Here is a 70,918-nt window from a genome sequence, read left to right on the forward strand (position 1 = left end):
GACAATCAGGATGGTTTCCCACATGGAGAAGAACCTGAAATCAATGGAAAACACTTAGAATCACAGAAATGGAAGGAATCTCTAGAGATGATCTAGTCCAACCCCCCTGTGAAAGGAGGATTTAATCTTCTTGCTTCTTTAAGGACCCAAATTAAAAAGATGCAAACCATTTTTAAGCCAATGATGAGGAGATGCTGGAACAGGGAAGTCAAAGAGCCCACAGCATTGCTCCTCAGAAAGGGATTTGCAAAGTGAGGAGCTGGAGGGAGGTGGTGGACCAGGGACTGACTGAAGCTTTGCACTTTGATCAGAGCTGCCAGCTTCTAGAGTGGCCTTGGGAAGTACTTAAAAGCCCTGACAACTCATTTTCCTTTTGTACAAGAGGGATAATAATGCTAATCCATGCTTGGGAACCACTCCAGACATGAACACTGAGGCATAATCACAAGAGAACTCCTCCTGGTTCATGTTGCAGCACTATATATTCCTCACTTCCAATCATTTGTGACAGTTTGGGGGTGGGAAATACCAAGGATCTCATCCAGGGGCTTGACAGAGAGCTCAGCCTGTCCCTAAGCAGAAGGAAACCCCATGAATCAGAAGGAAACCCCATGAATCAGTGCAGGTGATGGAGCCCCCAAAACCTCCAAACTCAGAAGGGAAGGAGAAGCAGGGGAACCCTGGAGCTGGGTGCCCACCAGGGCATCCCTTCCCTGCTTTTATATTTGAGGAATAAATAAAATTTTAATTAAAAAAATTGATATTTGATGAATAAATCAGGGGTCCTGCAGCACAGGCTGGGTTCCCTCTCCTCCTGGGAGGCTGTTTAATTTTTTTATTGGTGTCTGCAGATCCCTCCACACCCAACCAGCTCCTGGCTGAGATGTTGCCATGGTACCTCCCAATCCCAAAGCACCAATGTTCAGCTGTAGGATGATTCCCACTAGGGGCTGCTGCAAGAAAACCAAATTCCCAAATTTTCAGATGGCAAAAAACAAAGAGCAAGGGAGGGCTGCTTCATCAGTGCTGGGGTCGGGATGCAACAAGACCTTACTGGGGGTTTCCTGGAGGGTCAGCTCTTCCCTGGCTGCTCAGATTTCTGTTCCCTCATCAGGGGGAGGGATCCTGGTGCCATTTCCCAGTGGGCAGCATTCATAGAATCATAGAATGGGCTGGGTTGGAAGGGAGCTCAGAGCTCATCAAGTCCAACCCTTGATCCACTCCCCCCGTGGTTCCCAGCCCATGGCACTCAGTGCCACATCCAGGCTCTTTTGAAAGAGCTCCAGACACGGAGAATCCACTACTTCCCTGGGCAGCCCATTCCAAGGTCTGATCACCCTCTCCAGAAAGAAATTCTTTCTCATCTCCAACCTAAACCTCCCCTGGCACAACTTGAGACGCTTTGTGCCCTCTTGTCTTGCTGAGAGTTGCCTGGGAAAAGAGCCCAACCCCCCCCTGGCTCCAACCTCCTTTCAGGGAGTTGGAGAGAGTGAGGAGGTCTCCCCTGAGCCTCCTCTTCTCCAGCCTCAACACCCCCCGCTCCCTCAGCCCTTCCTTCCTCCCAGGAATTCTGCTGGATCCCTTCCCAGCCTCCTTGCTTTCTCTGCACCTGCTCCAGCACCTCAAGCTCCTTCCTCAACTTCCTCAACTGGGGGGCCCAGAACTGGACACAGGACTCAAGCTGTGGCCTCCCCAGGGCTGAGCATAGGGGCAGAATCCCTTCCCTGGACCTGCTGGCCACGCTCTTCCTCAGCCAGCCCAGGATGCCATTGGCCTTCTTGGCCACCTGGGCACACTGCTGCCTCCTCTTCAGCTTCCTGGCAAGCCAGACTCCCAGCTCCCTTGCTGCAACCACTCCCTGCCCAGCCTGGAGCTCCCCATGGGCTTCTTGTGGCCAAAGTGCAGGACCCGGCACTTGGCCGTGTTAAACCTCATCCCATTGGAATCAGCCCAACTCTCCAGTCTCTCCAGGTCCCTCTGCAGAGCCCTCCTGCCTTCCAGCTGATCCACACTTCCCCCAGCTTAGTGTCAGCTGGGAATTTGCTGAGGATGGACTCAATCCCCTCCTCTAAATCCTCCCTCAAGATATTAAACAGCACTGGGCCCAACACTGATCCCTGGGGGACACCACTAGTGACCGGCCGCCATTTTGATGCAGCCCCGTTCAGCACCACTCTCTGGGCCCGGCCCTCCAGCCAGTTCCTAACCCAGCACAGAGTGCTCCTGGCTGAGCCATGATCCTGACAGCTTTTCCAGGAGAATCCTATGGGAGACGGTGTCAAAGGCCTTGCTGAAGTCCAGGCAGACCACATCCACAGCCTTCCCCTCATCCACCAGTCGGGTCACCTGTTCATTCCTGAACCTCTCTCTCCTTCAACAACTTGAGCAACAGAGGGAAATGCTGCTGTGATGAATAAACACAAAGCAAGAATCAACAGATTTCCAGCTTGCCAGTATACTATTTAATTTAAATTAAAAAAAAAGAAAGGCTATTAAGATCAGTGGGATTTCCCCAGAGGGAAAAAACCCCCACATTTCAATGACTTGGGTGGCTGATGCTTGCTGCAGTTATTGTAAGGCTCTGACACCCAACCCACCTGAAAGCAGTGAGAGAAGGAATATTTTTCATGTTAATTCCTCCTGCTGCCAGGTTCTGGGACCACTTCTCTTTTGTGGAGTCTTCCCAGGAGGCTGCAGGAACTGATAATTTACAGCCCCATTTATTCCCAGCCATTTTAAACAAGGAGCTTTTGCACCCTGGGTCAGGTTTGTTTCTTTTTGTGGTTTTCAAAGCCTTCTGACTTGTAGGGTGTTGCAGGAATCTATTATTGGGGCATTGCTGAGAGCTAGAAATGTAATTTTGATTTAAGCTCATCTGGAGACAAATAACTGCATTGTCTAGCAAAGCAATTTCCCTCCCAAAGCATCTGGAGAACATTGTCCCAGATTATGGACTCATCCAAAGGCAAACCAGGCTCACTCACAGGAGGCATCACCAGAGATGTAGATCTGGACAAAGAATTATTTAGAAATTCAAAGTTCCCATGATAGCAGCAGGGAACAAAGAGTTCCATTCTTATTATAATTAATTTATTTATTTCCTGGTTTGGGGATTGTATTATTTTTTTTTTTGGTGAGGATACAGAATCTGGCCCATCAGACCTTCCATCTAGGCTGCCAAGACACCTGCCACAACCAGAAGGCTCTTTCCAGATGGAAGCAGGCAAGAGAGGAGTGATAAACCCACTCTTTAATTAAACATTTGTCTTGCAATTACATCCCTCTGAGTAATTATCCCCATCAAGCCAAACACCAACTGCATCACACCAAAGGAGGGACAGACTGTGAAGGTTAATGGGTCTTCTCCTCCCTTTTTGCAGCTATTCCTAAGATCTTCCAGAGGGTATCTGGAGAGCTGCTGCCACTCCAAGAAAGGAACAAATCCATCTGAGGAAGAATTAGGCTTGAATGGGCAGATTTGGAAATTACAGGACTGAGAAGAGGGGTGAGGATCTTTTCCAAGTGTTGGGACAGCCTTGGTACAACCCACAACCTCCAGGGGTTGTGGACCCTCCCTCTGTGGCTCTTTTTTTGTATTTTATTGTCCTCAAGCTCCATGAGCACAAACCTGAACCCAAACTTAAGGCCCCACAGCCTCACTGCAAGGTTCTGGAAGCCACCCCAGGGGTTCTTCAGGTTCCTCAGACAAAGTTGTTGTCCCTTGAACCATCTCTATTTACATGAAGTAACCCAAATTCCTGCCTTTTTCCCTTACATCCAACCCCTTCAGCCACCTTCACTGCTCTTTAATTTACCCTAAGAAGCAACCAGGACCTCAGAGAAAGGCTTCAAGATGTGTTCCCACCTGTAATTGGTAGTTCACTGACTGCTTTCCATTTCTACCCAAATTCCCATCTGGCAGACCTTGGTTTTTATCTGTATTTATTGGCTTGCTTTGCCACATAATTCCTACTTTAATCTGGGCTCTGCTGTGACCCTCAGATCTCCTCTGACACACCACTTGTTCCCATCCTGCTCTGGTTTTTCCTTCCACTGGAAATCTCCTCAGTCAGGAGAAAGGGAGGGCTCAGAGAAGAGATGTCTGCACAGAGACCAAGGTGAGATGTAAGCAAGGAGACACCAGAGAAGGTGTAACACCCATGTGCTCCCATTATCATAGAATCCCAGACTGGTTTGGATTGGAAAGGACCTAAAAATCCATCTAGTTCCAACCCTTTTCATGGTCAGGGACACCTCCCACCAGCCCAGGTTGCTCCAAGCCCCATCCAACCAGACCTGAGACACTGCCAGAGATGGGGCAGCCACAGCTTCTCTGGGAAACCTGGCAAAGGGGCTCAGCAGCCTCCCAACAAAGAATTCCTCCTAAGATCCAATATAAATCTGCCCTTTTCCATTTTAAAATCCTTCCCCTTCATCCCATCCCTTCCTGCCCTTGTCCCAAGTCCCTCCCCAGCTTTCCTGGAGCCCCTTCAGGCACTGGAAGGTGCTCTAAGGTCTCCCTGGAGCTTTCTCTTCACCAGAAGCCCAACAGCTCCACAGCAGAAGTTCTCTCTTACTCTGCATAATTACCCAACATCCCTGGTGCAGCTCCAGGTGCAGTTGCTCTGGCACATCCAAAAACCATCCCTTAAACCCTCAAAGTGTTAAAACCAACAGGAAAATATGGATTATTAAAATCAACCATCTGAGCAGTTTGAACAAACCTCCAACTTGCACCATGACTGACCTGAAAAATCCCATTTCCTCCCAAGCATTTTCCTCAAACAAACCACCCAGCAGCAACTTGTAGGACTCTTTCCCTGCTCCAAATGAGTAATTTTATTTATTTTAGTCATTTGAAAACCAAAGCTTGAAGAGGTTCCCAAAGGTGAACTTGATTTGCTGAGCCACAGCTGAATTATTCATGCTTTTTCTTCAGACACAAGCACCCAGGTAGCAACATTTCTCCAGCAAATCCTTTCAGCTGGTGCCTACAGAGGAGCATCTGACTCCTGGTCTGCTCAGGCCATGGGGAAATTTAATTATTTAAGGTTTCTCAGCTGCTGCATAAATATCCAACATGAAACTTTGGCTCCTAATGGAAATGCTGCTGCTCAGCAGGGAGGAGGGAGGGGAGGCTGAGCTGCTCCAATGAGCAAACATCCCTTGAAATTCCAAAAAAAAAGAATAAAAAAAGTGAAGCAGCCCAACTTTAGAAGGCACCAAGCTGCAAGGCTGAGAGTGAAACCATCCTCACATAGGCAGGAGGGCTCTGCAGAGGGACCTGGAGGACTGGAGAGTTGGCTGATCCCAAGGGATGAGGTTGAAGATTCCAAGGGCCGGGTCCTGCACTTTGGCCACAAGAAGCCCTGGGGAGCTCCAGGCTGGGCAGGGAGTGGTTGCAGCAAGGGAGCTGGGAGTCTGGCTTGCCAGGAAGCTGAAGAGGAAGCAGCAGTGTGCCAGGTGGCCAAGAAGGCCAATGGCATCCTGGGCTGGCTGAGGAAGAGCGTGGCCAGCAGGTCCAGGGAAGGGATTCTGCCCCTGTGCTCAGCCCTGGGGAGGCCACAGCTTGAGTCCTGTGTCCAGTTCTGGGCCCCCCAGTTGAGGAAGTTGAGGAAGGAGCTTGAGGTGCTGGAGCAGGTGCAGAGAAGAGCAAGGAGGCTGGGAAGGGATCCAGCAGAATTCCTGGGAGGAAGGAAGGGCTGAGGGAGCTGGGGGTGTTGAGGCTGGAGAAGAGGAGGCTCAGGGGAGACCTCATCACTCTCTCCAAGTCCCTGAAAGGAGGTTGGAGCCAGGGGGGTTGGGCTCTTTTCCCGGCAACTCTCAGCAAGACAAGAGGGCACAAAGGGTCTCAAGTTGTGCCAGGGGAGGTTTAGGTTGGAGATGAGAAAGAATTTCTTTCTGGAGAGGGTGATCACCTTGGAATGGCTGCCCAGGAAGTAGTGGCTTCTCCGTGTCTGGAGATCTTTCCAAAGAGCCTGGATGTGGCACTCAGTGCCATGGGCTGGGAACCACGGGGGGAGTGGATCAAGGGTTGGACTTGATGAGCTCTGAGCTCCCTCCCAGCCCATTCTATGATTCTATGATATTGCCAGCAGATTCTGAGCAGCTCCAGTTCACCAAGTGACTTCCTGGACTGGATTTCCCCTCTCCCATCAATTGAAGAAGCAGCACACCAAACTGGCCTAAAAAAATTAAATTAAATTAAATTTACAATCTCACACCACTGCTGCTCACCCTGCTCTTCCTCTGCTTGCTTTGCAGCCAGCAAACCCACAAAAACCAAGGTGAGGGGAGAACTGTTTCTCTGATCCAGTTGTCCAGATGAGGAAGCAGAAGCTACAAGGTTGAAACATCAAAATATGGACACACTTAACAGGTTTGGGGCACAGCATCCCAATATATTTGGGTTTATTCACTTTGAAAGCAATGCATGGAGAATAAACTCATTCATGATTCTGTTTATGTGTAGGAAATGGGTAATTAGGAAGGATTTCTAATTCTTTCTAATTTCTGAGGATTTCAGAAAGTTTAAAAAGTTTTAAAAGTGTTTAAAAGTGGTTTCCATTTAAGCAAGTTTTTCTGCCTTTCATTGCTTTTCCAAACGCAGGGAATTCACTGGGACATAAGTTAGGTTAAAAATAATAAAAATATATTAAAATAATATATTGAAACTTCTCCCCCAAGTCCTCCTCCTCAGGGTTGTTCTCAATCCATTCTCTACCCAACCTGGATTTGTGCTTGGGGATTACCCCAACCCAGGTGCAGGTTGCACCCACCTCTCTTAGGTCCATACCTGGATGGTTATCTTTTGAGGCAACTCCTTGAAAACAAAACATTTTATCCCCAAAATGCTTTGGAACTTCCAAAAAACTCATTCCAGAGAGGAGACAGGAAACTCACCAGGCACCTGGGACATCAGGGTACTATGATTTTCCAGCTCCTTGGGTTGTTTTTTTTTTCCAGCTGATGCTTTTCCAAGCTCAGTTTCAGTGTGAACTTTTGGGGAGGCAGAAAGGTGGAAAGGGTACAGGAGGTGACCACAAGGTTGACTTCCTTGCAAGGAAAAGAAAACCTAAGGTTAGGATAAGGGATGTGAGAATCTGCCCCAAGGAAAGAGAGTGGAGAAAAATTAAAAGAAAACTCCAGAGTAACAGCCTGGAAGCTGTTAACCAACATCTGATTTATCACAAGCTCCAAGCCCCACAACAAAACATTCAAAGGAATTCTAAGCAGGAGGAAAAGATTCATGCAGCAACCAAGCTTCCCCAGACCAAAAGAACAAGTAAATAAAACAAAAAACCACCACCATAAGTGATACCTCAACAAAAAAAACTTTTTGACCCAACTCACAAACAACATTTGGCCATTTTAGAGGCCTGGGACCATCTCTGGCTACACTTTGCCCTCAGATGAGCTGGCAGAGGGCACAGTCACTGCAAACTCGCCTGATTTCTGGTGTTCTCCCCCTGCTTCAGCCTTTAGACCTGCCAGGGCAGAGCCTGTGCCCAGCAAGAAGGTTCTGAAGAGCTGCCCCAGCTGCATCTTTCTGCTCCTTGGTGCTACAGGGGACTTATTGGATCCAGAGTTCTCCTCAGTGAGGAATCCAACTTCTGAAGAACAGCAACTTTTAAACATTTATTAATTAATTAAAGGTCACTCAGCTTTCTCTGATTATGAGAACCATGAAATACATGTTTGTCCACCATTAGGTCCCTTTTTTTAAGCTTTCCATGACTGTCTTGGACCCTTAGACCTCTCCTTAGGGCAAATTATTCACACCACTGGGGTTCTGGGTTCTTCTGGGTCTCTTTTTGCTTCTTCCCAAGCTCAAGCAGCACAATCACTGAGTAAATCACAGAGGAAGAGAAGTCAGCCTGCTGTAAACACTGGAATAGTCCAAGATGCTTCTAGGGAAGAGGAATGGTCAGAGGGGTGGAGGAGAAAAGAGAAGTTAAGCTGCTGGAGGGTCTGGAGTCACCTGGAATGTCAAAACCATAAGAGAAGAGACCAACAACCCTGGCTCCAACCTCTTCTCAGGGGGTTGAAGAGAGCAATTCCACTCTGCAGGAGCATCTAAGGATGTGGTGCCACCAGAAGCAAGTCCCCAACCATATCAGGTGCAAGGCAGGGCAACTACTTCCTGAGGAGGTTTCTTTTTGTTAAAAAAAAACCTGGATGTAATCTTGATTCTGCAGAATAGGTGAAGCTGGGTCCAAAGAGGAAAAAGACCTGGTGATCCATGGAGCCAAACCTCTGCACTCAAGATCAAATCAGCTTTGTGAGAAGCAACCAACAGCTCCAGAAGGATTTGTGCTGTTTCTCTGAACATGGGAACAGCTCCCAGTTTGGTGCAGAGTAGAAACCTCAGCTTGGATCTCAAACATCCCAGAGGAAAAGATCATAACCCTCCCCCTTAGAAATACCAAGCACCATGTATGTTATATTTTTAAAAAAAAAGGAGTCTAGAATTATATGGGCACTCACCAGGATGTCTTATTGAGAAAGTTTAAAGCTCATTCAGGGTCTTTGCTCATGAAATTTTCATCTTAACACAGACAGGGCACAAGAGGAAGTATTTCAGGTTAGATATTAGGGAGAAACAGCAGATAGAGGCTCATAGGAGAAGACCACCATAGTTTTTCTTATCAAAACAGTTTTGATTACTCACTGAGCTGATATTTATCACACTGATTCCTCCACTAATAGGTCCTTTGGAAGCAATCTCCTGTAATAAAACTTGTGACAGGTTTGAGCAGGATTTTTCAAGTGAAAGTCATAATTTTCACTTGAAAAACCTCCTCTGCTCTATTGTTTCAGTCTAATGAATTGGTCTGAAGGGAAAAAACCCAAGAAGGTGGCTGCATGATGAGGTATGGAAACCACATGGCTAACACAGCTACTGCTCAGCAGGCTGTAAATATTAAAACCACCTAAGATCTTCCTGTTCAAGCCAGGCAGGAAACTCCAAACCATGCAATTAGAAGAAGAAAAAAAAATATTAAGGAAATCTGGAAATTGGTTTGAGGGATTTAAAAACCCCAAAGCATCAAATGCTTCCTGTGGGTTGTCTTAAACAGTCTCCAACTCATAAACACAAAAGGTCTGAAGGGAGTTTTAACTTTCAGAGGGGATTAGAACCACAGGCAGAGCAATCTGGGGGGAAAATTACCAAAAACCAGTCATTCCTCTCCAGTTTTCAAACCAAAACTCAGCTCCTTCGATATTTATTGCCGTGGGTAGAGGGCTGACAAATCACGGTGCTTGTTGCTACTGCCTTTTAGAAAACAGCAACACCCACAGGTAGAAACTCTCTGCAGGCAAGGAAATCCCTCAGCAGCTCCGAATCTTTCTGCCTTCTGCATCTCGGGCACAGGGGGAGCTCTTCAGCAGACGACGTAGCGGACGAGCCTGGAGCCGCGAACCTCCCTGAGCCTCTGGCAGTGGCGCAGGATGTTGAGGATGCTGTGGAAGCGTTTGTCCACCTTCAGCTGAGTGAACTCCCTGATGTCAGCCTCCACGATAAAGAATTCACCTGGCAAAGAAGGATTCGGGCTGTGAGAAGTGGCAGGAAGACACCGTTTGGCAAGGAGAAAAAGCTCTTTGTAACGCTGCCACCTGCTGAGGAAAGGCAATCAGCAGTAGGGGGGCCTCCTCAGGAGCTTTGTGCTGTTTTATTTGAGCACCAGAATTAAAAATTCCCAACTTCCCCATGAAGCCCATCCCTTCTTGTCACTGCTTATCGACCTTTGAGAAGGAAATTCTCCTTAGCAAAGAGCTTGGGGAGCACACAAGCCCTTGACTGGAGTTCAAAACATTTCAGACTTCCCATGAGAAAGTCCCCAGGTAGACAGGAGGAAGGAAGGAGTTACTCTGCAGGACTCCATGGAGAGGTTCCCTAGCTGGATTTCATATTCAGAGAGGAGATACATTATGCTCAGAGAGGAGATAATTAAAGCTGGAGTCAAATGACAGAACATTTAATGCTTCCTGTAGCATGGCAGAAGGTTGAACCACACATCTTCCCAAAGCCCTCAGAATGAAAAGGATCAGAAGGCAGGAGCATGCTAATGAAGGTTAAAGATAATTTATTATCTTTAAGGGGAGGAAGCAAGAGGAAAGAACATATTCTTTTGGAGTATCACACTTCCAAGTCTGATGAGGAAAAGTCACAAGCTCAGGGGGTGTTCTAGCTTGGAAAAAGGGAGAGAATTCCCTTCTTCTCCTTTCACCCTTAAAGTAAAGCAGAGGCAGAGTCGCCTCAGCTAAGAGGGAGCAGCTCTTCTTGCTCTTTGTGGAGAATCCTCTTAAATAAGGAGAAAGCTCCCTGGAAAGCTGCCAGCAAAGCTTTTATTTGTTTTATTTATACCATGTAGGTTTACAGGGGCCAACCCATGTAATTCTGTCAACATTTTCTCTTTGAATTACATCTTTAAATTTCAGCACCATTAAGGTTGGAAAAGAACTTGAAGATCACCAAGTCCACCAAGCCCTGGGCAGCCTGGGCCAGGCCCTGACAACCCTTTTGGAGAAGAAATTGTCCCTCATTTCCAATCTAAACCTCCCCTGGCACAACTTGAGGCTGTTTCCTCTTGTCCTTGGGAGAAGAGACCAACAACCCTGGCTCCAACCTCTTCTCAGGGGGTTGAAGAGAGCAATTCCACTCTGCAGGAGCATCTAAGGATGTGGTGGCCACCAGAAGCAAGGTCCCAGAGTGCTGTTTTCTTGTGCTGCCCTCCCCAAAATACTGCTCAGCCAGAGCTGGGGAAAAACAGATTATTTTTCCCACTGTGCTGTTTTGAGGTGGTGACATAGATGTGTGAGGCAGCATCTCAGAGCTTGCAACACTGCTGAATTTGGACACAGAGGAGCAGTGGAAAGTTTCTCTATCAATAGGAAAAGAAAAAAAAACCTGAATAACTGCTTAAAATAGAACTAGAGTTGGAGAGAGAACACTTGCCATTTCCAGAGACAGGACAATACAACTCAACAAAACTCAGGGGTGATCCACAGACCACTTCCAGCAGGTGTTTTATCTGAGGTGAGCATCAGAACATCCTGATTCTGAGCAAAAGATAATTTCCTCCTCTATTCACCCAGAATTCAGGGCAGCACCATTCAGCCCAGCAGGTTTCTGTTTGTGAAGAAAACCAGAGCTGGCTCAAGGGTACTGGTTTGGTTGGGAACAGTAAGTCCAAGCACCAAAGAAGGAGCTAAAGTAACTGCATCACCTTTTTGGCTGGGAGATTACCCTGCTAAACCAGGCAGGGTTTTTTTATTTTCTCTCCTTTTAGAGGAAAAGGTCAGCTGGCAATCAGCCCAGACTGAGAAACAGTGAGAATCCTAAGCAGAGAGTCACTCACAGCTGAAATTTAAGCAAACAAATCAATGACTCCACAACCTCATCCTGAAAAATGCAATGGATGAAGACATTTAATCATTTTGTGCTGGCCAGATAAGAACTGCCTGACAGCCTGCCAGGCCTCTTCAGGTTTTCTAGATGATTAGGCACAACAAACAAAAACAAAACAGAAAAAAAAAAACTCTACAAAAGACACACACTCACTCAGATGCTAAATGTCCCAGGTTTTCTAACTGAACTCTCCTAAATAAACAAGAAAATCATGATTGGCTCTCAGGTATTTGAAGAAATGAAACCCTTTGGGTTTTTATCAGACTTAAAAAAAATACTTTCAGGCAGAAAATGATCTCCTGGTTATTGTAGCTTTCTCAAGTTGCTAAAGTGGCTCCTTCACTGCAGCCAAGGCAGCATTCCAGGCCTGGAGATCTCTAGAAGAGATCTGATAGTCCTGAGGACAGTAACACTTAAAAACATATAATCTAAAAATGATCAAATAAATCTTTTTTTTTAAATTCCATATTATTAGGAGATGTTAGACTTGAAGCAAACCTTGCCTGGAGAAAAAAGCAGCAAAAAAAGTCAGAAGCCAATCACTGCAGCAGTCCTTTAGCAGGCTTGCATTAAAGTCCTGGCCAACACTGAATTCTGTCTGACATCTCAAAAGAAATCACAGAATCACAGAATGGGCTGGGTTGGAAGGGAGCTCAGAGATCATCAAGTCCAACCCTTGATCCACTCCCCCGTGGTTCCAGCCCATGGCACTGGAGTGCCACATCCAGGCTCTTTTGAAAGATCTCCAGGCACGGAGAATCCACTACTTCCCTGGGCAGCCCATTCCAAGGTCTGATCACCCTCTCCAGAAAGAAATTCTTTCTCATCTCCAACCTAAACCTCCCCTGGCACAACTTGAGACCCTTTGTGCCCTCTTGTCTTGCTGAGAGTTGCCTGGGAAAAGAACCCAACCCCCCCCTGGCTCCAACCTCCTTTCAGGGAGGTGGAGAGAGTGATGAGGTCTCCCCTGAGCCTCCTCTTCTCCAGCCTCAACACCCCCAGCTCCCTCAACCCTTCCTTCCTCCCAGGAATTCTGCTGGATCCCTTCCCAGCCTCCTTGCTCTTCTCTGCACCTGCTCCAGCACCTCAAGCTCCTTCCTCAACTTCCTGAACTGGGGGGCCCAGAACTGGACACAGGACTCAAGCTGTGGCCTCCCCAGGGCTGAGCACAGGGGCAGAATCCCTTCCCTGGACCTGCTGGCCACGCTCTTCCTCAGCCAGCCCAGGATGCCATTGGCCTTCTTGGCCACCTGGCCACACTGCTGCCTCCTCTTCAGCTTCCTGGCAAGCCAGACTCCCAACTCCCTTGCTGCAACCACTCCCTGCCCAGCCTGGAGCTCCCTGTAGTGAAATGAGGCAACCAGGTGCCACTAATTACCAGGCAGTGTCCGTGAGCTTGTATTAAGCCCACCTGTGCCTGATTAGCTTTCATTGGCCTCCCCTAATCCTGCTCATGCACAGTGGCATCCTGCCCTAATCAGGCACAGGTGGGCTTAACACAAGCTCATGCTCACTGACTGGTAATTAGTGGCACCTGGTTGCCTCGTTTCACTCCAGCTCCCAATGGGCTTCTTGTGGCCAAAGTGCAGGACCCGGCCCTTGGAATCTTCAACCTCATCCCCTTGGGATCAGCCCAACTCTCCAGTCTCTCCAGGTCCCTCTGCAGAGCCCTCCTGCCTTCCAGCTGATCCACACTTCCCCCCAGCTTAGTGTCAGCTGGGAATTTGCTGATGATGGACTCAATCCCCTCCTCTAAATCATCACTAAAGATATTAAACAGAAAACTTGTGGCAGCAGTGGGATCTCATCAGTATTCTTCCCTTACAGAAGAGCTGCACTGAGAATCTAGAATAAATGTAATAATCAAGTCTTGATCAGCAACAAGAAAGACAAGGTGAGAGGTTTGTGATAAGGTGATCCGGAGCACCCAGCAAATGCTGAGGACAAAATCTTCTGTTCTGCCAGGCCAAAAATTGAGAGGTGGGTGTAAAGGTGACTTTGTTCTCCTGTCGAGTTTGCTTCGTGCTTTAAGTCCAAACTTGGCAACATGAAGGGATTCTAAGGACATCACCAAGCTTAATACGTGCAGTACAACCCTCCAGGAATAATTATAGACTCCACAGGAATGTCAGCAAGGAGATTTTAATGTTAAGAGATTCACCCTGCCACATAACTCTGGAAAAGAAACCTTGATTTTAAGTGGAGAGGCAGGCATTTTGGTGCATTTTTGCACCCTCTGTGCTTTGAAGAGGAGAAAACTTCTTAAGATCATCAGACAGCCCTGTCTCTTCCACGAAGCCACTGCAGCATGACCGATTACCCACATTCCCCAGCTCAGAACAAATGTTAACAGGTCACGTCCTTCTAGCTTAAAAACTGGAGACTGCACTTTTAGCTGTTTATCAAACCAGGAGCTTCCAAAACTTGCAGTGACTCCCAATTAAATCTTTGTGTAGTCTACCAAAAGTTTTTTGCTAACAACATGCCAGGAAAGTGACATTGATTTCACTGAAAACACCTAAAAAGTAGAGAGATCAGTTAAGGGAAAACTTTTTACTTACAATACTCCTTGTTGCTAAACTTTATCCAGAAAGGGTGACTGGATTTTATACTGGATACTCAGTTCAGCAGAGTAAGGAGACATCCACATTCCTAGAATCTGATCTGCAGATAAATCTTATTTTTTCTTCCCCTTCTATCAAGGAAGAACCAGAACTTCCACTGCTCCAGCCTGTTCAAGTGTGGTTTGTCCCCTGTAGTGGAGAGGAATTCTGCAGGCCCAAATCTGATTTAGGCTGTGGCAACTCCTGCTAAATCTGCAGATTATTACCTTTTTTTTCCCTTTGTTCTCAATCTCAGAATATACAATAGGAGGTTTTCTAACACTTTTCAGGATGATTTTCTGGAAATAAGCTGCTCTCAGTTAGGCTAAAACATGAAAAGCATGTGCTGGCATCAGCTTGCCTGCTATTTTTTCTGATTGTGCTGTGATATCCAAATGTTGTGTGTTTGATACCAAAAAATATGACCAAAAAAAATACCTTTTGTGTCCTTAGTTTCCTCATCCTGAAACCTGTGGTAGAGATTCCTGACTTGGGCACTCATAGATTTCAAAGGCTGATGCAGGATCTTGTACTTGCCCACCACAGCCTTGTTGATCTCTTGCACAACTACATTGATCTGCTCGTAGCTCAAACGGCCTTTCATGTACCTACCAATAAAACCAAAAATCAGTGACCAAAAAATTCACAAACCAAAGTTCTAGTGTGGAGAAACAAGATAAACCAGGTGCCTCGAGTTGCCAAAGAGTGGGTGTGAGTCCACCTGTGCCTGGTTAGGGCAGGCCCCCTATTACCAGGGGGCCAATAAAGGTGGGACACACACCCACAGAAAACAGCCCAGCTCAGCTCACTCTTGTGTGAGACAATGAAGAAGCCAGCAGCTCCTCAAGCCTCAGGAGCAAGAGAGGCTCCTCCTGCTACATTTGGTGGAGAATGTGGGCAACAAACAGACATCTAAAGAAGCAGCAGTGGGAGGAGCTGGCAACAGGAACATTCTCCCTGATTTGAAAAAGTGCCTGGGCTAACACTCTCCCTGAAAGGTATAACCAGCAAGCTCTTTGGATTGGAAACCCCTGAGCAGAGGGAAGCCAAGATAAGGATTCTCTCTTTGGAAACCCCTGAGCAGAGGGAAGCCAGGAGGATGGAATCCCATGAGAAAGGGTTAAAACCCGTGTATGGAATCCCATGAGGAAGGGTTAAAACCCGTAATCCCATGAGGAACCAGAAACCCATGAGGAACCAGCAAGCTCTTTGGAAACCCCTGAGCAGAGGGAAGCCAAGATAAGGATTCTCTCTTTGGAAACCCCTGAGCAGAGGGAAGCAAAGATAAGGATTCTCTCTTTGGAAACCCCTGAGCAGAGGGAAGCCAGGAGGATGGAATCCCATGGGGAAGGGTTAAATCCCGTAATCCCATGAGGAACCAGCAAGCTCTTTGGAAACCCCTGAGCAGAGGGAAGCCAAGATAAGGATTCTCTCTTTGGAAACCCCTGAGCAAAGGGAAGCCAGGAGGATGGAATCCCATGAGGAAGGGTTAAAACTCGTGTATGGAATCCCATGAGGAAGGGTTAAATCCCGTAATCCCATGAGGAACCAGCAAGCTCTTTGGAAACCCCTGAGCAGAGGGAAGCCAAGATAAGGATTCTCTCTTTGGAAACCCCTGAGCAGAAGGAAGTCAAGAGAAGAGCAGATACAGGAGGGAGAAGAACAACTCGAGTCGGAAAGGCAGAGACTTTGTGAAAAGTATATGTTTGTGTATGTTTGTAAGCTAGGGTTAAATCCCATAAGCTATAAGTGTATCCTGTAATCAGTGTTAAAATGTTTGTAAGCTAGGGCAAACCAGGAAAGCTTTGCTGTAAGAAAAAAAAAAGGGGGGAAATGTAGAGAAATAAGATAAACCAGGTGCCTCGAGTTGCCAAAGAGTGGGTGTGAGTCCACCTGTGCCTGGTTAGGGCAGGCCCCCTATTACCAGGGGGCCAATAAGGGTGGGGCACACACCCACAGAAAGCAGCCCAGCTCACTCTTGTGTGAGGCAATGGAGAGACCAGCAGCTCGTCGAGCCTCAGGAGCAAGAAAGGCTCCTCCTGCTACATTCTAGGCTTCTATTTTCTTTTTCATCCACCTTATTTGAACACCATATCCCTGGTTAGAGAGAGTTTCCTCTGCTCTGGGCTAATAAGTAGATGTAGGAGTTCATTTTGTTCGTTTCCTTGGTGGGTTAATAGTGTGGAAGGAAAAAAAAAAAACCAAAACAACCTAAACCAGAAACATTAGAAAGCTAAATTAAGGAAAAAAAGCTAAATTTAAGCCAGTGCTTAAGCTACAAGGAGCCCTCAAAAATGGACTAAAAGTTGCTTTTTCTTAGCTTGCCACTGAGACTACAAATGGAGAAAAAAATCAAGAAGCTCTGCAGAAAAAAAAATGACACAAGTGAAAAATTCAGATAAAATGCCTAAAAGTACAATTTGGTTCATATTAAAATAATAAAAATTTACTCTTATAGCCATTCCTTTCATTTTGTTTTAAAGAAATACTGTAGCGGGAAGAGCCTTTCTTGCTCCTGAGGCTTGACGAGCTGCTGGTCTCTCCATTGCCTCGCACAAGAGTGAGCTTCTCTCTGTGGGTGTGTGTCCCACCTTTATTGGCCCCCTGGTCTTGCTCATGCCCAATAGGGGGCCTGCCCTAACCAGGCACAGGTGGACTCACACCCACTCTTTGGCAACTCGAGGCACCTGGTTGTCTTGTCTCTCTACATTTCCCCCCCCTTTTTTGTTTTTTTCTTACGGGATTTAAACCTTTGTTATACAGCAAAGCTTTCCTGGTTTGCCCTAGCTTACAAACATTTTTTTTTTTTTTTTTCTGACTGACACAACACTGATTACAGAATTTTTACAAACATTTACAAAACACATACAAACATACACTTATAGCTTACTGGATTTAACCTTAGCTTCAACTGACACAAACATACTGTTGCAGCCTAGGCAAACCATTCAATGTCAACCCAGGCACTTTTCACAAAGTCTCTGCCTTTCCGACTTGAGTTGTTCTTCTCCCTCCTGTATCTGCTCTTCTCTTGGCTTCCCTCTGCTCAGGGGTTTCCAAAGAGCTTGCTGGTTCCTCATGGGATTACACGGGATTTAACCCTTCCTCATGGGATTCCATCCTCCTGGCTTCCCTCTGCTCAGGGGTTTCCAAAGAGAGAATCCTTATCTTGGCTTCCCTCTGCTCAGGGGTTTCCAATCCAAAGAGCTTGCTCGTCATACCTTTCAGGGAGAGTGTTAGCCCAGGCACTTTTTCAAATCAGGGAGAATGTTCCTGTTGCCAGCTCCTCCCACTGCTGCTTCTTTAGATGTCTGTTTGTTGCCCACATTCTCCACCAAATGTAGCAGGAGGAGCCTCTCTTGCTCCTGAGGCTCGACGAGCTGCTGGCTTCTCCATTGTCTCACACAAGAGTGAGCTGGGCTGCTTTCTGTGGGTGTGTGTCCCACCTTTATTGGCCCCCTGGTAATAGGGGGCCTGCCCTAACCAGGCACAGGTGGACTCACACCCACTCTTTGGCAACTCGAGGCACCTGGTTGTCTTGTCTCTCTACAAAATACCACTTTTGTGCTCTTTTCTATAATTAATGTATTATCCAACCTCCTGAGCTGTCCAGCTCCAGTTCTGCACAACCAACATCTTCTTCTGAACTTTCCTAAAACTAAATAAAAAAAATAAGAAGCTCTGTTGATAACAGCCTGGAGGTACAGGAAGCAGAGAAGCTAAAAACAAAGTGCTGTGGAAATTTTAAAACACTGGAATACTTGCAAGTAAAGCTGTTCAGTGTTTAGAGATGTAAAGGCTTGGACTGAAGGGAAAGGAAACTGAGAAGCCATTATATACAGATGAAATCTGAACCTTCATAAAAAAAGGCAAAAAAAAGGGCAGAAACACATAAAAAAAGCCCAAAGAAAACTGGAATAAAAGCTGGGGTAAGCTTGAATCATCCTCTGCTCACCAGGAAACAGTTGGCTCAGTATCAGTTTGCAGATGTGTGGGATTTAAAAAAAATTCTAGTGAGAAAAGTGTAGTTTTAAAAATGAGTTGGGTTCTTCAGGTCTTCAGGCAGCTAAGAGCTGGAGGAGAACAAAACTGAAAAGATCAATGACCAGGAAATCCTTCTCTCCTTTTAATCTGAATGACAAAACCTCCTTTTTTGGATAAGAGACAAGAATTGAAAGCACAACTCACTGATCAATTAGAAATTCAAGGTTCCAAACCAGAATGTGGGCAGGAATTATCCAATTGCTAACCACAAATAGGAGCTTGGGTTTTTTGGTTTTTTTTTAACAGCCAGTCCCTGCAAGGGCCATATAAAAGCTCCAGAATTCAAAAGCAATTGCTCCAATTTCAGACTAAACTGTCAGTTTGCAGCAGCTTTTCAACTTCATTGCTATTTTGATTAATCCAGATTCATAGGTGGAGGCGCAGCTTTTTTTATAAGGGAGCTCTCCTGGCACACATATCAAATAATAAAAATAAAAGCAGCACTACCACCCCTGAAACCCAGTTTTTATGTATTTAGCTGTTCTCTCTGCATCCCTTCCCCTATTTATGGTCATGGGGGAATAGGCAGAGCCATAAAAATTAAGGCCAGGGGTATAAAATACCTCTATTTAAGTTCCTCCATCACTAGAGAGGCAGCTTAATAAAACCAAGAGAATTCAGCTCATCCCACAGCACAAAGAGAGAAGCAGGATTCAGTTGCCTAAACCTAACTTCACTGAGAGGCCCTCAAGAACCCAAGAAGCTCCCCAGATGTGTTCACAAAAAGTTCACTCATTCAAGACCTGGCAGTACATCTCCCACTAGAGGAGGAGCTCTGGGTGAGGCTGGAGACACCTGAGTCACAGATGCCTTAAGAATAAAAGGAATTCTCTCAAAAGCAACTGGAATTTTTCTTACTTGGCTAACTGGGAGGGTCATAAACACTCCAGCTTGGCCACAGAGTCTTCTCATGTCTCTATCTATCTATGGACTTCAGCAAGGCCTTTGACACCGTCTCCCATAGGATTCTCCTGGAAAAGCTGTCAGGCCATGGCTCAGCCAGGAGCACTCTGTGCTGGGTTAGGAACTGGCTGGAGGGCCGGGCCCAGAGAGTGGTGCTGAACGGGGCTGCATCAAAATGGCGGCCGGTCGCTAGTGGTGTCCCCCAGGGATCAGTGTTGGGCCCAGTGCTGTTTAATATCTTGAGGGAGGATTTAGAGGAGGGGATTGAGTCCATCCTCAGCAAATTCCCAGCTGACACTAAGCTGGGGGGAAGTGTGGATCAGCTGGAAGGCAGGAGGGCTCTGCAGAGGGACCTGGAGAGACTGGAGAGTTGGGCTGATTCCAATGGGATGAGGTTTAACACGGCCAAGTGCCAGGTCCTGCACTTTGGCCACAACAACCCCATGGGGAGCTCCAGGCTGGGCAGGGAGTGGTTGCAGCAAGGGAGCTGGGAGTCTGGCTTGCCAGGAAGCTGAAGAGGAGGCAGCAGTGTGCCCAGGTGGCCAAGAAGGCCAATGGCATCCTGGGCTGGCTGAGGAAGAGCATGGCCAGCAGGTTCAGGGAAGGGATTCTGCCCCTGTGCTCAGCCCTGGGGAGGCCACAGCTTGAGTCCTGTGTCCAGTTCTGGGCCCCTCAGGAAGGAGCTTGAGGTGCTGGAGCAGGTCCAAAGAGGTCAACCAGGCTGGTGAAGGGACTTGAGCACAGACCCTATAAGGAGAGGCTGAGGGAGCTGGGGGTGTTCAGCCTAAAGAGGAGGAGGCTCAGGGGAGACCTCATCACTCTCTCCAACTCCCTGAAAGGAGGTTGGAGCCAGGGGGGGTTGGGCTCTTTTCCCAGGCAACTCTCAGCAAGACAAGAGGGCACAAAGGGTCTCAAGTTGTGCCAGGGGAGGTTTAGGTTGGAGATGAGAAAGAATTTCTTTCTGGAGAGGGTGATCAGACCTTGGAATGGGCTGCCCAGGGAAGTAGTGGATTCTCCGTGTCTGGAGATCTTTCAAAAGAGCCTGGATGTGGCACTCAGTGCCATGGGCTGGGAACCACGGGGGGAGTGGATCAAGGGTTGGACTTGATGAGCTCTGAGCTCCCTTCCAATCCAGCCCATTCTATGATTCTATGATTCTATGATTCTATCCAGCCATGGCTAGCAAACCCTTAAGTGCTGACATTTATTTCAGCCATTACACTGATCTAAAACCCAAAATCTACAGTTGAGAAATTCCAAAATCATAAATTTTAAATTGAAAATAACTTTCAAATCTGCTTCACTCCACCAAAAGCAAAAACATTCAAGAGTTTTTTTAAAAACAAGTGACCCAATTTGGTTTTTTAATCCACAGAAGCCCTTTTCAAACAATTTTTTTTTCCATAGGTATGAAAACCAAAGCACAGTGCTGTGTTCTTTAAAGAAATGAGTGATATCACAACACTGGGAAAAGAGATAAACCTCCTGGCCAGCCCTTGCTCCCTCTCCAACATGCTGAGGTTAAAAGAACTCTGTATTTCCCTCAAGTTAACATCTTCTGAGACTTCAGAGACTTAGCATGAATGTGCTAATTCTAAAAATATCCTAAGCAGTGAGAAGTTTTGACACAGAATAAAGCAAGCAGCCTCCTTTTGCCTTGAATCTGGTGTGAACTGAGACATCTAGTGTGCTATTTCCTTTTTCTCCCTCCCAAAAAGAAAGTGTCTTTCTGCAACAGATTGGAAGGCTGAGGTAATTTGCAAGTTCCTTAATGGGCAAGGGGATTTTCTTTGATCCAAGTACTCTGTATCTGCACTTGAACCCAGTCTGTCCTGCTCCAGAGCTCTAATGAAGTCACTGAAGAAGCTTCAGCCCTTCTTGTGCTGTCACTGGTCATTCCGGTCACTAGTGGTGTCCCCCAGGGATCAGTGTTGGGCCCAGTGCTGTTTAATATCTTGAGGGAGGATTTAGAGGAGGGGATTGAGTCCATCCTCAGCAAATTCCCAGCTGACACTAAGCTGGGGAGAAGTGTGGATCAGCTGGAAGGCAGGAGGGCTCTGCAGAGGGACCTGGAGAGACTGGAGAGTTGGGCTGATCCCAAGGGGATGAGGTTGAAGATTCCAAGGGCCGGGTCCTGCACTTTGGCCACAAGAAGCCCATGGGGAGCTCCAGGCTGGGCAGGGAATGGTTGCAGCAAGGGAGCTGGGAGTCTGGCTTGCCAGGAAGCTGAAGAGGAGGCAGCAGTGTGCCCAGGTGGCCAAGAAGGCCAATGGCATCCTGGGCTGGCTCAGGAAGAGCGTGGCCAGCAGGCCCAGGGAAGGGATTCTGCCCCTGTGCTCAGCCCTGGGGAGGCCACAGCTTGAGTCCTGTGTCCAGTTCTGGGCCCCTCAGGAAGTTCAGGAAGGAGCTTGAGGTGCTGGAGCAGGTGCAGAGAAGAGCAAGGAGGCTGGGAAGGGATCCAGCAGAATTCCTGGGAGGAAGGGCTGAGGGAGCTGGGGGTGTTGAGGCTGGAGGAGGCTCAGGGGAGACCTCATCACTCTCCAACTCCCTGAAAGGAGGTTGGAGCCAGGGGGGGGTTGGGCTCTTTTCCCAGGCAACTCTCAGCAAGACAAGAGGGCACAAAGGGTCTCAAGTTGTGCCAGGGGAGGTTTAGGTTGGAGATGAGAAAGAATTTCTTTCTGGAGAGGGTGATCAGACCTTAGAATGGGCTGCCCAGGGAAGTAGTGGATTGAAGCAGTACAGCCTCAGACTGTCAGCACCGAACAATTGCTGATAATTTCAACATAAGCTTTGGGCTATGTACAAGGACAGTGCTGCTTAAAGCATATTTTGTAACCACAAGGAACAGTACGTTAGAACACTCGAAGGTTAAGGAGTAAGCAAGACGATTAGATTAAGGGACTCGGCACGATAGCAACATCCACAAAGAAGCTCGAATGTGTGAAAGATAAGCTTTGTTAGTTAATTGTTGCTAAAGATTTTGTAGCCAATCAAGTTAAAACGTGTGTAACGAGATGTAGAAATCACCAATCTGTTAACCCAGAACTGCAAAGTATCCCTTGGAAGGTATAAAGAGACCTCAACACATCAGAACCTGGAGCACTGAGATATGAACCTCATTTTCATTCTTCTAGAGTAGCTTTGGTGTGGAAAAAATTGGGGTGACAAAACAGCCACTGCTTGGGTTTGATGAAATAGAACATGAAAGGCAACAGGAAAAAAAAACCCTGGTTGGTTAATAGACCTATTTAATTCATGCAAATCTTCCCCCAAAAGAACAAACATGCTCCTCCTGTCTGAATTAAAATATTTCTGGCAGTCCCATGAGCAGTCTAAGATGCAAATTTTGTATAAACCACTGATGAATCTGTCCCCACCCACAAAGAGCAGTGGAAAACCTTCCCCTTCCAAGGGTAATGAAGCACTTCAAGAAGTTATCAGGGAAGATGAGCTTGAACTGGAAGTTAAAACAACATTTGGCTGGAATTGTGTCTCTTTCTTTCACCCTACCAGAGATCAAACATTTCCATGCTCCTGGTTTTTTCCCTTTCCCAAATTAAAATCCCACCAAATCCTAGAGGTGATCTGCAGAATAAAAACCCCAGGAGAGTGCACTTTAAAGAAGTAACCAAAAAAGAGTCTCTTATGAACATTCTAACTCTTCATTTTTATTTTTATTTAAGCAATTGGGTGGATGAAAATGGTCACTGCTCACCTGGCAATTTTGAAAGCTATAGGGAAAGAGGATTTGAAAGCTTCAAGTAAAACACAAACTGAAAGAAAAAATTCATATGGAAACAAGTTTTTCCAAGGAATCTAAACTCTAGGCAACAACTGAGCCTTAGGCATCAAGAGAATTTTTGCCTTTTTGCAGAAGTATTTGTCCTTGTCCCCAAAATGTCATTTAAGTTATTCCTTTGTGAATGACTTCAAACAAGGATTTCTGTTAATCAGGCCCTGAAGGGAGGGGGAAAACCCCACAGCTTTCTACCCTAGAAATTGGGGTATTTCACTGGGTGTTCTTGCTTTTAACAAGTCTGATTTATTTTCCTTTTTCACAAGTTGACAAGTCAAGATCTGAAGTTTTCAGGGACCAATAATTAGGTCAAACACAAAGAATGATAAATATTGGTTTTAAGTGTAACCACACCTTCCATCTTCTGAGGTGGTGGCTTTTATTTAAACAAGCAGTCAGTCCCCCAAACAAGAAGAGAACCCAACACTTAACTCATGTATTTCTGTTCATATGATTAAAGTGGCTTTTGAAATAAAAGGTTTTGGGTTTTAATTGGATCTTCCCAACACACACAGCAATAAAAGCCTAATTAACACTATTAATTTTATTTTCAGGTTTGCTGGTATTGCATCTGAACTAGCTGGAGCTATCACCCTGTGGAACACTTCAAATTTCAGAAGAATTCTGTCAGTCTCAGCTCTCCAAATGGTCCCAACTCAATGGTTTTACACCCAAACTGACACCAGGGGATGGAAGAAAAGCAGCATTTACTTACCCAGGAACACTTTCAAACTCTTCTGCAGTTATTAAAGCTGCTTCCTTAATGGGTCTTTGCTCTTTTGGGGGTTTTTTGGCACGCTCAGGTTCCACAACTTTGCTTTGTTCTTCACTTTTCACAATCTGCCCCGCAAGGCTGTAAATATTCAGGATAAAAGTAGTAGTAAGGTGAATGCTATAACATTATCAAGCCTGCTTCCTCACAGACCTGAGTTCCAACCCATCTCTTGGGTTGGATGAACACAATTCACCATCTTTCCTGAAAGAAAAGGTCTTCATCTCCCCTTTAGAGAGGCAGATGAGGAGGCAGCAGATCCCAAAGGGAGCTGCCTTCCAATTCCTTAAGGGAACCTCCAGGAAGGCTGCAGAGGGACTTTTCCCAAGAGTGTCCAGCCATAGGAGAAGGGGAAATGGTTTGAAAGTGCAGGAGAAGAGGTTGAGGCTGGATCTGAGGAAGAAGTTCTTCAGCAGGAGGGTGCTGAGACTCTGGAACAGATTGCCCAGAGAAGCTGTGACTGCCCCCTCCCTGGAGGTGTTCAAGGCCAGGTTGGATGAGGCTTGGAGCATCCTTGTCTGGATGAGAGGTGTCCCTGGGCATGGCAGGGAGCTTGGAGGAGATGAGCTCTGAGCTCCCTTCCAGCCTCAGCCATCCTGTGATTCTATAAAATACTTCACAGCTCCTTAAAAAAAGTTCAGCTTTTGGGAGATCTGATTTAACCATTAATTTTGGAAGAGAAGAAATTCAACACCATCAGCTGGAATATTTTTTTTTAAATGTATACTTTTTTTTTTTAGGCATGATCCCAAAAGCTGAAGATTTTCCTGTTTTGAGTGATTATTAAAGTATGATTTTTAGAAATTCACTCTTCCTCAGCTTAGAGCCTCAAACACTGAGTTTTTGGCAAGCCACTCACTTTGCTCCTCTCCTGCCCATCAGCAGGGAAGCAAAGAAGAGGCACTTGGCCAAATTCACTGTCACCTGAGTACAAGGACATCACAGGGCTGTGACATGTGACAGAAATAACTAAAGCAGCACCAAGCTGAGGTGTCACAAAGAACTCATCCTCTGCTTTGAGCTAACTGACCCACAAAACAGGGACCTGCAGCCTGCCAGCTGCACAGCAGTGCCTCACTCAGAGCCAGGATTTGATGTGACACTCTCCAAACCCAGTGTCCCAAGGTGACAGCAGCACAGAGGACAGAGAGTGCCACCTGCTGGGCTCCCAAAGTGGCTGCTCAGCGACAGGAGGGAAAGGGAATGAGATTAGGAGGAAATTCTTTGTTATGAGGGTGCTGAGCCCCTGTGCCAGGTTTCCTAGAGAAGCTGTGGCTGCCCCATCCCTGGCAGTGTCTCAGGTCAGGTTGGATGGGGCTTGGAGCAACCTGGGCTGGTGGGAGGTGTCCCTGCCCATGGAAAGGGGTTGGGAATGGATGGGATTTAAGCTCCCTTCCAACCCAAACCAGTTTGGACTTGGGGTATTTGGTGGTGGGTTTGGAATAAGAAGGATAAATACAAAGACACAAGCTTGTATTCAAAACCTGGGGTTGGTGCTGTGAGAAACTGCTCGCTTAGTAAACACCTGGAACACAAAAGGGCTTAAGATGGAAACTTGTTTTTTATTTCTGTGCCATTCCTCTGGCTAACAGGAACATCAAAGCCAAGAACATGGAGAGAAACAATAGCTGAAAGCAGGAGTTGTTGAGGAGAAAGGGTGTTTGGACAAGAAGCCTTATCAACTAATGTGTGACTCCTCAGGAAAAACCACCACCACAAACTGACAGTGACAGAACCAAAATCATCAACTGGTAGAGCATAATTTGTTGAAAATGACAAAAACTGTCTTATTTTTACAGGGGTGGTTCTGTCTAGATAGGGAAGGAGCAGCTAAGCTTGCACCACACTTAACTTCTTAATCAAAACACAAAAAAACTGGAAGGGAAACCAAAATCCCAAAGAATCCTTCTGACATCAGTCAGAAACAAGCCTTGTTTGCACCTACAGAATTCCCAGGAGCTAATGGAAATTCAGGACAAAGATTTTTTTCCTAAAACAAACAAAAAAAAGTTACAAAAGGAAGGCAGAACCTCAGTGATAATTTCTGAAGAACTTCCACTCCTTCACACACAAAAACCTGCAACATCTAAACTGAAAAAGCAACTGAAAAGGATCAAGAGGCACATTTATAAAATACCAGCCTGGTATTTTATAGGATTTACCTCAGGGATTTGTTAGGGTGCTGGTAATGGAGAGTTAAGAGCAAACAAAAAAAAAAACAACAAAAAAACCCCAAACTTGACTCCCAAAAGTTTAGAGTTAAAAGGAGTAAAGCAGTAGGAGACCACTTACCAGCTCCGAGTTGGTTTAGGCAGGTAGGGAGGAATATTTTCATAGAGATGCTGTGCTTCATTTTGCTCCCTCTCAGCAGACTTCTGGAGCTCCTGAAATGAACGTTGGACTTCATGAGAAATCTGAAACTTTATGTCAAGTAAGATAAGTTCACTATTAGAGGTGTTTTCTGCTCTCTCCCCACCATCCTAACCCTTTCACTCTATCATTTCCCAAGAGCAATGAGCAAAGCCCAGAAAAAACAAAGCTAAGAGTGAAAAAAATTAAGTTTTTTAAGTACTTAGGAATTTTCAGAAATTTAAGCAGGCAAGAAGTAAATCTTTAACAATATACCCTAGGTTTGGACAGGGGAATGGTGGTGGTGATGAAGAAAAGATAGAGCAGGAAACTCATCTAAATTCCCTGAATAAGACTTAACACATGATAGCACAGGAAAGAACAAGAGATCAATACTCTACAAAAGAACAACTACACACTTAGCAAAGATTCCTTTGAATAGTTCAGCAATATATGAACAGAAAAAAATATTACTTTTAGCAAGTTCTTCAGTTTTTCTTGCTGTTGAACCCCAGTTTCCATTTTATTCAGGAGATCATGCAAGAGAATCATCTCCTGCCCTATTTTACAGAGCATAGATTTGAGGGATGGCTCTTGACCTGTCAAAGAGAGGACCTTAAGACAAAAAAATCTCCAACAGAAAACCAAAATCCCATTTCCTTCCCCTCCCCAAGCAGTGATTCCCTATTAACCCTGTGTTTTCCCACCATATCTTCCCAGGAGAAGCAGCAATACTTACTGCCAACCTCCTACTCCACACAACCAAAGAACTTCAAAGTTGCTCCAGGAAAAACTTCCCCTTAGCCTATGTTCTCTGCTTGGCACCTGGTTCCCTGATAATGCCCTCACTTTGCCATCTTTGATCACTTTTATGTTCTCTGTATTTAACTTGATTTCCACTTCATGTTACATTCCCTGTCTAATCAGAGCATTCCCATTTTTGGGGTGCAAACCAAAAGCCCACTCTTAAATTTCTTTTACCTATGTTCCTTAACTGAAGAGTCCTTTTAATAGTTGAAATCTTTGTGTTGATGTGAAGGCCCAAATCTTCCAGGTCTGAGGATGCCATTACCTCTCTATTGTCAAAGTGAGGGGAAAAAAACAAACAAAAAAGAATTAAGTTATTTAAGAAAGCCCTAAGCTGCAAACACTGAGCACACAACCAGAATCTTTAAGAAGGACCCTGAGCTGTCAAAGAAGCAAAGGGAACTTAAATGAAGGAGTAAATGTAGTAACTACCTGTTATTTTACTAAACTGGAAAGAAGAGAAGCACAAAGTGACTGGCATTAGACAAGGCAATTTCCCTGAACTCTGAAGATAAATGCAGTGAAACTGGGCTGATTCCAGCGGGATGAGGTTCAACACGGCCAAGTGCTGGGTCCTGCACTTTGGCCACAACAACCCCATGGGGAGCTCCAGGCTGGGGACAGAGTGGCTGAGAGCAGCCAGGCAGAAAGGGAGCTGGGAGTCTGGCTTGCCAGGAAGCTGAAGAGGAGGCAGCAGTGTGCCCAGGTGGCCAAGAAGGCCAATGGCATCCTGGGCTGGCTGAGGAAGAGCGTGGCCAGCAGGTCCAGGGAAGGGATTCTGCCCCTGTGCTCAGCTCTGGTGAGGCCACAGCTTGAGTCCTGTGTCCAGTTCTGGGCCCCCCAGTTCAGGAAGGATATTGAGGTGCTGGAGCAGGTCCAAAGGAGGGCAACCAGGCTGGTGAAGGGACTCGAGCACAGATCCTGTGAGGAGAGGCTGAGGGAGCTGGGGGTGTTCAGCCTAAAGAAGAGAAGGCTCAAGGAAGACCTCATCACTCTCTCCAATTCCCTGAAAGGAGGTTGGAGCCGGGGGGGGGTTGGGCTCTTTTCCCAGGCAACTCTCAGCAAGACAAGAGGGCACAAAGGGTCTCAAGTTGTGCCAGGGGAGGTTTAGGTTGGAGATGAGAAAGAATTTCTTTCTGGAGAGGGTGATCAGACCTTGGAATGGGCTGCCCAGGGAAGTAGTGGATTCTCCGTGTCTGGAGCTATTTCCAAAGAACCTGGATGTGGCACTCAGTGCCATGGGCTGGGAACCACGGGGGGAGTGGATCAAGGGTTGGACTTGATGAGCTCTGAGCTCCCTTCCAACCCAGCCCATTCTATGTTTTTATGATTCTATGAAACATCAGTGCAATTCCTCATGAAACAGGTTATTTCTTTACTAAATTAAGGTGAAGAAGATGGCAATTTACTGCAATAAAGAAAAAATAACCTCGTTTATACAAAGCAGTGCTGTGAGGCTCTCCCAGGGAGATTGGATCAGATGATCAAGATTTAGAGATAGGGTTTTTAATAATGCCAGTAATTAAACAAACAAAAATGTGTGCTTGCTTGCTTGTAGAGTACAGAGACACAAAAATATAGCATTGTATGTAGAATCATAGAATTGTCAGGGTTGGAAGGGACCTTTAAGATCATCTAGTGCCAACCTCCCACCAGCTCAGCTTGCTCAGAGCTCCATCCAGCCTAGCCTTAAAAACTTCCAGGCTTCCACCCCAGGGTTTTCCAGAGTCTCACCATCCTCATGGTGAAGAACTTCTTCCTAACTTCCAATCTGGATCTCCCCACCTTCAGTTTGAATCCATTTCCCCTGTTCCTACCTGAACCCAAGATCTAAAAAAGTCCTTCAGCAGCTTTCTTGTAACCCCTTCAGATACAGGAAGGCCACAATAAGGTCTCCTCAGAGCCTTTCTTCTCGGTTACTCTTGAATAAGCATTATTACTAATTCTAGTAGAGAAAATAATTGATAAAAACCCATTGCTGAAGCGCAGGGTAACCAACCCCCACCGCACAGAGCTCGCTGCCTCCGGTGGTCACCTCGCACCTGAAAACAAAGCTTTTCTTTTCTTTTTAAAGCACCACCAACCCCCAGGCCGGCTGAACTACCTTTACAACGCATTAAATAAGGATTTATCCCTTCCCACACCTTCCGTACCTCAGGAGACACCGTTACCCCCCTCACCCTCCCTTTACGCCCCACTGCCTAGGTGGTGATGTCAGGAGTTTCCTCCCCCCCAGCTCCTCCTCTCTCACCCTCAGCAGCACCGGAGCCAACAACCCGCTGAGAGCGGGGAGGAGAGAAGCTGTTTATCGCAGGAAAAGAAGCTGTTTCCCGCAGGAAGAGAAGCTCCGAAAGGCCCCGCTGCAGCTCCAGTTCAAACCCGCCGCGCTCCGCCGACCGTTAGGGTGCGCAGGCGCCCGGGAGAAGGAGGGCGGGAAGGGGCGGAGAGGGGCGGGGAAGGGGGACCGACTCCTCCCGCCCACGGACCGGGCTCCCCGAACCTCAGGGATCCGCCTTCCTCCCTGCCCACGGACCGGGCTCCCCGAACCTCAGGGATCCGCCTTCCTCCCTGCCCACGGACCGGGCTCCCCGAACCTCAGGGATCCGCCTTCCTCCCGCCCACGGACCGGGCTCCCCGAACCTGAGGGAACCGGCTCTTCCCTGCCTATGGACCGGGCTCCCCGAACCTGAGGGAACCGGCTCTTCCCTGCCTATGGACCGGGCTCCCCGAACCTCAGGGATCCGCCTTCCTCCCTTCCAGGGATCGGGCTCCCCGAACCTCAGGGATCCGCCTTCCTCCCTTCCAGGGATCGGGCTCCCCGAACCTCAGGGAACCGGCTCCTCCCTGCACACGGACCGGACTCCCCGAACCTGTGGGAACCGCCTTCTCGTACCTCAGGGGACCGCCTTCCTCCCGCCCATGGCTCGGGCTCCCGGAACCTGAGGGAACTGACTCCTACCCGATCATGGACCGGGCTCCCCGAACCTGAGGGAACCGCCTTCTCGTACTTCAGGGGACCGCCTTCTTCCCGCCCATGGATCGGGCTCCCGGAACCTGAGGGAATCGGCTCCTCCCTGCCCACGGACTGGGCTCCCCGAACCTGAGGGATCCGCCTTCCTCCCGCCCATGGACCAGGCTCCCTGAACCTGAGGGAACCGCCTTCCTTTCTGCCCATGGACCGGGCTCCCCGAACCTGAGGGAACCGCCTTCTCGCACCTCAGGGGACCACCTTCCTCCCGCCCATGGACCGGGCTCCCCGAACCTCAGGGGACCGCCTTCCTCCTTGCCCATGGACCGGGCTCCCCGAACCTGAGGAAACTGGCTCCCCTGTGCCTATGGACCGGGCTCCCCGAACCTGAGGGAACTGGCTTCTCTCCGCCTATGGACCGGGCTCCCTGAACCTGAGGGAACCGCCTTTCTGCCCATGGACCGGGCTCCCCGAACCTGAGGGAACCGGCTCCTCCCTGCCCACGGACCGGGCTCCCTGAACCTGAGGGAACCGGCTTCTCTCCGCCCATGGACGGGGGCTGAAGCCCTTGAGGGAACCGCCTTCCTCCCGCTCATGGGCCGGGCTCCCCGAACCTCAGGGATCCGGCTCCTCCCTGCTTATGGACCGGGCTCCCCGAACCTCAGGGATCCGGCTCCTCCCTGCTTATGGACCGGGCTCCCCGAACCTCAGGGATCCGGCTCCTCCCTGCTTATGGACCGGGCTCTCCGAACCTGAGGGAAAGGTTTTCCCGCCGCTGCGGGGCCGGGGCTGCTGAGGGGATTTCGCCTCAGAGCAGCGGAGCAGAGGCGGTCAGGATTCTACCAGCAAAGCCGAGCCAACAGATGTTAATAGGTTGTATAAATTCGGTTTATTTCGGTGCTCAGCAGTCGATAAATAAAAATTAAAAGTCGCTTTTCAGCGACAGACTCGTCCTGGTGGGGAAAACATCATTGCCAACCATGGCTTTCTTCTTGGAAAGGGGGGGTAAGATAAAAAGCTTACATTTACCCCAAACTCCTTCTGTTTAGCTCCAGTTACAAAGGTTCCTTGCTTATCTCTCCAAAGAAAAAAAAGAAATAAATACACCCTTGGATTTCCATGATGTCGTAACAAAGAAGAGCTTGGAGTTCCCTTCCCACATGCCAGCTCTAAAAAGAGCCAAAAAACCCTAAAGAAATGAGAAACAGATTGTCCTGCAGACAAAGCATCAGCAAAAAGAGAAGGAATCTAAAAGCCTTACTTCATAAGCAATCTTAAATGACAAATAATTAAAAAAGAAAAAACAAACAAAAACCAGCAAGCCAGAGATGTCCCAAGCCCCTGAACACATCCCCTCCTAGCCTGGAGCTGTTCACATTTGCTAGCTGCTTTAAAACAAGTTTCAGGTTCTAAACAGCTCTTAAGAACCTCTGCAGTGAAGTGAGTTACAACATACAGCCATAAGGAGGATTTTTTAAAAATTAAAAATACTAGAAACACCATCAGATACAGAGAAATTGTATTCTAACTCCTTGTGCTTATGCAGAATATCTGAGCTTGACATTCAAAACTTTCTTCCGCTGTTTTAAGCACGCCATGGGAATGATCTGAGGTGCATGCAGACAGCTGAAACCCTTCCTGCAGTCTCAGTTTAGTGATTAAAAAGAACATTTCTCCTGCGAGCTTGTGGGACAGAGGAAAGAACTGCCTAAGGAAGATTCTTTCTGGAGCCTTTCACACCAGCTGGTGCCACATAAAAATCACACATCCAAACCTACAGGAACCTGACAGGAAGCTGTTGGATGCAAGATCAGGCTACTTGGGGTACGGAATATTGAAATCACATCACCCACAAGGGATTTTCCCAAGTCAACAGACAATGCTCTGTTTCACGTAAGTAAACCAAAGTATTTGGCAGTAAGATCATAAATTGTCTTTCAGTGTTCAGCTTTACAAGGCTGGTTTATCCTCAGGAAGCAAAAGGCATCTTGGCATTTTGTTAAGCAAACACCCCAGAGTAAAGAGGCTGATATTCACTTTCTTCTTTCTTGCAAGTAAGCACACAGACACTCAGCATGCCAAAGAACTGAAAAAGAGAGAGAAAGAGATTTAGTTCTGCTGGATTTCATTGTAGTCACCAAACCAAACATGTTCTTTTCCTCCAAAAAAAGCTACTTAGAAAACACATCTGCACAAAGTGATTTAAATTTTTTTTTCCATATCTACTTCCAATAATAGGTTCAGGTTAACTTCTTCCTCCCTGGTTTCTCATATGAATTTACAAATCCAGATTAGTTTCTAAATTCTCTTGCTGTGGGAAAAAACTCAGTGAAAGGGTGGGATTATTCTGGATGTACATGTGTAAAATATATAAATATATATATAAAATTTGCAACTAGATATAGAGCAGAATACGCTAAAACAATCATTGGAGATGATGGCAGGAGAGATAGTGATGGGAGGGTTGATCACAAATATTTACATGTAAAGAAAGAGCAGAGGGAAGGGAAATGATGCAGTGTCAGTGAGGAATTTAAACTCACAAGGTCAAATGCTGTAAACAATTAATTTTGTGTTAGGGCCAAAATTAAGAAAGTTCAACTGAGCCAAGTCCCTGAGGTGGCATCCTGAGACTTTGGCTTCTGCATTGAGCTGAGGAATCATAGAATCATAGAATGGGCAGGGTTGGAAGGGAGCTCAGAGCTCATCAAGTCCAACCCTTGATCCACTCCCCCCGTGGTTCCCAGCCCATGGCACTGAGTGCCACATCCAGGCTCTTCTGAAATAGCTCCAGACACGGAGAATCCACTGTCGCAGTGCGAGACGGGGACCCAGTTTGATGCAAACAAATGTCCAACTTTATTGAATCAGAAGGCGATATTTATACACTAATCTAAGAGCTAATGCCACGTATACATATTGCTGATTGGTGATTTCTACATCTCGTTACACACGTTTTAACTTGATTGGCTACAAAATCTTTAGCAACAATTAACTAACAAAGCTTATCTTTCACACATTCGAGCTTCTTCGTGGATGTTGCTATCGTGCCGAGTCCCTTAATCTAATCGTCTTGCTTACTCCTTAACCTTCGAGTGTTCTAACGTACTGTTCCTTGTGGTTACAAAATATGCTTTAAGCAGCACTGTCCTTGTACATAGCCCAAAGCTTATGTTGAAATTATCAGCAATTGTTCGGTGCTGACAGTCTGAGGCTGTACTGCTTCAATCCACTACTTCCCTGGGCAGCCCATTCCAAGGTCTGATCACCCTCTCCAGAAAGAAATTCTTTCTCATCTCCAACCTAAACCTCCCCTGGCACAACTTGAGACCCTTTGTGCCCTCGTCTTGCTGAGAGTTGCCTGGGAAAAGAGCCCAACCCCCCCCTGGCTCCAACCTCCTTTCAGGGAGTTGCAGAGAGTGATGAGGTCTCCCCTGAGCCTCCTCTTCTCCAGCCTCAACACCCCCAGCTCCCTCAGCCTCTCCTCATAGGGTCTGTGCTTGAGTCCCTTCACCAGCCTGGTTGCCCTCCTTTGGACCTGCTCCAGGACCTCAATCTCCTTCCTGAACTTCCTGAGGGGCCCAGAACTGGACACAGGACTCAAGCTGTGGCCTCCCCAGGGCTGAGCACAGGGGCAGAATCCCTTCCCTGGACCTGCTGGCCACGCTCTTCCTCAGCCAGCCCAGGATGCCATTGGCCTTCTTGGCCACCTGGCCACACTGCTGCCTCCTCTTCAGCTTCCTGGCAAGCCAGACTCCCAGCTCCCTTGCTGCAACCACTCCCTGCCCAGCCTGGAGCTCCCCATGGGCTTCTTGTGGCCAAAGTGCAGGACCCGGCCCTTGGAATCTTCAACCTCATCCCCTTGGGATCAGCCCAACTCTCCAGTCTCTCCAGGTCCCTCTGCAGAGCCCTCCTGCCTTCCAGCTGATCCACACTTCCCCCCAGCTTAGTGTCAGCTGGGAATTTGCTGAGGATGGACTCAATCCCCTCCTCTAAATCCTCCCTCAAGATATTAAACAGCACTGGGCCCAACACTGATCCCTGGGGGACACCACTAGTGACCGGCCGCCATTTTGATGCAGCCCCGTTCAGCACCACTCTCTGGGCCCGGCCCTCCAGCCAGTTCCTAACCCAGCACAGAGTGCTCCTGGCTGAGCCATGGCCTGACAGCTTTTCCAGGAGGATGCTGTGGGAGTTTTCCTTATTTCTAAGAGGGAAATTAGCATTTCAACCTGGGAAGGAATGATCCCAGTATGCAGAGACAGGAAAATAAAATTATGCTGCATCTGAACTTCTCAACATCTGCTTGTTCCAACTTCAGTGCAGAGAAGGCAGAATTCCAGGCTCACAAGAACATTAACCACCAAGAGAGGGACCAATGTTCTTCATCTCAGCAAAACACAATCCCTCCTTTGCCTGGAGGCAACAGATTTTTTGACTCTTAGATCAGAGAATCAATGTCAGGAATTAACTCTAATCCAAAATGTTGCTTTGCTGATGGAGGCCACCACAGGGCACACCACTGACAGCTGCCCAACTGGAAGCTCTGGAGACCAAAGGCTTTTATCCACAGAACTGGGAACAGCCCTGGAAATAACACCAACAGACTCAGCAGTGCCTCACCAATGGCATGAAAACATTCTCTCAAGAGTTACAACTCATCCACCCTCCTTAACCCTGCAGCACAAGATGATGGTTGTAAAAACAAAGCACCTTCCATACTCACATTCTGGAAACCTGAAGGAAAAAACTTGTTTGTTTTTTGTGGACTTCAGCTGGATCTCATCACATGGCTGAAGAGCAGTTCACTCCTTCCCTCACTGCTGTTTTAATTAAATCAAACACTGCTCTCACTGGAGCTGGGAGTTGCTAATTCCTTGAATTTCATTTGGCTCCTTCCCCTCCAGCCAGGTCTGCTGTCTGCCCTACATTTACCTCCAAGTGCAGAAGACATCCCTCTTTGGCACCCAGCTCTCATCCCACACCACTTTTACATTCCTGGACCTCCAAAATATCAGGATCAAATGCACCAAGTGATGAAGCCAGGATCAAACTAATCCTCAGAGACATTAATCATGTGTCACTCATTCTGCTCTGCTGGGACTCAAACAGGGCAGGTCCTCTACAAAGCAAGATTCTGGGAAATACTCCTTTCCTGGAAAAATCCTGCCTTCTCACTTTACCACCAACCTCACCCTTTCCTTCTCCAAGATCCCCTTGTACTGAAAGTGGGACAGGAAAAGTCCTGTGCCTGGTGACAGCATTAAAGGTGAGGCTGGAGACACTGCACCTCCATCCTGCCTGGCCTTCAGGGGCACAAAGTACTGGGTCAGGTTCTGGAAACCCAAACACCAGAAGGACATGGAGCTGTTGGAGTGAGTCCAGAGGAGGCCCTGGAGATGCTGGGAGGGCTGAAGCAGCTCTGGAGCCAGGCTGAGAGAGTTGGGGTTGTTGAGGCTGGAGAAGAGAAGGCTGCAGGGAGAGCTTAGAGCACCTTCCAGTGCCTGAAGGGGCTCCAGGAAAGCTGGGGAGGGACTTGGGACAAGGGCAGGGAGTGACAGAACAAGAGGTGATGGAAGAGGGGAGATTAAGGTTAGACATTGGGAATTAATTCTTGAATGTGAGGGTGCTGAGCCCCTGTGCCAGGTTTCCCAGAGAAGCTGTGGCTGCCCCATCCCTGGCAGTGTCTCAGGTCAGGCTGGATGGGGCTTGGAACCCCTGGGAGGTGTTCCTGCCCATGGAAAGGGGTTGGGAATAGAGGAGCTTTAAGGTCCCTTCCAACCCAAACCAGTCTGGGATTCAATGATTCTATGAAGGAGTGAGCAAGGTGTAGGACTCAAAACATCCATCCCATCTTTCCAAACCACTTTGTCCTTGGTCTCTCCTCTGCTGCCATCACCACAGGATTTAAACCTCCAGGCTAGGGAATTTCCTCCCAGGTAGTCACTCCAAACCAAAGGTGGAGCTGACCACTGGCAGCATGGAGCCTCCTGCATGGGTATTTTTAAACCAGATGCTTGCAGCTGGGTACAGCCACTCATGAGAAGTTTTTTTCCTGAGTCCTTTGATGGAGCTCAGCACTCAGGCTGGGAAATTCTCCCACAGCTGAGTGCCCACAACCTCAGAGGGCACTTAGACTTAGTTAATGTGTAAAGGTTGAGGTGCAAAGTGCAAAGTCAACCACTGGGCATCACCAGGGGACATCAAGCTCTGCTCTCCTGCCTAACTCCAGCCTTTGCAAGTTGCTCTGGAGTTCTAGACAACCTGCAGAATAATTTAAATTTCCTGTAGGACGTTTCACACAAAATAACCCCCTAGGATTTTATTTCTGCAAGGCAACAGACACATTCTTCACCTCCTCTCTATACCTTATGCCTGGTTTCCAACCCATTTGCAGCTCTGGAGACAGAGCAACTGTGAAACAAACCTTGTTGTGAGTTAAGGGCTACCACAAACTTAAAAAAAAAAACAACCAAACAATAGTGCAGCCAATTCACAGAAGTCCCATGAAGCCAAAATTAGCAAATCAGCTCCAAGAGAGAAAGATGAGAGGGTTCATGTTGAGTTCAAGGAGATTCATGCCCAAATCTGTATCAATACAGACCAACATTTTCAGAGTAGGTTTTCTTGTGACATTCAGGATTGTCTGGGTTCTGGTCAGAGACAAAACAGAGCCAGCAAGTGCTCTACTACAATTTCTGCACTTCTGCTTCCAAACAGAATAAAGAAAAGTAATGAGGTAAAAATAAAAGACTTTGGGTAAAGATTTGGCTTAAAGGAAGTTCACTTTTTTGCCTCCCCCTACAAACTGAGATACAGCCACACTTCACTCATGGTTTTTAATTCAAAGTGAAGACTTTGAAGCCTGAAGAGCAGAGTCACTCAGCAGGGGGAGGCATTTCAGGTAACAGTCTGTTCCCTGTTGTGTTTTTGGAGATGAGTCCCAGGGCTAAACTTTGAACAGAGAGGAGAGAAATATTTCAGCACATAAATCTTGGAGCTGCCAGAATTATTCAGAAAATTAAATATTATAAATTCTTTTTAGGGTTCCTGCCTGGAAGATGACTTTCAGAAGACCTCAGCCCAAAATAGGATCAGGAGATTCCAACTTTTATCCATGGGCAGGGACACCTCCCATCAGCCCAGGTTGCTCCAAGCCCCATCCAACCTTCAGCATTTCCAGGGATGGGGCAGCCACAGCTCCTCTGGGAAACCTGGCACAGGGGCTCAGCACCCTCAAATTCAACAATTTCTTCCTAATATCATCTCAGTCTCCCCTCTGAAAGCTTTTTCCTTCATCCCATCCCTCCCTGCCCTTGTCCCAAGTCCCTCCCCAGCTTTCCTGGAGCCCCTTCAGGCACTGGAAGGTGCTCTAAGCTCTCCCTGCAGCCTTCTCTTCTCCAGCCTCAACAACCCCAACTCTCTCAGCCTGGCTCCAGAGCTGCTCCAACCCTCCCAGCATCTCCAGGGCCTCCTCTGGACTCACTCCAACAGCTCCATCTCCTTCTGGGCTTGGGGACCCCAGAACTGGACCCAGCACCCCAGGGGGGTCTCCCCAGAGTGGAGCAGAGGGGGACAATCCCCTCCCTGATCCTGCTGGGGATGCAGCCCAGGACAGGGGTTGATTTCTGGGGTGACAGAGCAGATACATCCCTGTCCTTGCTGTGCCTCCATCAGGTCTCACACAGCCCTGGTCCCTCTCTTCCAGTTTAAAACCCTTCCCCCTTGTGTTCTCACTCCCTGCCTTGTCCCAAGTCCCTCCCCAGCTTTTCCTTCAGGCACTGGAAGGTGCTCTAAGGTCTCACAGTGATCCAGACAAGAAGCTGGAACTCTCTCCAACCACTTACTGCACACACAGTGCCATGAATATACAATCATCCCCTGTGGAACAGAATCAGGTAGGACCTGATAGCTCTGAGTGCTCTCACTGATACCAAACCACCCTTGGGAAGGAGTAGACTTTACCACTTTTTTTTTGTTGTTGTTAAATGCACAGCAAGATTTTTATTTTTTTTTTACCTTGTGTCTCACTGTCAGAAGGGGAATTTTTTATCTGATGATGCCCACCAGCCCCTGCCCTTCTAGAGACACTTAGGGGCATTCAAATCTTAGTCTCACAGCCACAGCAGGTGCCCCTGAAACTTCCCTCTATAGGACTGCTCTGAAAAAAGGAAAAAAAAAAACCAAAACAAAACAAATTTGCATCTCTCAGCCAGGCAGAACAGGTATTTTTCCACCTTCCCTTCTTTGTTTTAATAAGTTGACCTTCTGGGAACAGAAGCTTGTGTTCATTTGCATTTATCAGCACAGGCTCCTTTCCTCCTCCTACCAAGCCTGCCTAAAATGAAGGTGCCAAACAACTCACCACAAAATGAAAAGGCAGTGTTTGTTGGTTTGAGGTTTTGTGGGTTGTTTTGTTGGGTTTGGTTGAACACTCCAACTTCAGAGTGTTGTTTGATCCTTTTGTCTGTTGCTGTGAACCAGAAAGGGATTTTTTCAAAAGCTGGAAAGTTTGGGGTAACAAAGCCACAGTGTTAAAAGGAAAAGCTGTAAGAACAGAGTAAGCTGCAAATTCCCCTGACAAGTGTGTTCAGCAAGATGCATCCTCCAGGCAGGAAAGGAACTGAGCTAACAAGATGTAAAAAATGGCATTTCTTTCACAACATAAAGAAATGGGGCCTGCACTAAAGAAAAGTTGGAAAATCTGCACAAAACTTGGCCTGATCTGACTTTGTCCATATCAGTAACTTTTTACAAGCAAAGAAAATTATTCTTCACCCTCACAGCAAGAGCTTCTTCCTAAAACCAAACCTAAATCTCTCCTCTTTCATTTTCAAACCATCCCATCCATCCATGTTCTCATCCCAAGTCCCTCCCCAGCTTTCCTGGAGCCCCTTCAGGCACTGGAAGGTGCTCTAAACTCTCCCTGCAGCCTTCTCTTCTCCAGCCTCAACAACCCCAACTCTCTCAGCCTGGCTCCAGAGCTGCTCCAGCCCTCCCAGCATCTTCATGGCCTCCTCTGGATTCTCTCCAAAGCTCCTCCTTATCTTCAGCTACTTTGCCCCAAATCAGGAAGCAGAAGTTAACTGACTTTCAGGAAAATCCACTTTGCTGGATGTGTAGGGGCCTGTCAGGCAAAAGGAAAAGCAAGATATCAGTGCTTGCCTGGTCAGGAAAAGGGAAGTGTTCAGATGGTGGGACACACACAGTGTGAGAAACTTAACCCTATCCTCTGTGCTTCCAGGGACCAACCACAGTCCCCAAGGGTCCCTGAGGCCATGAGAAGGCAGGAGTCCTGTGTCCAGTTCTGGGCCCCTCAGGAAGTTCAGGAAGGAGCTTGAGGTGCTGGAGCAGGTGCAGAGAAGAGCAAGGAGGCTGGGAAGGGATCCAGCAGAATTCCTGGGAGGAAGGAAGGGCTGAGGGAGCTGGGGGTGTTGAGGCTGGAGAAGAGGAGGCTCAGGGGAGACCTCATCACTCTCTCCAACTCCCTGAAAGGAGGTTGGAGCCAGGGGGGGGTTGGGCTCTTTTCCCAGGCAACTCTCAGCAAGACAAGAGGGCACAAAGGGTCTCAAGTTGTGCCAGGGGAGGCTTAGGTTGGAGATTAGAGAGAATTTCTTTCTGGAGAGGGTGATCAGACCTTGGAATGGGCTGCCCAGGGAAGTAGTGGATTCTCCGTGTCTGGAGATCTTTCAAAAGAGCCTGGATGTGGCACTCAGTGCCATGGGCTGGGAACCACGGGGGGAGTGGATCAAGGGTTGGACTTGATGAGCTCTGAGCTCCCTTCCAACCCAGCCCATTCTGTGATTCTATGATTCTAATACCAATAATCTCCAGCATAATCCTTGCTGCTCCCTGCACTTTTAATCCCATCAAAGGATTAGCAGTTCTCCTCCTCACTGAGGGTGGTTTTTTTTTCATTTCTATTTTTTAATTATCCAGAAAACCACAGAGAGGGTGAAAACAAGTAGCTTTGGGTCTTGGGTGCACCAAGAGCCAAGGAGATAGGTGAAGCACAGAGCAGACAAATGCCAGAGCAGCACAAGTACTTCCTCAAAGCAGAGCTGACACTAGGAACCCAAAACACATTTGATCCCTGCTTTTTGGAAACTCCTGGGTCAAAGAAATTTGCCAAACCCACTGACAAAAGGTGGAGAAAGGAGATAGGGGATTAAAAAAAAAAAGGGGGCGGGGGGTTTAGAAGAAAAGCAACGTGGGAAGGTGTTCAGAAATAGACAAAAATATCAGAGCAGGAAACTTCCAGCTTCCAGAGATTCCCAGTTTCTTCCCTTGAACCAGCAAGTGAACCCCAGCAGTTCACCTCTCCCCTTCCAGAAGGATCATCAAATCTCACCCAGCCAAATCCCCTCACAAGAGAGTGGCAAAAACATCAGAACCTCCTCAGACTCTTCCTCTCCCTCATCTAGGTGACCAGAGTCAAACCAACAGCCCAAATCCTCACCTCAAACAGGTGAGCACCCACTTACCAAAATACCCACACACTTGGACCTAATTATTAGGTGCTAAAAAGCAAAATTGGAGGATTGAAGATTTCCCACAGCTTGAAGGACCACATTTAATTAAAAGCAGCTCCCAATCAATGCCTTGTTTGGGGAGGTTATGCCCACTTCCAGCTTCCCCAACCTCACCCTCACTTCAGAATGATCTCCAGGTAAGATGCTGAGCCTGGTGGCTAAGAGAAAAGTTGCTTTTTCACCTCATTTAGCAAGCTACTCCTTGGCATTCTGGAAAAATCTCTCTTCACCCCTGCACAACAATAACCATCAGAGATCCAAAAGAGGATTTGTTGCCTTTTTAGGATGTTCCTAAGCCATAACCTTTGGCAAAACACCATAGCTGCACCAGCTGTTGAATATACAGGTGGTGAATCATTTTCTTTAATAATTTCCAAGCAAACTTTGCAGCATGCAAGGCCTGAGCATGAATTACTCCTTGGAAAAGAAGTTTAATGCTCTTGACAGGTGCTGTGTTTTGATAAGTACATGGGACTTTGGACTGTTAAACTGTTAAAAAGGCTCTGAAAGAGCAGAATAAGACTCATCTTCTCCTTCCCCCCTCTCCTAAAACCTGTATTCCAGGTTCTACAGTTCTGCTGCAGGAATGTGATTACCACATCTGATGCTGGAAGCAGCCTCTAAATAAATGCCAGAGGCTTGGAGGCTGCATTGCTCTTCACTAGAGAAAAAAACCAAACAAACAAACCCCAAAACAACAAAGGGCTGGTTTGGGTCACCCTAAATTCAGAGGCTGCAGAAGAATAATTACTGCTGGTCCATGGATCCAGGTGACCTCAAGCTTAAACCACTGTCAGAGTGTTCCCCTCCAGCAGGAAAACTACCAGAGACACTTCTAGGATCAAGCACCCAACACAAGGTTGGAAAATACTCAAGCTCTACAAAGCAGATGGGAACTTGATGATCTTTAGAGGTCCCTTCCTCATAATTCAGTTAGGAACCCACAATCCTCAGGGTTGACTGGGCCCCTTTTCCCAGAGCAGGTCCCTGGCTGATAAGAGGGGTCACATAATCTTCTCCACACAGAAAAAAAACCTCAAGACTGGTTCCAAAATAATAACCAACTCTTCAAAGCAGCCCCCTCTGATGCTCCTGAACAAAAAAAACTTGGGAGAAAACTACACAAACCCTCTGCTTTTTTTTTCTTTTTTAATTGCTCCTAAGTATTTCTTGAGGAAGTGATATGGAGAGAGCAAAATGCAGCTGGAACAAAGTCCTCAGCCCTTTTCCTCACCCCAAAAAGGGAGGGCAGCCCTGGTGCCCACCCTCACCCTACTGCTCCACTTCTTTCCAAGCCCAAAATTAGTCTGTAGATTGCTCTAAGAAAACAGTTGCTGGATTAAAAACACTCTGAAAAAACAAAACCAAACAACTTTCAACCATTTTCTTTCCTCTCAGAAACTTAGGGGCTCCAAACCTCTGGAATCCCCCCCACCTCCCACCCCCTGGGTCCCAGCACCCTCACCCAGAAGGCGAGGCTCAGCAGCAGCAGGATGCTCTTGGAGGTGATCACGCCACAGTCCATGATCTGGGGGGAGAAGAAGCGGCTCTGGGAAAAACTAAGCACGAACCAGCTTTGGGTTCGTGTAGGACCGCCCCTAGAACCGCCCCCGAACCCGCCCTGTGGGTTGGGTAATCCCGGGAACAAACGTCAAAGCAAATGAGTGTTGAGTTCAGCAAGGTTGTTGGGGTTTTGGGGTGTTTTTTTTAACTTCTGCAGCTTTCAAGCTCGGTGAAAAAAAGATGTGAAAAGTGCTCACTGTTCCTGAAAGGTTTCCATCAGAGCTGCCTTCCAGGCTTGCTAAATGACAGCTGAGTGTCTCCCTTCCTCCAAAGCTTCTCCAACTTTCTGGTTTGGCATCTCCTGATGGTTTTCCCAGGAATACAGCCACAGTCTGGGTTTGGACACTCGAACATTACAGCCATAGATTCAGAGAGATGTTTTGGTTGGAAAAGTCCCTGATGTCCAACCCTTAACCCAGCACTGCCAAGCCCACCACTAAACCATGGTTCTCAGCACCACATCTCCAAACACAGCTTTGAAATTTCCTTTTTTGCTCCAGGTCCCTCAGCTGCTCCTGGGCAGAGTTGTGCTCCAGACCCTTCCCAAGCTCCATTGCCCTTCTCTGGACACATTCCAGCACTTCAAGGAGGTGAAGGAGGAGGAGAGCACTGGTAGGTCCACTCTTGGGGCAGGGAGGTAGGGAAGGACCACAGGTAGATTTGGTTGGAGCTATCAAAGGGTGTAAATCCACTAAAATACTCTCTCCTTGTTCATGATGATCTCCTGCTGGGATTATTCACACCATGTTCCCTTTTTGTGGGTACCTTTTTTCAAGATTGAGGGAGAGGAAGGAGAAGAACCTCATCTTTCCTTGCCCATAGGAATGGAGAAAGCAGAGCAGCTGATCTTCTCTCCCACTCCTTCCCACCGGGTGGGTTGGGGCTGAAAAGGAACATTTGTCAGATGGTTCCTGGCTCACATGTGGTCAGGGAAGGGCTCTGATCTTTCCATTTCTCCATTTAAAGCACAAAGACCAACCACACCCCCTGCATGCAGCTGATACCATCAACCAAACACAGCCCTCACCACCTCAGCCACCTCTTTTCTCTGCTAAAAAGCCCCACAGCTCTCTTTTTCAGCTCCTAAAATTCAGCTCAGCTACTCCTGGGCTCCAACTCCAGCATTTCCCAGCCCTCACACGAAGCTGGAAACATCAGGAATGCCTCATTTCCAAAGGAGACACCAACGCCAGAAGCTTGCACCAATTCCTGGTGGATGAGGGGAAGGCTGTGGATGTGGTCTGCCTGGACTTCAGCAAGGCCTTTGACACCGTCTCCCATAGGATTCTCCTGGAAAAGCTGTCAGGCCATGGCTCAGCCAGGAGCACTCTGTGCTGGGTTAGGAACTGGCTGGAGGGCCGGGCCCAGAGAGTGGTGCTGAACGGGGCTGCATCAAAATGGCGGCCGGTCACTAGTGGTGTCCCCCAGGGATCAGTGTTGGGCCCAGTGCTGTTTAATATCTTGAGGGAGGATTTAGAGGAGGGGATTGAGTCCATCCTCAGCAAATTCCCAGCTGACACTAAGCTGGGGGGGAGTGTGGATCAACTGGAAGGCAGGAGGGCTCTGCAGAGGGACCTGGAGAGACTGGAGAGTTGGGCTGATTCCAATGGGATGAGGTTTAACACGGCCAAGTGCCGGGTCCTGCACTTTGGCCACAACAACCCCATGCAGTGCTACAGGCTGGGAACAGAGTGGCTGGAGAGCAGCCAGGCAGAAAGGGACCTGGGAGTCTGGATTGACAGGAAGCTGAACATGAGCCAGCAGTGTGCCCAGGTGGCCAAGAAGGCCAATGGCATCCTGGGCTGTATCAGGAACAGCGTCGCCAGCAGGTCCAAGGAAGTGGTTCTGCCCCTCTGCTCAGCCCTGGGGAGGCCACAGCTTGAGTCCTGTGTCCATTTCTGGGCCCCCCAGTTCAGGAAGGATATCGAGGTCCTGGAGCAGGTCCAAAGGAGGGCAACCAGGCTGGTGAAGGGACTCGAGCACAGATCCTATGAGGAGAGGCTGAGAGAGCTGGGGCTGTTCAGCCTGGAGAAGAGGAGGCTCAGGGGAGACCTCATTGCTGTCTACAACTACCTGAAAGGAGGTTGTAACTGGGTGGACGTTGGTCTCTTTTGCCAGATGACTTTCAACAATATAAGAGGGCATGGTCTTAAGTTGTGCCAGGGGAAATTTAGGTTAGATATTAGAAAGAATTTCTTTACGGAGAGAGTGATCAAGCATTGGAATGGGCTGCCCAGGGAAGTAGTGGATTCTCCATCCCTGGAGATATTTAAAAAGAGACTGGATGTGGTACTCAGTGCCATGGTCTAGCAACCACAACGGTGGTAAAAGGGTTGGACTCGATGATCTCTGAGGTCCCTTCCAACCCAGCCAATTCTATGATTCTATGATTCTATGATTCCACAGAGAGCTCCACATGAGCTGAGAGTCCATGTGATGAAACATCTGCCAGGACTCAGGCTCCAGATCTTTCTCCCAGCCCAAGATTGATCCAAATCAATCCTGAAGGTGCAAGATGAAACCTCACCATGAGAAGAAAAAGAACCAAAAGACAGAAAACCCCAGGAGACATCATTTGCCTACATTTTGAAGATTGCCTGGAGGTTCTGGCAGGAAGGAGGAGAGACCAAAGGAACCTGAAATGGGCTGGAGTGTAACTGGTGAGGAAACCCTGGGGGGAATTCAGAACCAGAGAAGAACTGACAACTTCTCAGAGCCCCAGCCTAGCAAGCCCAGGGCATCTGATAGAAAATAATTTTTTAAAAAAAAGGAACTTTTCATCCTGTAGCAGGAAGGGGCTTGGTGCTCCCAAGTGCTGGCTCATGGAGCCACCACAATCCCACAAAAAAAGAGCAGGCAGCCACTGGAGGAAACATTTTGTCTTCTTATGAGGGCTGGGGCTGACCTCACAACTGGTTAATTTGTCTTCTAGTGGAAGAACTAAAAGGTTTCTCCTGTACAAAGGGGGAATTGTTCAGCACTTGACTTCAATCAACTTTTACACTTCCTCCACCAGCAGAAAGGCCCTCCTGTTCTTGCTGGATTTTCCCAGCCCAGATTAAGCTCTGAGTTGCTCCAAAACATCTTGTGGGACTTCTCTCCACCCATTCCCAGCCTTTCCCTCAAGCCAACCTTGGTGTTCTGGCAGCTGAGCCAAAGCTGTTGGAGCATGAGGAGCCACCTCACCCCCTCATTAGGGTTTGGCTCTTTCTGCTGACCTGTTGGAGAGAGAGAGGGAAAGGAAAGGTGACTCCATCCCACTTTGTGACTCTTAAAAATCTATCAAACCTCAGCCCACACCTGAAATTCTGACTTTGGGGCTGTTGTTGACACCTGAGTGTCAAAGGGGGCTTTTTCCTGACAAGTTTCTGGGCTGTTCTGGAGAGAAAGGTTTCAGGAAACCTGCAAACCCAGGACAGACCTTATGCTGTGTTTCTGTCCTATATATGTTCCCTGCAGGAAACCCTGGAGAGCATCAGAGTGACTGGGATGCATTTATATCATTTAACATGATGTAAAATAAGCTCAAAGTCACAAGAAATCCATTAATTTATTTTTTTTCAAGAGGAAGTCTTCTCAAAGCTGGTGGAGGGACTCCACATGCCCAGAAAAAGACATTAGCAGGGGGATTAGTGGAACCACACCCTATTTTCCACTAAAAACCCCATAAAATCTCAGGCAAAATTAGATCACACCAAGAAATTGAGGCCTCCTAAGACTTAAACCTGAGATTTTTCAGGGGGGGAGGCACAGTTCCCTGCTGTGAAGTTGTTTCCCACTTTCTGAACAACAACAACAACAAAAAAATCAAGATTAGATGAGATCCTGAAATAAACTCCAGGGAGATTCCAGGTGGAGCACTACCCCAGTGGTGTAAAGTCCTCCAGGGTGTAACTGGTGTGTAGCACAGACTTGGGATTGCTTCTGCAAGGATCCCACAGCTGATCCCTGACCAGCTGGAGGAGAACAACCTTGATAGTCAACTTTAAACCTCAACCTTTCTTCATTTGGATCATTTTTTTCCAACAAGTTGCCAGCCAAGTCCTGGTAACCTGCAAGACAGCAAAATTCCTGGCAGTATTTCTGTTCCTTCCAAGCTTTTCCAGCAACTTTTCCCTTTGGGGGCAAGGGACATGATGCAACCACTGATGCAGAGTTTTATTTCCCATTTTACTCCACCCTGGGCAGCTCTGGAGCCTGTCCCCAACCAGGACATGGGAGCACAGGAGGTCACCACCACAACTTGTGGCTGCAGGGAACCCATTCCTGGGATTAAACTCCTACCTCTGCTTCACTTCTTTATGTTTTTCCCTTTTTCTACACATCTGTGCCAGCTTCTCCTCCCAGTAGGTGTCACCAGCACCTCGAGGGGAGGTGACACGACATTGTCACACTGACCACCAGAGGGACCAGGGCTGTGTGGGAACTGATCAATGCACAGCAAGGACAGGGATGTGTCTGCTCTGTCACCCCAGAAATCAACCCCTGTCCTGGGCTGCATCCCCAGCAGGGTCAGGGAGGGGATTGTCCCCCTCTGCTCCACTCTGGGGAGACTCCCCTGGGGTGCTGGGTCCAGTTCTGGGGTCCCCAAACACCAGGAGGAGATGGAGCTGTTGGAGTGAGTCCAGAGGAGGCCCTGGAGATACTGGGAGGGTTGGAGCAGCTCTGGAGCCAGGCTGAGAGAGTTGGGGTTGTTGAGGCTGGAGAAGAGAAGGCTGCAGGGAGACCTTAGAGCACCTTCCAGTGCCTGAAGGGGCTCCAGGAAAGCTGGGGAGGGACTTGGGGCAAGGGCAGGGAGGGATGGGATGAGGGGGAAGGGTTTCAAGCTGAAAGAGGGGAGACTGAGGTGAGATCTTAGGAGGAAATTCTTTGGTGTGATGCTCAAAAGGATTCATAAATCCACCTTTACCCAAGGGTTCAAATCAAGCTCATATTCCAGCCTGGAGAAGAGGAGGCTCCCAGGTGAGCTCAGAGCAACCTTCCAATATCTGAAGGGGCTCCAAGAAAGCTGGGGGAGGGCTTTGGACACGGGGGGGTAGGGAGAGGAGAAGGGAAATGGGTTAAAACTTGGAGAGAAAGGGGAGATTGAGGTTGGAGATGATGAAGAAACTGTTGAATGTGAGGATGCTGAGCCCCTGTGCCAGATTTCCCAGAGAAGCTGTGGCTGCCCCATCCCTGGCAGTGTCTCAGGTCAGGTTGGATGGGGCTTGGAGCAACCTGGGCTGGTGGGAGGTGTCCCTGCCCATGGAAAGGGGTTGGGAATGGAGGAGCTTTGAGGTGCCTTCCAACCCAATCCTCTCTGGGACTCCGTCAGCTGCCGCCCCACAGCTCCGCACCCTCCCAGCGCTGTCCCGGGGTTGTGTCCTTCTCCTTCTCCTTCTCCTTCTCCTTCTCCTTCCCCTTCTCCTCCTCCTCCTCCTCCTCCTCCTCCTCCTCCTCCTCCTCCTCCTCCTCCTCCTCCTCCTCCTCCTCCTCCTCCTCCTCCTCCTCCTCCTCCTCCTCCTCCTCCTCCTCCTCCTCCTCCTCCTCCTCCTCCTCCCTGTCCCTCTCCCCTCTCTCCCTTCCCGCCGCCATCCCGTCCCCTCCGTCCCCTCAGGAAAGGGAGCGCCATTCCGCAGGCCCCGCCCCACCCCTTGACGTAACTTCCGTTTAACTCCCCGTTGCTATAGGAACGCGCGACGCGTCCCGGCGTCCCCGCTGCAGCCATGGAGGCCCCAGGGGGATGGGGACGGCGGCGGCCGCACCGCTTGCCCCGGGAAGTGATGGGGTCCATCCCGCACTCCTTTGGGCTGGTGAGGAGATGCCCGGTGCTGCGGGGCCAGTGGTGCGGGCACGGGGCGGGTTGGGGAAGGGCCCTCTGAGAGGAGCTGCTGGGGTTCACCCAAGGTAACCGGTACCGGGCGGGCTGAGGACATCGGCTGGACGCGGTACCGGCCGTGGGGGCCTCTGAGGGAAGCGGTGTAGTGGTACCCCGTGTTCTTTTGGGGATGCGTGGGCACTGAGTGGGGTGCAGTGGGGAGCTCAGTGCCCCGAGGTGCAGCTCTGCTCTGGAACCAGGCTGGGAGAGTTGGGGTCGCTCAGCCTGGGGAACAGAAGGCTGCAGGGAGAGCTTATTGTGGCCTTTCAGAACTTAAAGGAGAACCTACAAGACAGGGACACACTTTTTAGCAGAGCCTTTAGCAATAGGACAAGGGGTAATGGGGTTAAACTACAAGAGGGAAGATTTAGAGTGGATAAAAGGAAGAAATGTTTTACTCTGAGAGTGGTGAGAGCCTGGCCCAGGTTGCCCAGAGAGGTGGGAGATGCCCCATCCCTGGAACCATTCCAGGTCAGGTTGGATGGGGCTCTGAGCAACCTGATCCAGTTGCAGATATTTGATTGCTGATTTAGAGGAGGGCATTGAGTCCATCATCAGCAAATTCCCAGCTGACACTAAGCTGGGGGGAAGTGTGGATCAGCTGGAAGGCAGGAGGGCTCTGCAGAGGGACCTGGAGAGACTGGAGAGTTGGGCTGATCCCAAGGGGATGAGGTTGAAGATTCCAAGGGCCGGGTCCTGCACTTTGGCCACAAGAAGCCCATGGGGAGCTCCAGGCTGGGCAGGGAGTGGTTGCAGCAAGGGAGCTGGGAGTCTGGCTTGCCAGGAAGTTGAACATGAGCCAGCAGTGTGCCCAGGTGGCCAAGAAGGCCAATGGCATCCTGGGCTGGCTGAGGAAGAGCGTGGCCAGCAGGTCCAGGGAAGGGATTCTGCCCCTGTGCTCAGCCCTGGGGAGGCCACAGCTTGAGTCCTGTGTCCAGTTCTGGGCCCCTCAGGAAGTTCAGGAAGGAGCTTGAGGTGCTGGAGCAGGTGCAGAGAAGAGCAAGGAGGCTGGGAAGGGATCCAGCAGAATTCCTGGGAGGAAGGAAGGGCTGAGGGAGCTGGGGGTGTTGAGGCTGGAGAAGAGGAGGCTCAGGGGAGACCTCATCACTCTCTCCAACTCCCTGAAAGGAGGTAGGAGCTGGGGGGGGTTGGGCTCTTTTCCCAGGCAACTCTCAGCAAGACAAGAGGGCACAAAGGGTCTCAAGTTGTGCCAGGGGAGGTTTAGGTTGGAGATGAGAAAGAATTTCTTTCTGGAGAGGGTGATCAGACCTTGGAATGGGCTGCCCAGGGAAGTAGTGGATTCTCTGTGTCTGGAGCTCTTTCAAAAGAGCCTGGATGTGGCACTCAGTGCCATGGGCTGGGAACCACGGGGGGAGTGGATCAAGGGTTGGACTTGATGAGCTCTGAGCTCCCTTCCAACCCAGCCCATTCTGTGATTCTATATCCCTGGGGTTGGACTGGATGGCCCTGAAAGGTCCCTTCCCACCCAAGCCATGAAATGATTCCATGTTCCTGTACTGACAATGTTCCCTTCAAGGCAAACTTTGTTGGTAATTAATCCTAATAACCCTGAAGTGTCAGAATTTGCTGCTCTGCTCTTATTTCCTCATCTATCCAACTAAGTAAAACCCCAGAATAACTCATTAACTTTTCACCACTTGCTTCTGCTTTCTCTTACAGAGAGTCAAGCCTCCCAAGGAGCAAGCCTCTGATAATTTTATCTTGCTCCAGAGAGAGAGGGAAAAGGAACTGCAGGAATATAAAGATTTTGTCAATATTTACAACCAGTACCGCAGGATTCACACCTGGCAGCAAAGGAACTCCAGGAGATGGCTTCACAGTGCTGTGCACAGAAGGGTGGATGCAGCCATGGAGGAGCAGCAGGCAGGGATTGAGGAGAGAAGAGAGAGGTAGGGAACAGGTTGCTTATTAACAGCAGCATCTGCTTGGTTTTCAAGCTGTGGCTGTCAGGGGATGGTGTTTGTTAGAACAGAAAGCATGGGGCTGCTTCAGGGGTGCCAGAATGGTTTGAAAGGGACCTCAAAGCTCATCCATTCCCAACCCCTTTCCATGGGCAAGGACACCTCCCACCAGCCCAGGTTGCTCCAAGCCCCATCCAACCTGACCTGAGACACCGCCAGGGATGGGGCAGCCACAGCTTCTCTGGGAAACCTCTTCCAATGTCTCACCACCCTCAAATTCAAGAATTTCTTCCTAACGTCTCAGCTCAATCTCTGGTTTTTCAGTTTGAAACCATTCCCCTGTCACAGGGTGTCATTCTGACAGGTGTGAAAGTCACTTCTGAGGCTTCAGAAATTCCAGGGTGTCCAAGCCCTTCTTGGAAGGTTCTGCTGAAGCATCATCAATTTAATTGTGAGTTCTTCACTGCACATGGACATGGAGACAGGACAAGGGGGAAGGGAATCAAGCTGCAACCTGTGAGAGCACCATGTGGGTCTTCCCATAGAATCCCAGACTGGTTTGGGTTGCAGGGAACCTTACAGCTCCTCCATTCCCAAGCCCTTTCCATGGTCAAGGACACCTCCCACCAGCCCAGGTTGCTCCAAGCCCCATCCAACCTGACCTGAGACACTGCCAGGGATGGGGCAGCCACAGCTTCTCTGGGAAATCTGACACAGGGGCTCAGCTCCCTCAAATTCAACAATTTCTTCCTTATCTCCAACCTCAATCTCCCCTTTCTCTCCAAGTTTTAACCCATTTCCCTTCTCCTCTCCCTACCCCCCCGGTGTCCAAAGCCCTCCCCCAGCTTTCTTGCAGCCCGTTCACATATTGGAAAGTTGCTACTTCATGTTTGAGAACATTTTTTCCCAAACACCCCTGTTTTCCCCCCATGTCCTTTGGTTTCCCTGACTGTATCTTTGTCACTTGGATCAACCAGGGGACCGACCTCCCCTTTGGGCTGGGAAAGGCTCAGGGGAAGCCATGTGGAAGCTCCCAGTGATGTGGGGCACAGGAAATCAAGTTTCCCTGGGAGTTTTTCATAGTGTTGATGCTCTTATTCCTCTTCTCCTCGATTTCCCCACCTCATTTTTGCCACAGTTTTTCCCTGAGGAGGACAAGGCAGGCTCAGTCCCTCCAGCTCTAACAAAGGGATCAATAGCTATTGAGCTATCGCGCTTCCTCCACTTAGGTTGTTGAAGCAGTTGCCTTTAATTGTTCTTTCACACTGTAAATACAGTGTACAGGACTTTTTCATTTATTTATTCATTTTTTATTTCTCTGTTAAGGCTCGAATTCAAGAATTAATTCCCAGTTTCCAACCTTAATCTCCCCTCTTCCAGTTTAAGACCATCAACTCTTGTTCTGTCACTCCCTGCCCTTGCCCCAAGTCCCTCCCCAGCTTTCCTGGAGCCCCTTCAGGCACTGGAAGGTGCTCTAAGGTCTCCCTGCAGCCTTCTCTTCTCCAGCCTCAACAACCCCAACTCTCTCAGCCTGGCTCCAGAGCTGCTCCAGCCCTCCCAGCATCTCCAGGGCCTCCTCTGGACTCACTCCAACAGCTCCATCTCCTCCTGGTGTTTGGGGACCCCAGAACTGGACCCAGCACCCCAGGGGGGTCTCCCCAGAGTGGAGCAGAGGGGGACACTCCCCTCCCTGACCCTGCTGGGGATGCAGCCCAGGACAGGGCTGGTTTCTGGGCTGCCAGCACATGTTGAGCTTCTCCTCAACCAACACCTGATCACGGAATATTCAGAGTTGGAAAAGACCTTTAAGATCATCTCATTCCAACTTTTATCCATGGGCAGGGACACCTCCCATCAGCCCAGGTTGCTCCAAGCCCCATCCAACCTTCAGCATTTCCAGGGATGGGGCAGCCACAGCTTCTCTGGGAAACCTGGCACAGGGGCTCAGCACCCTCAAATTCAAGAATTTCTTCCCAAGATCCAACCTAAATCTCTCCTCTTTCAGATGGAAACTTTTTATACCTTTGTTCTCTCACTCCCTGCCCTTGTCCCAAGTCCCTCCCCAGCTTTCCTGGAGCCCCTTCAGGCACTGGAAGGTGCTCTAAGGTCTCCCTGCAGCCTTCTCTTCTCCAGCCTCAACAACCCCAACTCTCTCTGTGCTTTTCTCCACACCCCACCACCTCTATGGGCAACCTGGTCCCATAAAGGAAAACAAAGCAAGTGTTTTCTTGTGTCCAGGTGGAACATCACACATTTGAATCTGTGCCCTTTGCCTCTTGTCCTGTCTCTGGGCACTGCTGAGAAGCAGCTCTCTCCTTTTGCTTCATTCCATCCCATTAGGTGTCTGTACACATCAATGAGATCTTCCTGACCCTTCTCTTCTCCAGGCTGAACACTCCCAGCTCTCTCTAAAGGATCCTGAGGAGAGATTTTTCTGTTATCATGGTTACTCCACACCCTTTATCACCTCAGCAGCCTTTCACTAGGCTCGTTCCACTAATTTTTTATCTCCCTTGTGCTGTACCAGACCCAGCACCCCAGGTGAGGTCTCCTCAGTGCTGGGAGTAAGGATCCATCACCCCCTGGCTCTGCTGGCAGACCTTTTCCTCCTTGCTCACCTTTACCACCAGGGTGCATTGCTGGATCACCTTCAGCTTCTCTGCACAGCCACTTCCCAGCCTGTCCTAATCCAGGGAGTTTTTCCTCCCCAGGTGCAGGATATTTTGTTGAACTTCATGAGTTTCCTTCTGATTTAGCTGCTTAAGATTCATCTTTGCAAGGAGACAGTGAAGAGAGTGGAGCTGCATCCCCAAAATTCACCTTTGTTTTGGCTCCTCTAATTATTGCTGACACGGTATCCCTGTATCATAGAATCATAGAATGGGCTGGGTTGGAAGGGAGCTCAGAGCTCATCAAGTCCAACCCTTGATCCACTCCCCCCGTGGTTCCCAGCCCATGGCACTGAGTGCCACATCCAGGCTCTTTGGAAAGATCTCCAGACACGGAGAATCCACTACTTCCCTGGGCAGCCCATTCCAAGGTCTGATCACCCTCTCCAGAAAGAAATTCTTTCTCATCTCCAACCTAAACCTCCCCTGGCACAACTTGAGACCCTTTGTGCCCTCTTGTCTTGCTGAGAGTTGCCTGGGAAAAGAGCCCAACCCCCCCCTGGCTCCAACCTCCTTTCAGGGAGTTGGAGAGAGTGATGAGGTCTCCCCTGAGCCTCCTCTTCTCCAGCCTCAACACCCCCAGCTCCCTCAGCCCTTCCTTCCTCCCAGGAATTCTGCTGGATCCCTTCCCAGCCTCCTTGCTCTTCTCTGCACCTGCTCCAGCACCTCAAGCTCCTTCCTGAACTTCCTGAGGGGCCCAGAACTGGACACAGGACTCAAGCTGTGGCCTCCCCAGGGCTGAGCACAGGGGCAGAATCCCTTCCCTGGACCTGCTGGCCACGCTCTTCCTCAGCCAGCCCAGGATGCCATTGGCCTTCTTGGCCACCTGGCCACACTGCTGCTTCCTCTTCAGCTTCCTGGCAAGCCAGACTCCCAGCTCCCTTGCTGCAACCACTCCCTGCCCAGCCTGGAGCTCCCCATGGGCTTCTTGTGGCCAAAGTGCAGGACCCGGCCCTTGGAATCTTCAACCTCATCCCCTTGGGATCAGCCCAACTCTCCAGTCTCTCCAGGTCCCTCTGCAGAGCCCTCCTGCCTTCCAGCTGATCCACACTTCCCCCCAGCTTAGTGTCAGCTGGGAATTTGCTGAGGATGGACTCAATCCCCTCCTCTAAATCCTCCCTCAAGATATTAAACAGCACTGGGCCCAACACTGATCCCTGGGGGACACCACTAGTGACCGGCCGCCATTTTGATGCAGCCCCATTCAGCACCACTCTCTGGGCCCGGCCCTCCAGCCAGTTCCTAACCCAGCACAGAGTGCTCCTGGCTGAGCCATGGCCTGACAGCTTTTCCAGGAGAATCCTATGGGAGACGGTGTCAAAGGCCTTGCTGAAGTCCAGGTAAAAATCTGAAATGAAATCTGCCTTGCTCAATTCTTGGGAATTCTGGTGTTCTGAGGAAATGATGAAAAGAACATTAACTTCATGTCACTGTAATCATTTTAAGCAGCTCTTCCTGGGCTCCAGCAGTGCTCTGGAAATCCACACCACCTATTTCTCAAGTGTGCAGAGCCTGGGGAAAAAAACCCAACACTTCCTTTCACTTGTGCATCAAGTCTAATTCATTGATTTCATAGAGAAATGTTGGTTTCTTAGCTGTGCACTTCCCAGGTGCTAAGGCAGCACACACAGTTCTAAATTTGTGGTGCTGGCTCTAAAATGCAGCCCCCAAAGTGCTTGAATTTCACTTCTAAAATAGTTTAGGGGAGGTGCTGCTGGGATGCCTTTTATTTTGTACTTCTAGCTTGCTTCACACACCAAAGAGAAGGGATTCAGCTTGAGATTTAGACCCCTAAAGGTGGGTGTCTCAGGGCTGGTAACTTTTTATATTCTCTGGTAGTCAGAAGTTGTGGCTAAAAGATAATTCAGGCTCTTTTAACCCAGGGACATGTTCAGCCTTGGTATCTTTAAAAAAAAATTGTAATTTTTTACATTTTGCATCCTTTTTTTTGTGATAACATAAGAAGCACCCATGTGAGAATGTTCTTCTCACAGCCACTTTGTCCTCCAGCCATAAAGTGAATAAATAAGTGGGAGGAGGGGGAATAAATGCAGTTTGTCTTGGGGAAGTGGCTACAAAAAGGCACAATTTTAATTTTAAGAAGCTTAGGAGAGCAAAGTGAGGCAGAAACTCAGCCATCTGGGGGAGCAGATGCTGATGGGCTGCTCTAAAAGCTGCTTTGAAGGAATTCTTTTGATGAAATCAAGCAGTTAGAGGGTTATTTTCTATCAAAATTCCAACAGTGCCCAACTTTTATTTAACTTCTCTCCCCCTCTGAGCATGCAATTAAATTCAGATTAGTTTCTGAGCATGAAAAAGAATAACTAATTCTTTATTCCTCTGCTGCTGAGACAACTTGGAACCCATTGTTCAAGGTAATACAGTTCTTTCTACTGGTGTAAGACTTCAAATGTCAATAATGGTTTTTGCCTCAGAACACTGGAGAAGTAAGTCTTTCATGAATACTAATTAGCACCCTACTCTGTAATCACCTCCAGCTCTTACCCAGGGGTTGGAAGGGAGATCCTAGAGTTCCAATGTAAGAAAACTGATCTTGATGTCAACTGGAAGGCAGGAGGGCTCTGCAGAGGGACCTGGACAGACTGGAGAGTTGGGCTGATTCCAATGGGATGAGGTTTAACACGGCCAAGTGCCGGGTCCTGCACTTTGGCTACAACAACCCCATGCAGCGCTACAGGCTGGGGACAGAGTGGCTGGAGAGCAGCCAGGCAGAAAGGGACCTGGGAGTCTGGATTGCCAGGAAGCTGAAGAGGAGGCAGCAGTGTGGCCAGGTGGCCAAGAAAGCCAATGGCATCCTGGCCTGTATCCGGAACAGCGTGGCCAGCAGGTCCAGGGAAGGGATTCTGCCCCTGTGCTCAGTCCTGGGGAGGCCACACCTCGAGTACTGTGTCCATTTCTGGGCCCCTCAGTTCAGGAAGGATATCGAGGTCCTGGAGCAGGTCCAAAGGAGGGCAACCAGGCTGGTGAAGGGACTCGAGCACAGATCCTATGAGGAGAGGCTGAGAGAGCTGGGGCTGTTCAGCCTGGAGAAGAGGAGGCTCAGGGGAGACCTCATCGCTGTCTACAACTACCTGAAAGGAGGTTGTAACCGGGTGGACGTTGGTCTCTTTTGCCAGACGACTTTCAACAAGACAAGAGGGCACGGTCTCAAGTTGTGCCAGGGGAGGTTTAGGTTGGAGATGAGAAAGAATTTCTTTCTGGAGAGGGTGATCAGACCTTGGAATGGGCTGCCCAGGGAAGTAGTGGATTCTCCGTGTCTGGAGATCTTTCAAAAGAGCCTGGATGTGGCACTCAGTGCCATGGTCTAGCAACCGCAATGGTGGTTCAAGGGTTGGACTCGATGATCTCTGAGGTCCCTTCCAACCCAGCCAATTCTATGATTCTATGATTCTATGTTTGACCTCCTTGAAGGTGAGGAAACCTCTTGGAGTGTGCTGTGGCTCCTGGCTGCCTGTTGTTCTGCTGCTCCCTGCTTTTGTTGTTGGGACAACCAGGGAATGATGGTCAGGAGGTTCCTGGATCACACAAGGAAGTGTGGGAAGTTGCCAGGCAGAAAAGGACCTAGGGGTGTTGGTTGATTCAGCTGAACAGGAGCCAGGGGGTGCCCAGGTGGCCAAGAAGGCCACCAGCATCCTGGCTTGTGTCTGGGCAACAGAGCTGGGGAAGTTTCTGGAGCACAAGGAGAAGGTTCTGGAGAACTTGTGAGGAGCTGAGGGAGTGGGAGGGAGCTGAAGTGGGAATGTTGGGTTTGGAGGAGGCTGAGGGGAGACCTTCTGTCTCTCTGCAAGCCCCTGAGAGGAGGTTGGAGCCAGGGGGGTCGGGCTCTGCTCCCAAGGAAGAAGGGATGGGAGAAGAGGAATTGAGCTGGAGGTTTAGATTGGAGCTTGGGAAGAATTTCTCCCTGGCAAGGGTTGTCAGGGCCTGGCCCAGGCTGCCCAGGGCAGGGCTGGAGTCCCCATCATTCCTGGAGGGCTTTAAAAACCATGTGAATGAGGCACTTCAGGTCATTAATATCTGTATTATTACAGATATCAATATATTTTATTCAGGGGGAATGTTGGCAGTTGGATGTGGTGATCATAGAGGTCTTCTCCAACTGTCACCATTCTGTGGTTCTGTGACTGAGAACTGAGCAATTGCCAGGTTCTTATATTTGAGTTTGAGGTGACAGTTGTGTTTTGGTTGTATCATAACCTAAATTCCCTTCTCCAAGTATTTGCTGGCTATGAAGAAGCTCTCAGGTGAGTGTTCTGAGCCTTCACTTTGAATAAAGAGCAACTCACGTGCTTCAACAAGACTGTGTGTGGATTTCATAAGAAAAGGGAATAAACAAACCACATAATGCATGTTCCAGCTCCTTGTATGCATTCTAGAGAAAATACATTTTGTGGATATAACGTTGTGCATGTAAATGTAATTTTATTTTTAATGCAAACATAGGACCTGCTCTTCATCTCATTAATGGCCAAATCTCCATCAAATCACTCTCTCTGTGCTTCCTGTGGCCTCTAAATGAGTTGGTGACAGACCCAAGTGCAGAATTTGGCTTCCTGAGCCATTGTCATAGAACCATAAAGTGGTTTGGGTTGGAAGGGACCTCAAAGCTCCTCCATTCCCAACCCCTTTCCATGGGCAGGGACACCTCCCACCAGCCCAGGTTGCTCCAAGCCCCATCCAACCTGACCTGAGACACTGCCAGGGATGGGGCAGCCACAGCTTCTCTGGGAAACCTGGCACAGGGGCTCAGCACCCTCAAATTCAAGAATTCCTTCCTAAAATCTCATCTCAATCTCCCCTTTTCAAGTTTCAAACCATTACCTCTTGTCCTGTCCCTCCCTGCCCTTGTCCCAAGTCCCTCCCCAGCTTTCCTGGAGCCCCTTCAGGTACTGAAAGCCTGAGTTAGTTACAAGCTAGGAGACTGCATTCATCACACAACTCCAGACTTAATGATTGGTTTATTATTTTTTTAAGCTTTTATTTTTGTGTTCGTGAACTTTTTCGCTTACTTTTCAGAGAACAATGTGGGGAGCTTCATGAAAAGTGGATGAAGATACATCAGCAGGAGGTGTGCAAAGACCGACTGGCCCAGATAGCTCTGAAAGAGGAAATGAAAAAGCAACAAGAGAGGGAGGAGCAGATGTTTGCTGAGCTTTGGGAAGCAGACAGGTTGGCTAAGGAAAGGAGAGGAGAGATGGAGGGGAAGAAGCTGGCAGAGCAGAACCAAGAAGTCCTGAATGGTCTCAGTGCCCAAATGGCAGAGCTCAGTGCTCGGCAGGAAGAGGAGAAGAAGCTGAAGGAGGAAGAAGCTCAACTGCTGGTAATTTCCACAGCATTCTCAGTTCTGGGTTCTGTTGGAGGCTCTCCTCCTGACAAGCTTACTACACATTTAGAATCATAGAATCATAGAATGGGCTGGGTTGGAAGGGAGCTCAGAGCTCATCAAGTCCAACCCTTGATCCACTCCCCCCGTGGTTCCCAGCCCATGGCACTGAGTGCCACATCCAGGCTCTTTTGAAAGATCTCCAGACACGGAGAATCCACTACTTCCCTGGGCAGCCCATTCCAAGGTCTGATCACCCTCTCCAGAAAGAAATTCTTTCTCATCTCCAACCTAAACCTCCCCTGGCACAACTTGAGACCCTTTGTGCCCTCTTGTCTTGCTGAGAGTTGCCTGGGAAAAGAGCCCAACCCCCCCCTGGCTCCAACCTCCTTTCAGGGAGTTGCAGAGAGTGATGAGGTCTCCCCTGAGCCTCCTCTTCTCCAGCCTCAACACCCCCAGCTCCCTCAGCCCTTCCTTCCTCCCAGGAATTCTGCTGGATCCCTTCCCAGCCTCCTTGCTCTTCTCTGCACCTGCTCCAGCACCTCAAGCTCCTTCCTGAACTTCCTGAGGGGCCCAGAACTGGACACAGGACTCAAGCTGTGGCCTCCCCAGGGCTGAGCACAGGGGCAGAATCCCTTCCCTGGACCTGCTGGCCACGCTCTTCCTCAGCCAGCCCAGGATGCCATTGGCCTTCTTGGCCACCTGGGCACACTGCTGGCTCATGTTCAGCTTCCTGGCAAGCCAGACTCCCAGCTCCCTTGCTGCAACCACTCCCTGCCCAGCCTGGAGCTCCCCATGGGCTTCTTGTGGCCAAAGTGCAGGACCTGGCACTTGGCCTTGTAGATTAATCCACCCCCGATTTGTTGCTCCTCTGATTCCATTAGGATCTCAGCCTGTCCTGTTAACCTAAGCCTCTTTCCCCCAACATGTTACTCTTGACAAGAGGGAAAGAACATCTTGTGAAATGCAGCATGGAAAGGATTTGGGCATTCAAAGCTGTTCTCAGGGCCTCTGTGGGAAATGGAAATGTTTTCAAATTCCTGCCAATCAGCTTTGCATGTTTCTGGTTTCCTCTTTCCTGCTAGTGAATCACAGAATCATGGAGTGGGTTGGGTTGGAAGGGGCCTTCAAGATCATCCAGTTCCAATTCTCCTGTAGGAAAAGGGACACCTCCCACCAGCCCAGGTTGCTCCAAGCCCCATCCAACCTGACCTGAGGCACTACCAGGGATGGGGCAGCCACAGCTCCTCTGGGAAACCTGGCACAGGGGCTCAGCACCCTCAAATTCAAGAATTTCTCCCTAAGATCTCATCTCAATCTCCCCTCTGAAACCTTTTTCCTTCATCCCATCCCTCCCTGCCCTTGTCCCAAGTCCCTCCCCAGCTTTCCTGGAGCCTCTTCAGGCACTGGAAGGTGCTCTAAGGTCTCCCTGCAGCCTTCTCTTCTCCAGCCTCAACAACCCCAACTCTCTCAGCCTGGCTCCAGAGCTGCTCCAGCCCTCCCAGCATCTCCAGGGCCTCCTCTGGACTCACCCTCCCACCAAAGAATTTCTTCCTGATGTCCAACCTCAATCTTGTGTCCCAGCTGGAGCACCAGATCTCAGACCATCAGAGATCTGTTTAATCCTCATGCTCAGTGCTCTGCTCCCAGAATGGAAGGTGAGCTGCGGGTGACACTAGGACACTGTCCTCCCTGACAGGAGTCCCATGGAGCCAGCATCTGGGCTCATCCAACAGTCCAGACTACTCCATGTTCTGTAGTGATGGAGTCCATGATGAAGCTGGGAAGCCAGCAGGGCTGGATCAGGATTGTCCCCAGGCTCCTGCACTCATGTGGGCCCCAAAGTTGAGATTGAACCCAACTGCATCTCCCAAGAGCCTCCTCAGCCCTTCCTCACACAGCTCCTTCCCAGCTCTTCTCCAGGCCTCCCATCAGGGCTGGCTGAGAGCCCCAGAAGTCAAATTCCTGCAGGGAACCAATCCAGATTGGCTGAAATAACAGATCCTGAGTTTCAAAGCTGTTTCACCATCTTCTCAAAGTGATTTTGACCTTTCAGGCAGAGACAGCAAAGTCAAGTTTGGCTTTGAAACTCTGCAAGAAGCAGTGGGTGCTTTCTGTCCAGCATAACCAGTTGTGTTCCTTAGGTCCAGCCATGCTCTTTCTGACCAATCTGCTGATCAATTTTAGATTTATTTATGTTATAAAAGAGGCATCTCTTTTAAAACCAGGTTAACAAAACCCTATGAACCTCCAAGAGAGCTGAACTTTGTAGCTAAGTGAATGATGGTCAGGTATTGTTTTATGACAATGTTTGAGTGCACTTTGGTTTGGAAACTCACTCATATGCAGGAATTATGCTGTTATTTCATGGATGCTACTTTAGGATTTATTTTTTAAGCCAAATAATCTTAAATCTACATATACCAGTTGGATCTTGAATGTTTTTCTTTGTTCCTTTCTTAAGAATTCAGCTTGACTCCATTTTTTCTGCCCAATAGAAAGTGGAACATAAAGTTTGAAGCACTGGAAATTCAGTAAATCAGAATATTAGGATCCAATTGATTTTTGCAGCCTTCTGTCCACTGGAGCTGTGCTCTTGAACACCCAGCACAGACACAGGGCAGAGAAAATATGCAGAAATAGGAGGAACACAGGGCTCTGGTCCAGGTTAGTGGCTGTGGCTGCAGGAGGAGACTTGGCTATAGCTCCTGCATGCTGCACTGATATTGATTTCTCTGAAGAGAAATCAATAAAAAAAAAGAGGGTCTGAGCACAGGGGCAGAATCCCTTCCCTGGACCTGCTGGCCACGCTCTTCCTCAGCCAGCCCAGGATGCCATTGGCCTTCTTGGCCACCTGGCCACACTGCTGCCTCCTCTTCAGCTTCCTGGCAAGCCAGACTCCCAGCTCCCTTGCTGCAACCACTCCCTGCCCAGCCTGGAGCTCCCCATGGGCTTCTTGTGGCCAAAGTGCAGGACCCGGCCCTTGGAATCTTCAACCTCATCCCCTTGGGATCAGCCCAACTCTCCAGTCTCTCCAGGTCCCTCTGCAGAGCCCTCCTGCCTTCCAGCTGATCCACACTTCCCCCCAGCTTAGTGTCAGCTGGGAATTTGCTGAGGATGGACTCAATCCCCTCCTCTAAATCCTCCCTCAAGATATTAAACAGCACTGGGCCCAACACTCATCCCTGGGGGACACCACTAGTGACCGGCCGCCATTTTGATGCAGCCCCGTTCAGCACCACTCTCTGGGCCCGGCCCTCCAGCCAGTTCCTAACCCAGCACAGAGTGCTCCTGGTGAGCCATGGCCTGACAGCTGTTCCAGGAGAATCCTATGGGAGATGGTGTCAAAGGCCTTGCTGAAGTCCAGGCAGACCACATCCACAGCCTTCCCCTCATCCACCAGTCGTGTCACCTGATCATAAAAGGAGCTCAGGTTGGAAATATCTTGGTGATGCCATGAAGCCGTGGATGTCACTTCTTAAAATCAAAACAAGTAGAAGGTCCAACTTCAGGGTTTAAATGTGTTTCCAGGTAACTTTAAGGACCAGCAGAGGGCTGCACTCATTAATCTGCTCAAGGTATTTAGATGAGCCAGCAGTGTGCCCAGGTGGCCAAGAAAGCCAATGGCATCCTGGGCTGTATCTGGAACAGCGTGGCCAGCAGGTCCAGGGAAGGGATTCTGCCCCTGTACTCAGCCCTGGGGAGGCCACAGCTTGAGTCCTGTGTCCAGTTCTGGGCCCCTCAGTTTAGGAAGGAGATTGAGGTGCTGGAGCAGGTCCAAAGGAGGGCAACCAGGCTGGTGAAGGGACTCGAGCACAGACCCTATGAGGACAGGCTGAGGGAGCTGGGGGTGTTCAGCCTGGAGAAGAGGAGGCTCAGGGGAGACCTCATCACTCTCTCCAACTCCCTGAAAGGAGGTTGGAGCCGGGGGGGGTTGGGTTCTTTTCCCAGGCAACTCTCAGCAAGACAAGAGGGCACAAAGGGTCTCAAGTTGTGCCAGGGGAGGTTTAGGTTGGAGATGAGAAAGAATTTCTTTCTGGAGAGGGTGATCAGACCTTGGAATGGGCTGCCCAGGGAAGTAGTGGATTCTCCGTGTCTGGAGATCTTTCAAAAGAGCCTGGATGTGGCACTCAGTGCCATGGTCTAGCAACCGCAACAGTGGTTCAAGGGTTGGACTCGATTATCTCTGAGGTCCCTTCCAACCCAGCCAATTCTATGATTCTATGATTCTATGTTCATGTGGGTCAGTTGGATAAACTCACAGTTAGACCTTGGCACAAAATGAGAGGAGGAGTATTTATTATCACTCATTATTTATTTTATTTCTAGATCCCAAGGCTTCTAATGCTGATGAGGGTGAAGTAGCTTCGTCAGCACTGGAAACTCTTTTAAGTCTGTGTTGAGGCAGCTGAGCTGCTGTGGGGGAAGGCAACACTCTAGATTTGTTCTGCTCTTATGCTGCTGTCCAGGCACTCTTGACTGGCCAGGAAAAATATTCTGGAGAGCCCTTTTTTCCATTACAGAGTTTGGGATGGAGCTGCAGGCTCCCAGTTCCCACGTTGGCTGTGGAAACTTCTCTTTGACTCTTGAAAGGCTTTTTTAGAACTCACTGAGATCTCCAAATGTCCCTGTGTGTCGCAAGAAGGGGCTGACACACGACCAATGTGATCAGTCAAAGTCCGACTTTATTATAGCATCAAACTTATATATATACTTCTTAAACTTAGTTATGCCTACTTGTCATAATATCATTGGTCAATGATTATAATTAGCTTATACATATTGCAAAAGCTGAGCTCATTATTGGTTACATGCTAAACGTAAACTCCACCTCTTGCAGTTTTTCACATCCTGAATTCTTTAGCCACAACGTTCTGTTTTCAAGCTTCTCGGGACTTTTCAGATAGCTCAAGGTTGAAAAACAACTTCAAGGTCATTTGGCATCATGAGTTTATCTGTAACTCTGGCTCAATGATGAGCAAGGCCTGTAAGGCTTTGTGCAGGCCAAATCCAATCCTCTACAGTTCCCCCGTTTTCTTTAACAACCGCAAAACCACCTAAATTATGCATAGCATTAGATATCATTTTTTGAATACATTGCAAAATACAAGGAACACATAAAAGTAACAACAATAAAACCAAGCCAATATAGCAAATCATCTTAACAATAGACAAAAGTCATCCTGATAGCCCAAGGCTGCTAAGCCAATCATGGAACGGATCTACCTGTTGTTGAATTTTCTGAGTGTGTTGCTTCAAATATTCTAAATCTGCATGAATGCTTTGGCTATGGTCAGAGAGATTCAAGCAACACATTCCTTCAAAATCTTTACAACCATGACCTTGAGCCAACAATAAGAAGTCTTGTTTACACCATCTTATCATGCAGGTGGCTTTGTATTCCAATTACACATACCATTCTCATGGAACCTTCTTCTCACATAATTATTTTCTTCTTCTGTTGCCAATTAAGTTATCTCTTTCCCAGTAGCTCATTCTCAGAAAGCCTCTAACTAGGCCTCAATAGCCATTAACCCAATGTGGCCTAAATTGAAGTAAGTCAGGATTGCTCACAACCTGTATTTCTGAACTGTTTCCCCAACATATTCCCCTTTTTGTTTTTTGAACAATTCTGACTTATTTCGTTACGTAAGATAACATGCTAATGATATATTGTCATAAGCAGCATACTAATAATGCAAAAGCAATAACATACCAATAATGCGAAAGCAATAATAACATATATACTGATGCAAAAGCAATAATAACATATATAACTGATAAGCCTTGCCTAATTAAATCTGTAAGCCAACAAGCTAACTGGTATATTTTATGATTTTTATCAATTCTTTCAAATTTTCCCTTATATTCTAGGCCTAATTGTTGCATTGACCAGTTTGATCACAAATGTTATTGATAACTCATTAGTGCTCTCATGAGGTCACGCTCTTTTTTCTTCTCATGAGGGTATATGCTCTTCCCTTGTCTTTTCCCTTTTTTTTTTTTTTTTTTTTTATTGTAATGAAAATAGTTTTATTATCGAATCATGTGTTCTAATGGTTTCAAACTAAACTTGAAGAAATTTCTATCACACCACTCCCTGCATACTATAAAGTATTTTGCAGAGCAGCTTTGAGCATCTTTTAAACTCTTCTCTTAAACAATAGATCAAATTATAATCAATGTGCCCATCAAAGTAGGTTGTTTTAAAATATCTGAAGTTCGCATAAAAGCAGAGTAGTGACGCAACCTAATTGAAGCCAAATTATTTCTATTTCATGGATAGCGAAAATCTCCTTTCAAGGAAAAGAAAATATCACTATCTTTCATGAGTAGCAGGTAACCCTCAAGTTATTACCTACCAAAATTCAGGCCTGGACATTTGATGCCCAGAACAATGTAAAAATATTTCCCACTTCTGTTTCATACCTTTCAGAAGGCATTAAAGAAACTTTTCTTTTTTTGTCCTTTTAATGAGGCTATGTGGTGTCCTTTCCTCCCCCTCCCAGCATGGCTCACAGCTACAGTATCTGCGGGGGCAGAGGCAGCACCTACAGCTGTAGCAAGCTTGCTGGGAGCAATCGCCAGCCACACGAAGGGGGGTTGAAAAGCAGCCGCGGGGGAAAGAGTCGGGGGGGGGGAGGGGAATTTCTTTCTCTCCGCAGCATTTCTCGGCCTCTGAAAAACATTCTCATGAATCTATCGTACTCTTTACCAATATATGAGAAAAATTTAACAACACCTACCAAAAACTTTAAAAACCAAAACACTATTACTACTAAAATCTGGTGGAATCAGCCTAAAATAAATCAGTACAATCTCCCAAACCAAATACTTGTATCAGAAATATTATCACTGTGAATCCGCATTTAAAGGCATTTGTCTCCATGGTCGAACCCATCTGCTCGGTACCCAATGCACTCCAGTACCTGTAAGTAAGCACATATAACCTCGACCAGTTTCACCTCTGCCGGCCCTTCCCATTGTCCATTGATGGAATTCTTGAATTCCACCAAAATTTTTTGGGAAGGTTCTGAAGCAAAGTCTGCTAAAGCTTTTTGGTGAATCAGTATCGGAGGTTCTGTACGTTCTCCTGTAAGGCGTAAATAGTTCATGACATATACAGCCTTACTTAACCGGTCCTGAGGAGGACTCCCTTCCTCCTCCCTTTTTGTCTTTCAAGGAGTGTCTTTAGTACTGAATGGCAACGTTCCACTACTGCTTGACCCGTAGGGTTATGAGGAATACCAGTAACATGTCAAATACCCCATTGTCCACAAAACTGTCGAAAACGAGCAGAAGAATAAGCGGGGCCATTGTCCGTCTTAATAGACTGAGGTACTCCAAGAACAGCAAAGGATACATATAGATGTCTGATAACATGTTTCATTGCCTCACCAGTCTGAGCAGAGGCCCAAACGGCCATAGAAAAAGTATCTATGACAACAGGCACATATTTCAAGCGTCCAAACTGTTGTACATGAGTGACATCCATTTGCCACAGTTCCAAGGATTTTAAACCTTTAGGATTGACTTCCATCCCAATACCAAGATCAACCTTTTGGCAATCAGGACAAGATTTCACAATTCCCTGGGCATCCCCCAAAGGTAAATGAAATTGCTTTGCTAGGACTTTAGCAGATTGATGAAAAAAATGCATTAGATTGTCAAGCTTGTGAAAAAACATCAACAGAAGAACCAGTCCACGCTGGTGCAACTAAACGGTCAGCTCCGTTATTACCGATAGCCAAACCTCGGTCACTAAGATGACTCCGGATATGAGTGATAAAATAAGGATGTTCTCTTTCTGCTAAGAGTCTTAATAACTTCTGCAATAAGAAATACAAATGCTTATTTGAAATTTCCTTCAAAATGGCATGATACATTCTCAAAACAATACCAACTACATAAAGTGAATCAGAGACTATATTTACAGCAGTATTATTCCACGTTTCAAAAATCCAAATAACCGCCGTAAGTTCAAGGGTTTGCAGAGTCAAATGACTTCCCTTGAATTAAATGTTCTTTCCATTGCCCAGGCGTCTCTTCCCAGGTGACAACAGCTTTACGGGTTTTTTTTCCAGCATCCATAAAGACCGTTATGCCGTCCACTGGATTGTCAGACAAAAAAACTACATGATTCCCACTGCATGTTAGATAAAAGTGGTAACAAGCGATATGAGGGGTAAGAATTCGTTATTTCCCCATCAAACTGTGCCAAGGCTATTTGCAGGTCCGTTGAAGTTCGCAGTAGCCAAACCAAATAGTCCTGCATAAGGGGCAAAATGATCTGTCCCTCTTGGGTCCACTCCAGCGATGTCTTGACATTGCACTCTGCCCTTTTCTTTTTTTCTCTCTCTTTTTTTTTTTTTTTTTTTTTTTTGTAAATAATCAAAACAAATAATAACAAATATAATTGATAAACCTTGTCTAATTATATCTCTAAGCTATCCCCATATCCTTAAATGATTTAACCATTCATTTAACCCAGTATATGCAACAGTTAGTTTTTTCATGTTATCTTAATCAATTGTTTTTGGTTGTGAATTGACTCTGAATGATCATATAAATTTATGCAAATACACTACATCCAAGTCTTCACAAACATAACCTAAAAACTAACAATAAAAAGTCAGTGGCAGCACGACTTTGTAAAACTGCGTGTCTGACACTATCAACATCTTTTAGCATCTGTGTTAAAATATCAGAAGTTCATCTGCTTAGCAGTGCAACAGAATAGCATAACCAACAATCAAGATATAGACGAGGGATCCCATAATCAACATATAAATGATCACATGAATTACAACATTAACAAAAGCCTGCTATCAATACAACACAATACGAAAAGCACATTTCACACTGCAATGGAAGGATTTAAATACCTTTTTAGTATGAGGAACGTTAGGTGTCCACTGGCATGTAGAGCCAAGGGGGTACAGGATGCTTATCCGACAAAAATTCATCGGGAGGCCCCAAAAGCGTCCCCAGACCCCTCCCGGATCACGGCATGGTGGAGTCCTAGTTTCCTCCATGGTTGCCAAATTGAAGCCCAAAAAGGCCTAATAAATTTGTTTAGAGACAAAATTCCAAGCCTATAAACAGCAAAGGCACACACACACACACACACACACACACACACTTTTTTTTTTTCTGCTGTGGCGTCTGCAGCAGGGCTCATTTGCTGAGCAGCAGCAGTGTGTGCGGGGGGTCGAGAAGCGGCTGCGGGGGCAGGAGAGGGGGTGCGCTCTGTACCAGGAGCAACTCTCGCTCTCTGCATCAACTTTCAGCCTCCAAAAAGGCATGCTCATTCCCACAACTGTGTTTTTTGTTTTGTTTTGTTTTGTTTTTGTCTTACTTCTCACCAATATATAAGAAAAATTAACAACAACCACTAGAAGATTAAAAAACGAAATGATATTGCTACTAAAATCTGGTGAAGTTACCCTGAAACAAAATGAAGTGGTACAATCTCTCAAACCAAAACTGCAAGTATAATTGCCAACCAAGTTTTTTATCTCTGTATGAAACACCAGTGCACCGTGCACCACAATATACATCAATATTGAGAACTGTATTACAATGATGGTCCTTAAGCAGCTTTATATTAAGCATCTTTATCTTAAGCAGCTTCTAACAATTGGGCTGCTGTAGCACCTTTGTGGGAGTAGTCCTAATGCAGGTTTATCTTTTTCATTAGCATTGTCATATGCCGACATATAGAAAAAAAAATTTTTTTTTTTTTTTTCATCTCTTTTCTGACAAATCAAGATGTGATATTACCACTGAATATAAGTGAACCACAAATTTTGAATATGGCTCTGCTCAACCCTGTTTAATATTTGTAAAGGAAGGGTGTTGCTTGTGCAGGATCATGAACAATTTGCAAAGCCTTATATGCCAATTCTTGAGAAAGTTGTAACACTTCAGTTTGAAACCATGCCTGCAAATCTGCACATACAAAAGGACAAGCACCCAGTAACATTTGTGCTTGCACCCCGTATAATGCATCAGTGTTCTGTCTAGGAATCACAGCTGCATTTTCACATAGCATTTACCATTTATGATGAAATTGCAATTGTTGAGAAGGAGTTAACAGAGTATTAATGAGCATTTTTGCGTCATATGGCATCAACAATTGAGCAGTAAAAAGATGTTGCAAAGGAGATGACTGCAATCTAATGCAACCCATTGACCTCCTCCTCCTGGTCCCACAATCACTGGAAAAGATACCGAAATCATATTGGGAACCATTTCTCCTTCAACTATAGCATTTTGAATAATTCCCTTCCATCTAGTTACTGAATACACACTACCACCCCCACCACCCTCCCCTCCCCATGTTGGATGTGGAAGAGGAAGAGCAGCGGGTGTTAAAGGGTTAAGGGAAATAGGAGCAGGACTAGGGAACGGATTAGGGGGTAAAAATGGATTAGTACCCCATTGTTTGGGATGTTCCCCGGAGCAAAAGCTAGGGTTTTTTTTTTTCAGGGGTATACTCATCCTTGGTCTCCAGTTCTTTCAGTTTCTTCAGCAGTTCCTTTAGTTGATTGTCTCCAAGTCCCAGTTCTTTCCTTGGTTGTTGCTCTATAGCAGGCACTGATGGTGTTGACAGGGGAAGCAGAGGATTAATTGAAGGCAACTGTAGTCAAGAGGATAAATCAGGCATAGGAGGTGGAAAGGTGGCAGAGCAGTTGGGAGCTGCGGCAGGCAGGCGTGAGGTGGGGAGTCTGCATTCCAAGATTCCTCGCCTGTGTTCTCTGGCTTCTCTCCCTCTGGGTCCTCCAACGATTCTGGTGGTGTTTTCGGTGGCTTTTGGTTTTGCTTCTTGGTCTCATTTTTGCTTTTCATCCAACCCCCATGGTCAAATGGCACAGTTGGCTGAGCTTGAATCAGTACAGTCCCTTCAGGTAAGGGTATTTTAGGTGTCTCAAATAACTGTTTAGAGGTCAAGTTCATATTTTGAGCATTCATCGTTACTGGTAGATCAGGTGTTAAGACAGCGAACGCTGAGGCTGCTGCTGCCCTCTCACTTTTCATTTCTTTTAAGGTTTCTCTAATCAATTTCCAGGGTTTCGCTAAGTCTGGGCCACCCTTAGTCCCTGGTCCGGGCCATCCTTAGTCCCTCTTCGGGCGCCATTTGTGGGAAAAAAGTCTGCGGAGGCTTAAGGATTCCATGTACACATCAATATGATTGTATGAAATCGTTTATTAACAATCTGCACTCACTTATATAGAGAAGCCTTGTTTACACCATCATATCATGCAGGTGGCTTTGTATTCCAATTACACATTCCATTCTCATGGAACCACTCTTCTCACTTAATTATTTTCCTTTTCTGTTGCCAATTAGTTATCTCTTTCCCATTAGCTCATTTTTAGAAACCTGCAACTAGGCCTCAATAACCATTAACCCAATGTAGCCTAAGCTGAAGTAAGTCAGGATTGCTCACAATCTGTATATTTATGAACTGTTTCCCCAACACCCATGGGCATGCACGATGGAGAAAGCATACTTAGAGTCTGCCCATATATTAATTCTTTTTCCTTTTGCCAGCTCGAGGGCTCGGGTAAGAGCTATTAGTTTGGCCTTCTGTGCTGAAGTTCCCACAGGCATGGGATTTGATTCAATTACCTTCTCTGTTGTAGTTACTGTAGCCAGCCATCCTTACTCCCTGCTTTACAAAGCTACTGCCATCCGAGAACCAGTCCTCTGCCCCTTCGTGTGGCTCTTCTTTGAGATCCGGACGACTGGAATACACAGCCTCGATGGTTTCTAGACAGTCATGCTCAATTGGCTCTGCTGACACTCTTCCTTCTAGGAATGATGCTGGGTTGACAACATTAGTCACTTGAATGGTTATGTCATCTGATTCAACTAAAATTGCCTGGAACTTCAGGAACTGAGAAGGTGACAGCCAATGGCCACCTTTCTGTTCCAGTACTGCTGATACAGTGTGGGACACTAACACAGTCATTTTCTGGCCCATAGTGAGTTTTCTGGCCTCTTCTATGTTTATGATTACTGCGTCCACTGCCTTCACGCATGTGGGCCATCCTTTACTTACTTTGTCTAGTTGCTTAGAGAAGTAAGCCACAGCCCTTTTGTATGGTCCCAATTGTTGAGCTAGGACTCCCAGGGCCATTCCCTGGCGTTCATGTGAGAACAGCCAAAATGGTTTTGTTACATCGGGTAGGCCTAATGCCGGGGCTTTCATTAGTTCTTGTTTCAGTCTTTTAAAGGCTGTTTCTGCCTCAGGAGTCCAGAGCAGAATATATTTAGACTCTTTCAACAAATCATAGGGGAGGCTTATCCGACAGAATCAGTCGGGGGGGTCCCAAAAGCGTCCCCGGGCCCCCCTGGATCATGGCACGACGGAGTCCAGTCCTGCCGCGGTTGCATGAAACCCCCTCCTGTGTTGGCCCTGCTGCAAGGGGCCCTCAGGCACCTATCCCTGCCGCCATCGAGACCAGGTTTTATATATATATTTGTTTATAGTTGTATTTTTGTTACTTTATCCCTTATGTTTTTGCCTTTCCCCTGTGCTCATAAATCTGTCTTCAATTGTTTTCAGTTTCTAACTTTAAGTCTTCAGTCTTTATTCCCCTTTTATCTTCCCTTTGTGGGGCAGGAGGCAGGGAAGGGGAATAGAGAATAATTCTGTCCTTTGGTTTGTGGTCTGCCCAAACTGCTAAGTTGTGACACCATTCAGCCAGTTTTCAACTCACCTCACTCTGCTCATCCAGCCCATACATCAATTGCTTGTCCATTGGGATTTTAAAAAGACAATTTCAAAGACCTTCCTTTACTCTAGTTAGCCTATATCCACTGCTCTCCTCTCATCTACCAAGTCAGTCTCTTTGTTGCAAGTTATCATGTTGATCAAGCATGACTTCCCCTTGGTGAATCCATGCTGACTACTCCTGATGACCTTCTAATCTTTCATGTGCCTGTAAATGATTTTAAGGATTAGTTGCTCCATAACCTTCTTAGGGATTGAGGTGAGGCTGACCAGCCTGTACTACTCTAGGTTCTTCATCTTACAAATAGAAGTGACATGCAAATTGGTAACAACAGACTAGGTGTCCTGGTTTGGGCCAGGATAAAGGTGATTTTCTGTCTTGTACTTTTGCTTTCAGCTAAGTCTGCTGTTAGTTGCACTTGCTGAAATTAACAGCAAGTTTCTCAGACAGTGTATGCTTCTAGGACTGATAACACTTGTGTCCTGGTTTAACACTGGCCCGGCAATTAAACCGAAACACACGATGTTTATAGTTACTGCTAGAAACTGGTATGCAGAGCCAAGGACACTGCTCAGCTCTGAGGAAAACTTTTCCCCTCCAGAAGGAAGAAGGAGGTCCCACCTGCAGCCCTCCTT

The 70,918-nt window shown here is 47.8% G+C and overlaps 1 protein-coding gene across 1 annotated transcript; it reads right to left on the minus strand.

Annotated features, from left to right (window-relative positions):
- Positions 1 to 9,125: 9,125 nt before the first annotated feature.
- LOC115600143 (spindle and kinetochore-associated protein 1-like) lies at positions 9,126 to 26,949 on the minus strand. Its single transcript, XM_030468377.1, has 6 exons — positions 26,862 to 26,949; positions 26,355 to 26,479; positions 25,824 to 25,915; positions 23,475 to 23,612; positions 14,455 to 14,624; positions 9,126 to 9,535 (listed from the first exon to the last, which is right to left on the minus strand). The coding sequence occupies exons 1-6, from the start codon at positions 26,947 to 26,949 to the stop codon at positions 9,387 to 9,389; spliced, it is 762 nt and encodes a 253-aa protein (XP_030324237.1). The 3' UTR covers positions 9,126 to 9,386.
- Positions 26,950 to 70,918: the final 43,969 nt, after the last annotated feature.

Source organism: Calypte anna, chromosome W (assembly GCF_003957555.1).
Source record: "Calypte anna isolate BGI_N300 chromosome W, bCalAnn1_v1.p, whole genome shotgun sequence".
NCBI lineage: Eukaryota > Metazoa > Chordata > Aves > Apodiformes > Trochilidae > Calypte > Calypte anna.

Excerpts from the sequence above, each read along its gene's own strand:
- LOC115600143 (XM_030468377.1), bottom strand. The coding sequence starts at position 26,949 with ATGGCATCCTCAGACCTGGAAGATTTGGGCCTTCACATCAACACAAAG. Across the intron at positions 26,480-26,861 it reads TCTTCAGTTAAGGAACATAG|GTCAAGAGCCATCCCTCAAA; the intron begins GTAAAAGAAATT and ends TCTCTTTGACAG. Across the intron at positions 23,613-25,823 it reads CCTAAACCAACTCGGAGCTG|CCTTGCGGGGCAGATTGTGA; the intron begins GTAAGTGGTCTC and ends GAATATTTACAG.